General features: G+C 44.1%; 1 protein-coding gene and 1 long non-coding RNA gene across 2 annotated transcripts in view; both read right to left on the bottom strand.

Annotated features, from left to right (window-relative positions):
• Positions 1-4882: 4882 nt before the first annotated feature.
• On the bottom strand, positions 4883-46491 carry CCDC3 (coiled-coil domain containing 3). Its single transcript, XM_042872578.1, has 3 exons — positions 46079-46491; positions 45015-45189; positions 4883-7355 (listed from the first exon to the last, which is right to left on the bottom strand). Exons 1-3 carry the CDS (start codon positions 46489-46491, stop codon positions 7080-7082), a joined length of 864 nt encoding a protein of 287 aa, XP_042728512.1. The 3' UTR covers positions 4883-7079.
• Positions 46492-64932: 18441 nt separating this feature from the next.
• Positions 64933-72089, bottom strand: part of LOC122180663 — an 8952-nt gene continuing 1795 nt past the window's right edge. Inside the window, exons 2-4 of the long non-coding RNA XR_006179198.1 lie at positions 70648-70768; positions 69704-69820; positions 64933-68124 (exon numbers count right to left, since the gene is read on the bottom strand). This is a non-coding gene — a long non-coding RNA (uncharacterized LOC122180663). The remainder of the gene's footprint in view (positions 68125-69703; positions 69821-70647; positions 70769-72089) is intronic.

Here is a 72089-nt window from a genome sequence, read left to right on the forward strand (position 1 = left end):
TGGATTGACTTTGAGTGGAAGATGATCATGCAAAGGTCTCTGAGAATTTTAAGGACACAGTGGAAGGCTGCAGTTCTTCCCAGACTGTGATATATGGACTGCACTTTGGCAGCTGGTGGCCCTCCAAAATTTTGCGGGTTGATGGTTTCTTTCACTGCTTCCCTTGCAGAAAAGATCCCAGGAGTCTGTAAGATCAATTAGAAACACAGAAAAGAAACCAGTCCTCTTCATGTGCTGCAGATGCTGGCAGCGTTGAGTTTAGCTCACCTGTGCTTTTCACCTTGTGCTGGACTCTCTCTAGGAGTTCCCTGTCTTTCTTGAGCTGAGGAGCCCAGAAATTAACACAGTATTCCAGATGTGGCCTCACCAGGTCAGAGTAGAGGGAGAGGATCACCTTCTACCTGCTGGCCAAGTTCTTTTTTAATGCACCCCAGGTACCATAGCTCACAAGGGCACACTGCTAGCTCATGGCCAACCTGTTGTCCACCAACCAGAACCTCTGCAGGTCCTTCTCTGCAGAGCCAAAACCTTTGATGTGCCAAAATTTTGGGAAAACCGGTTTGTCAGTAGTATCACCAATTATGTGAATATCATCACTGTTCCTGCTATCTGAAATGTGAACTGAGTCCAGTTGCCAGAGATGGCAGGATTCTGGTCAACTTGCTGTAATGGATTAGGAGGGCATGTTGTTGATAAATCTGGTTTTCAGAAGTTGTTGTCAGCAAATATCAGTATAACATTTTGAAAGATTCATATTTGTAGGAAACTTTCTACTCAGCTGCCATTAGTTTCAGATCTTGGTACTGCATGCAGAACTGGAGCTCTTCTGCACTCTGTTTCCCAGCAGGACATCACGAAACAAAGCCCATCAAGGAGTATAGGGGGATTCAAGGTGCCTGCCAACATGGTTGGCCACAGATCAGCCTGATGGATCTGACTTCTTTCCTTGCCAGCCGGATGAGTCAAGAGGGTTGGAAGCTGCACGCTTTCTTGCCTGAACTAATATGTGGATTTCTGGTAGTGTTTGTGGACTGATTCATGGGCATAGCACCAGTCAAATCCCAAAGCTTTGCTCTGCTCTTGGTTAGAAGATTTTCCTTGAGCTACAGTAGTTTTGTGCTGTTATCACAACATCTTGGTTCCGTTCTTACTGAAGCTACTGATTTTTCCATGTCATTCCAAGTTAAGCTTTGAAATTGCACTGTAGCTACACCTGATGTTTGGACGTACTTCCAAAGAAGCATGAGGTTTTTGTGAGCTAGGTCAAGTGCTCAGCCGTGCCTGGAGACAGCAAGTTAAACACTCTGGCTTTTGCTCAGTCTCTCTACTGCAGTATTCATAGCATTTCATACCTCCCACTATACCATACCAAATAGTGAGTTTCGTTTGTAAACAAGCCAGTTTCTTCTCTCATCACTCTAAAATGTCCTTGACACACAACTGAGGCTTTCAGCAGTTGCAGGAACTTTGTATTCCCTTGCACAGACCACCAATGAATAGTGCTACCAATGAATAGTGCATGGCAAATGACTTTCCTTTTTTTCCAGGAGTCCCATTAAGGTCCTGGTGGCCACCTCTGTCAGACCATTCTGGCTCTATTGGCAGTCCAGCTCCAGTGTCCCTCCTGTAGGAGACAGAGGGTTTGATTTTTGAGTGGTGCTGTGTGGAGCCAAGAATTGGGTTTGATGGTCCTTGTGGGTCCCTTACAAGTTGGGACAGTTTATGATTCTGTCTGTGTTGCCTTCTTTGGCACTTCAATTGTCCCATTGGGATGAAGACCCAGGAGAGGCTCAAGAAGGCTCAGTAAGGGCATTCATTTCAGTTTTAGCCATGAAGCACTGTGAAGGCTTTACTGAGAATGCACTGCATTGCAGAAGTGAAATATTTCAAAGACTTCCTGCTGATTTTTTGGGGGAGGGGTCATTAGGATGTGAAGGGACTTCTGCCAAATTTTGTTTTGACTCCAAATCATGGGAGTTTGCCAAAGAAAATGTCACTTCACTGGTTATATTTTACAATTGCAAAACAATTACTCCCCACAGCAACCTTGTTGTGATAAACAGTTGTTTGTTTGTGGAAAATCTCAGTGAAAAAATTATTCCTGAGACACAAAACCAGAGAGAAATGTTGCTGTACACAATTAATGTTAACTACAGCAGAAAGCAGGCGCTAAGACTCTGCCATAAGGAGAAATCCCCAACAGTGCTGTGATGCCACCAAGCCCGTCTAACTGAAAACAGATCAAGTCACCAAACCTTAGCCCAGCAAGAGGTGCTTCCTTGGTAAGGATCCATCACTCCCCATTACACCATCGTTTGCCTGCCTCACTGAGTGTGAGATCTGGTGCCATCTGGGAAATCCCCACTGGTGTGACTTGGCCATATTCCCTAAGGCAACCAAAGCCAAGGATTCCTCTCAGCACAGAGCCACGTACACTGGAACACACTGTCCCACTCACTGTGTTTGTTTTACGGGATTAGGAACATGCCTAAACCCAAGTGCATGTTGGAAGCGGCGTTTCACACGCAATGCAGTCTGGTTTGGAGGGAACTAGCAATGTTTCTATGATTAAATGAAAATAATTGGGGTTAAATGGGGAGGAAAATGAAATTTCCTTGCAATTACTTAGATTTATTGTAAGAATGAGTGACATATCTTGTCAGTTTTATCTACTCTCCAGAGTTTTCCTTGTATGTTTTTTTTCTCCCCTTTTAGAAATTAGTTTGGGCTTCTTTGCCTCATTAATGAGAGATTACCTAGCTTGGCAAGAAGACTTGTGTGTAGGAAAAGGGCCTTACTGATGTGGCTCTGAACCACCAATGTGCTCTTCTCCAAAAACTTCTTCTGCTAAAAGCCAAACAGAATAACATATGGAATTAATTCTCTTCTCAGTGGTTTTGGTGTTGAGAATCAGAGAAAGCTGCTAATGTTGCCTGCTGTCCGTAAAGCCTTTACTGTATGATTTTCCCATCTATGGTAGCTTGTGATTTATGAGAAAATAACTCAGCTTTTTTAATGCGCTTTGTTCTATAAATATCTGCTTTAAAAAAAAAAAAAAAATTAAAGAAGCAAACAGACAAACAAAAAAGCAAAAACACAGATGAGTTCTTCCTGTTGTGGTATATAAGAGCATAAGGCACTTTTTGGATGCAAAGCAGTACAAAATTTTAATCAGTGACTGAAAAAGTGCAACACGGTGGTGCTGATGATGCCAAGGAGAAAATCCCAAGATTTCTTCTGCCTGTTATCTTCTGTCATTCTTCTCTCTCAGTTCATCTCTTCTGTTTCTTGCAGTCCTGGCAAGTTGAGTTGCTCATCATAGAATAATAAAGGCTGCAAAAGACCACTGAGATCACCTAGTCCAACCATCAACCCACCACCACCATGCCCACTAGCCCATGTACCTCAGTGTGCCACATCGACCTGTTACTGGAACATCTCCAGGGATGGTGAATCCATCACTCCCTTTATTCTCCTCCTAAGGATTTTCACCCCTTCAACTACTTTTCTGATTGCAACTGAGTGTTCAGACAATGTTTTCATAGAATGATGCAGTGTGAATTCTCTATCTTCATTTAAGGGTGATCCAACAGATGGATTGTATCTAATGATACTGGATGGCTGAACCTGGTATCACTAAATACTCTTTAATATGGACTCTTTAATATGGACATAGTGCATCTCATTTCATGTGAAAAGACTCAAAATTTTTTCTTGTCCTTTTAAATCACCTGCATTGTGTTTCATTTATTTCTGTTGTCAGTCATGCAGTACCACCCAGGTAATTCTGTATTTCATTACTGTTGCTACTCATTTGCTCTGTGGACCCTTGAAAACCTCAGCACCAACTCTGCTGAGAATCTGGAACCTTTCAAGCCATTGATGTATTTGCAAAAGCAAATGTTACTCATTTGTAGAGCATCTCTGAACTTCTGAGGAGTGTGTGCCTCATGTGGTGTTGTTTCTAACCAATTGTTTTCCTCACCTGAGCACAGCTGGAACAGGTGGAGGCACTGTCCCTGGAGATGTTCAAGAACCATGTGGATGTTGCACTGAGGGACATGGTCAGTGGGCACGGTGGGGATGGGTTGATGGCTGGACTGGGTGATCTTAGAGGTCCATTTTTATTCCCCAAGATGTTTTATTGGGTTTCCATACCATCCTTTTGCACCTTGTTTAAGCTCGCCAACCAGCTCTGCATTTCTGCCCCCTCACCAGCATCACCTGGGTAGCTGTTTAACATGGACATACTCAACTATGCCCTTTGCAGTAATTTGGAAAATGGTATGAATTTGTGCCTCTTTTGTAGGTTTCGAGCTACAAAACAGCTTAAAACTGGTTCTAAAAATTAGTGTCTCTGTCAAGCTATATGTGATGTACCAAACTAGGTGGAAATAACATGAATTCTCCTTCATACTTATGTTTCCTGCCTGTACAGCCTTCTTGGTTACTCTGCATACTGTCACCATCAGGGGCAGGTAATCAAAGCAACACTTGAAGGTATTTTTATTCAGGCTTGGCATCTCCTACTACTTGTTGAGAGGGTTATCTTCTGGTCTGATCTGATCGCCAGTTCTTATCTCTGGAAATGATCCAAATCCCACAGGGCACACCATTCTTTGGTTTGCTGTTTGAAGGAGACATTTTGATTTATGTTTGGATTTTGCATTTAGGGATTTTCTTTTTGCTTTCTTTACAAAGCAACAAAATTCTCACAAAACTGATAAGGAAAACAAAATGGTTTACTTCTTTTTTTTTTTCCAGCTAGAGTGAAATAGGATGGAAATGTCAGTCTTTTCATCAGTTAAAAAAAGTAATCAGCCAAATGAGAATGTTTCCAACACTATGTTTGGGAAAACTGTAAAAATAGTGAAGACATAAGTATATTAACTATGCTTTCTCAGCTTTATAAAACCATTTATAAAACATGAATGAATAACGGGGAATACTTTTATTAACAAACAACAGAACCCACAAGCTTTGAATACCTATTCCAGGAAAAAAACAGTTAACTTATTCAAACAGCAGTGTAGAAACCAGAAACAAACAAACAAAATTAGATACTTTCCTATGAATTTACATTTTAGAGTTAAAACCTCTTGATGGCTTCTAGGGAAGCCTTATGTCCATTGTAGTTCTCAGGAAACAGCATTGCTGACTACAGCATAAAGCAGCTGGAATTGTGCTGATTTGGTAGGCAAAGCCTTTGAAGCTTATGGAGGAGTCAGAATCTTAAGAAATGCCAATATTATTTCAAGAGGGGAGTGAGGAAGGGAAAACTCTATTTCCAAAAGGAGCAAGTTTGGAAGGTAATTAAACTCAGCGGCATCTTAAAAGCCAAAGCAAGTCTTAACTTCTGAGCTTAGCTTGGACTGAAGCTCATGGCTGAAAGCTGATATGGGCTTTTCCTAAATGTGGGAATAGTTAAAGCACAGTCCAACAGGGCTGCAGCCTGGATATACTCTATTTTTAATCTCTGAGAAACAGCATGGAGACCATGCAGTGATCTGGCAAAGCCTGGAGAGTTAGGAGCAGCATAGTGGTTTCCACACTGTTATTTCTGAGGACCTTTCCTCTATGTTAAAGTTCATCTGGATTGGTCTATCATGTATAAATCAGGTTTAGCCCTGGTAAATTGTCAGTATTGCCTGATGCTAAGCAAGGACTCTCTGCTCTGTTGAAAAGCATGAGACATATCTACTCCTGAGGCTCATGCTTGGGGAAAGAAAAACTATTTTGAGAAGGGAAAGAAGACACAAAAACTCTTCTTTCATTTTCTATTCCTTATGCCCTGTTATGAAGGAAGGTTGTTTAACTATCATGACCAAAGACATCCTCTGGTACATTAACATAGCTGAAAAATATATTAGTCGTGGTTGCTGAGCCTTAACCTATGATGCTTCAACAGAATTCAGTTTTGTAGATGTCTAATAAAGAGCAAGATGGACTTTTCTAATGAGATAACCAAGAAATGGAATTTGCTTCATATTTTAAGAAATTAGACTATATCAAATGTGTAATAAAAAATATTTTCTATAGGATTTTAGAATATATACATATATAAACTACCTTAATTTTTAATGCCCTGTTGATATTGATGTGATCTCTACAGTATCTAAACATAACTAAATGAGGCTGCCCAGCAACCTCCCTTATACCTCAAACAGTGATTACAAAACTTGAAGCCTTGTCCACGCTGTAAGTTAAACCTGCTTGAAAACAGGATCTGAAATCGTCCATCAGACCTGATCCAGCACCCACTAAATCTAGGCTTAAATCCGTTCCTGATGGTAGGAGCTGGATTAGGTCCTAGACACAGACTCAGATTGATAGCTCTCCAGCTCCATTGGCTGAGCAACACTAAAGGCACCTGAAGGAGTTACTACGACTCTTAAGGCATGTCCTGGTAAAATGAAAAGTATTCGATTTTTCTTTTCTTTTTTTTTTTTTTTTCTTCAGAATATTAAGAAATACTTAATATTCACACAATCTTAAGACAGTTTGGGCACGTTTGCATTTCATTTTGAATAAGGGCCCAAACTGACTATGCGTCCTGGACATAGCCTGTGCTCATATACAGAATATAGTCTTCAATCAAGCATAAGGCACAATGAAGGGGATCATGATGGAGCAAGGAGCATTTATGCCTGCATCCTTCCTGCAGCATTCATCTCTGTACATCCACTTGCTTGCCCAGTCCATGTAGAAAAGGTAAGCTAGCATCAGATCCCTAGAGCTGCTCCCATGTCACGTGCCTGCCAGAACTTCCATCACACCCACCCCACCACAGGGCTTTTGACAGAGGCAGGGGGAAGAGGACCAAGAAGCACAATGTGCTTTATATTATAACCTGGCCCTATGTCTACCCAGAACACCATGGACTTGGTTTTGGGCCGTTCCTCCAATACCCAGACAAATCCAGTTTGCATTCCTGTTTAATCTAGCACTGTGTCTAGAGCAAGTTCAGATTCACTTTCCATGCAAGGTTTGAAGCAGTGTAGACAAGGTGTAAGGGCCAGATCCTGATCTAACACAGACAAAATTTGCCATTGTCATTGGCCTGAGCTCTTACCCTTGCATTATACTTTAAGGTAGGTGGCATGTGAGTTCTCCTGCTTTAAAGAGTTAATGTAGGGGATCTGACCACCAGCAGAGGCAAGTTTCTCACTGAGCTTTCGGTTCATCAGCTCCATGTGCCTGGTATTTTTCCTAGCTTGCCGGAGAGACCTCTTGACTTTCTTCACCCGATCTCGCAGCTGTTTGTTGCGTTTCTCCAACGCTGCCACCTTCTGCTGCAGCTTCTTCACTCTGTCCTCCTCCTCAAACAGGGCTTTCTGGACTGAGGAGCACATGAGCTGAGGGGACAGAAGAAATGAAATAGGAACAGATGAGCTTTACACAAAAGCTTATTCAAGTAAGGGTTTACTCAGGTGTTCCCCAAAGGACTTCACAACTCTTCAAAAGTACAACAGCTTTTTTGAAATTCTACTGACTTTTTTTATACTTCTTTTACTAAAAGCTTTGCTTTCACTTCTGTGTTCAGCTAAGATGCAAAACTGTAGATTTTAATGATACTAACTGTTCACAGTGTCTTTTTGGAGCTGCTTTGAAAGACCTGTTGAGCCCATTGAATTTAAGTTGAATTTATGGAGGAAGGTTGACCTATTCATGATCTAAAAATGGAATTCAAAAGCCTAGATAGGCTTTCTCTGGCAGAACATTTGGAACTGACAGAGAACCTAAGCAAACAAGTATATCCTCTGTGTGGTGATGAAGAACTGCATGTTTCTTTCTACCTTTCTTTGTAGTAGTTTCACCTGAAAGAGAGGGAGGGAGTCCACTTTGATGACTAAAAGTTCATTTGCTTTGGAAACCCCCAACAGCAAAAACCATGGTTGGTAAACAGAGCAACTGCTTCCAGTAGCCATAAGCTCGTGTTTCCTGTACAAAAGAACCATGGGGCTTTGCTGAAAGGGCTGTGCTTACCCTGACTACCCTCTCACCAGGAATCTTTTATAAATGCACACTAGGAAGACTGTAAGTTCACAGATGAAGACCAGAAATTGCACTGAACGGGGGAGAGTTTGATTTTGATCACAGCTCATTCCAAGAGCTGTTTGAAAACAGCAGGTACCTCTTGGCTGTCGTGTTTGCCAAACCCTTGCAAAGCTTCAAGTAGAATTTATCTTGAATTTAAATTCCTACACAGGAGACCATTGGGTGGACAAGATGTTTGCAGGAGGGAATTTCACTTCCTAAGGGACTTGCTGCATTTCTCATTGTGTACTGGGGGACAGGCATGTAGTGATAGCTGTATCACAGAGTCCAGTAAATTCATGCACTTGAAGTGTGCCGTTGTTTGAACCCAATCACATCTACCTGGGTTGGTTGCTGAGGAAATGGCAACGTGTGGTAGCTGACATCAAGGATGGCATTAGCCTCACTCTAGAGGCACTCCCAAACCATTGAGGTTTGTCCCCTGTCAGCAGAGGCTGGGCAGTTGTGCAGAGATACTAGAAACTCCTCACAAACTATTAGAAAGCCAGACAGCTTATTTGCTTACACCATTCCTTTTCCGGATCTTCACTCTCCAGCCTGAAGACAGTGTTTTAATGTTTAAATTACCTGGAGATGTCCAAAGAGAACACTGGAGCAACACAAGTATAAAAATTAAGTCCCACACAACTTTGCCTACCAACAGGGCAAGCAAAAGGTAGGGCCTCACTAATAATAATAGGATGCCTACCTGAAATTACAGGACAACTAGCTGAAAAATGAGCTCCTTTGGTCCTTCTATGTGTGGAAAAACAAGGAGAGGTCCATACATTCTCACCAGCTGGTTGCAAAAGTGTTTTTCACAGGCTCTGCAGTAAGGATCGTGTATAGATGTGAGTGCTGTCCTACCTCTGCTGCTGCTGCCAGAGCTGCGGTTCACATGGGTGCACTCAAGTTATTTTTAAACTGTTAGATCTGATGCTGAGAACTGTGTAAATCTGACAGACTGGAGCTCAGTCCAGCCAGTGTAATTAACCAGGAATAAATAGGTAAGGAGTAAGCCAGCCCTTGGTTCATGTTGCTACTCGAAACTTTTTGTTGATTGCCAGCTGAGATATCCCCACTTTGGGCAGTCCTTCCTATCGAGCATATCTATAAAGAGGAATTTCACACCCCATTTTGTCCAGTCTCGCGAGTCCGTATGTGCAAATGTGTAGAGTTTGCACTGATGAACATCAAGATCAAGCTTTAATCCAAAAGCATTGCTAAAACTACTAGGAACTGACTTTCTTTTTCTAGGAACGATTCATGCTCCCATTCCCCACGGCAGCTTGTCATGCCAAGTACACTAGAGAGTTTTTTTCCTCTTTTTTTTTTTTTTTTTTTTTTGACATCACATTTAAAAGATACTGCAAGATACTGCTGGATACATCCAGCAAGCTAAGTCACTTGAGAATCAGCAGCAGAGAGTTAAGCAATAAGTCTGAACTGCTGTACTTAACAAGGTATATATGCCCATAGACCTGGGAAGTGAAGACAGTTCTTTAGACAAATCTGTGAATTATTTTTCAAGATTTCCTTCAGAAGTTACATTATGAGAGGACCTACAGAAGATTTGTTTGTTCTGGACATCTCTATTTGTATATTCCACAGTTGGGTCAGCAAGCACATCCTCAGTGGTATTTAAACAAATCCAGAGCAGAACAAGAAGATGTAGCAAAAAAGGTAGCACAAAAAGATCCACACACATCCTTAGGATTTAGCCCAGACAGCATACAGCTGTGGAACCACAAATTACATATATTCAAGCATTTGTCTGAAACATCCTGTCACAAATACACCCGGTCATAAGTTTCACCACATCTAGATGATTTACACAGTCAGTCTATCTGCCAAACAAATCATCACTGCATTACATCAAACTGATCTTTGGAGTGTCACATTACAGGCATGTGAGCCCTTTACTAGATAGTCTGAATCGACACATGTAAGAATTTCTGTCTGATTGACAGACACACACATCTGCCTTCTGTAAGCGTCATTAGAATGAGACAGTGGATGGGAAAACTTCCACGGACAAAGGCATGATGGTAGTGTTCATCCAACACAATTTGTCCATACATGGCTGGAATCAGTGTTGCTGAGCTCAAGTCACTCAAACAGCAGTTGTACCCAAGTTTTGACCATCATCTACTGAAGGAAGAGGAGTTGAGATCTAGCTGGCTCCCAATACTCCCAATGGGTTGCACTGCTAAAGAGCACTGGAGAGCCATTTAGGACAAGAGACAAAAGACTTTAAGTTGCACAGAGAGAGATTCATATTGAATATGAGGAAAAACTTATTCTCAGAAGGAGTGGTGAGACATTGGAACAGGCTGCCTAGGGAAGTGGTGGAGTCACCATCCCTCAAAGTGTTCAGGAAAAGTGTAAATGTGTCACTGAAGTACATGAGTTAGTGGGCATGGTGAGTTGGGTTGACATTTGGACTAGATAATCGTAGTGGTGTTCTTCAACATTAATGACTCCATGATTATGGAGAAATCTTTCATTTGAGATCTTCTAAAAATATCTTTCACATCAAACAGAGTTTTTGGACATGGATATCTGTTGTGTTTCATCAGCCAAGATGACCGTGGGAACATCTTTAAATGCATGTCTGTAAGACCTGATCTCCCCTGCATGAGCAGGACATTTCTTTAAAAGACCCAGGGATAAGTCACTTTGGTTTCTTGTCCCCATAATTTTTTCAGGACCCATACTGCTGACTGTGCTTGCACTAGCATGGGATGCTCCCTCAGCACCCCAGATCGATCATCACCCTAACACAACCTGTTGGGAGCATCCATTGGAGACACAGCCCAAAGGCTGAGATTGGGAAGCAGTCTTTCTGCTCTGTTGCCAAGCCTCCTGCACACTGCACCCCAGCAGTTCATCACAACCCCACCCTGCTCTCCTTTCTCTCTCCCCTTCTGCAAATCTGTCCTGCAGCAAAGGTAAAGGTCTGAATTTGCTGCACATTGCCTCACTGCTCTGTGCTTTACCACTGTTAATGTTATATAAAACATCTTAAACTGAAACCTTATGCAACATGAAGCATGTTGCTCCAGCTCTATTAATCTCAGCAGAGCCATAATTCATGCATTCTCTCAAGAGGGGCTTTGAAGCCAAACATAGCTCTTTATTTTTTTTTAACTCCACCAGGATTTATTTCCCCAAGCCCTTCTGTGTGCTCAGCAAGACAAGCTCTTGGTGAAACTAGCAGGGACATGACACAGCTCAAGCAGGCAAACCTTGTCTCTCCTGGCAGCAGCAGTTCCCTTTGAACCATACCTTGCCATTGCCAAATTTCAGACTGTGAGCATCACTTTCTCCTTTTGTTTGGCCTCTTTGGACAGGTTCAGTGGGAGCAAGCAAGCTGGATGGACAGAGAGTTGATGTGGTGAGGGGTAGGAGGAGGGATCTGGCAACCCTCTGCCAGATGGGGTTTGGGATGGAGTCACTTAACCTCCAGTTACTGGGGCTTTTCAGCCAAGAATAATGCTCCTGCTGAAGTGTGGAAAAGCCCTTGTCAGCACTGTTAAACTATCGTGTTGGGGAAGCTTGGTTAAACTACTAGTGCTTGCTGCAAGGCTGCACCTTTCAGAGGTTCTGAAACAGGGTCTGAAGGCAAATCCAGCAGCACTGTCATTAATGGGAATAAACTGCTATTTCCTTCCTTTGCTTTGTACAGAACACCAGGGTAAGTACGACCTGGGTAGAAAAAGAAATGGTGGTGCCTATTCTAAGGATAACTGGATCAGCATTTCTGCACAATGGACATGATTTAGTGGGCATGGTAGTAATGAGTTGATGGTTGGACTAGATTATATTAGTGGTCTTTTCCAACCTTAATGATGCTATGATTCTATTTACTGTGGGAAGTATAAGGCCTGTGGCATAAGCTATCAGTTAATTCAAACTATCAGAAGCAGAGATTCAGTGGGATAAGAGGCACTGTCTGCAGAGCTTCTGCCATCCTACAGCCACCACGACATGTTTTGGCACTGCAAACAATGTCTTTCCTTCTTTCTTTCTTTCCCATTCCACTGCTCGCTAAAGGCAGATTTTCATTTTAAACCTCTAATAGGCAGCCAGTCAGGACATGTAATCTCAACATTCCCAATCATCAATGGAGACAAATGGCCATGTCAAAAGGGAAACTTCTAGCCTGACTTATACACTTACCTTGAGAGGCCCCCTTTCTGGGACCCTTTCTATTGCCTAGGTAACTTGCATAGACTGAAATGGATTGCATCCAGAAAGCCACGAAATGGTAGCTGGCATCACCAGCTACCCAGGGGAAGCTGCAATGGCAGCATAAGGATATTTGGAGATTGGAGGAACAGAAGTAAACCCATATTCTCTAATCAGAGCACTGTTAAAGCAGCCTTCTTGGTTCTGGTCTGCGTCAAGCTGCTGCTTGGTGGAAAACCACCTGAAGAATCACTCAAGGGCCTGCTGGGGCAGCTCTTGGCCTATGTTTTGGCAGGTCTCTTGGCTGATGCTGTGCCTTGACATTCCCCTGAGCAGATGACCGTGGACCATCTCCCTGGAAAAAGTTATGGTATTTACAAGCTGTGACGTAAAACTTGAGTGCCAGCAGCTCCACCAAGTACCAACTCAGCACACAGGATGGTTAATTTACTGGGAAGATTATTTTTCAGAAGGAAAAACACCTGCAATCTATTCTTTTCCTTCAGAGCTTTTTTTTAAGCAATGACCTTAAGCTGAACAACAGATTTTTCAAAGAAGATCCTTCCCCACAATGAAGAAAAACCAGACCTTCCTCTCTGGCAAGGTGTCTGAATATCTGATGGCTCTCATCATCAGTGGGTATGGCAAGCATCCATTTTAAAACCCTGCCCTTCAAACTTGCAGCCCTTGACTCTCTGCAGCCAGACTAGGATGATTTTGGAGGACAAAAGGGGGATTGGAGGTGCTTTAGGGATAATAAAAATACTTTCAGCACTGAAGATACCTAGATAGAGGTCTCTAGCTCCAAAACTACACACAGAGCATCACCTGGGCTCTGCCTCCCCTGGATAAAGTGAGTCCTGAAGCCTGGGATTCTGCTAAGGGGGAGGATGTGAAGATACCAGGTGACAGCCTGACCCAGTCCCTTCTGATGGGATGGGGGATGATGGTGGTAATGTGACTCCATGATACTTGCCTTGATCACTGTCAGCACCCAGGAAAGAACCAACTGAATTATTCCTTGTATTTGCAAAGGAAATAGGAGATGCTTTAAAGAGGAAAGAAACCATACAAACCAAGAAGATAGGAAAGGAAAAAAAAAGATGCAGAGTATGAGCCAGGCTGCCTACCACAGGCATCTCACTGGTGCCAAGTGAGCAGATAAGTCAGTCCTGACAGCAAATCCTTAAATTCCCTGCACAGCCAGTGGGAGACAGGGTCTCTAGGAAGAGAAAAAGATGTCATGAGGGCAAGACCTCACTTTGGGACACCTCCAAGCCCCTTCCCTCTCCTTGCTGAACACAGGCAGCTGTGTGGGTGAGAGATGCGCACCAGGAGCCAGCCGGCTGCTTTTTCCAGTTGCTTGGAGATGGAAGGGCTGCACACTTGTCTTATTTCCTTTGAAAGCATTCCTCTCAGCAATTTGCCCTAGATGCCACAGGAATGCGGTGGTGGATCTGGGAGGGGAGCGGCCAAGTCCCACATCTAAGTAGTTTAGCAGGAGCAGCCATCCTCCTCCTTGCTTCTCTGGAGATGCAGAAGTAAGGGCTGAGTGTTGGGCTCAGTGCTTGGTGCTCAGTCCCATCATACCTTGCGCTTCCTGCATTGCCAGCACCCTCCCAGCTCAAGGCTGGGCTGCACATGGGTGTCCAAGGTGGAGCAGGGCATGGGGAGGGGAGGGTCCCATGGCCACTCCAGGGGTCCATCTCTTTGGCCAGAGAGTTGTGGGGTTTTTTTGCCCAGAGAGGTTGTGGATGCCCCATCCCTGGAGGCATTCAAGGCCAGGCTGGATGTGGCTCTGGGCAGCCTAGTCTAGTGATTGGCAACCCTGCACATAGCAGGGAGGTTGAAACTAGATGATCATTGTGGTCCTTTTCAACCAAGGCCATTCTATGATTCTATGATTTCCACAGTGGTTGATTCTATGATTTCCACCTCAACAGCATTTTTGCTGAGACCTGTGTCCCTTCTTCATTAAAAGTACCCTGAGTGGGCAGTGAAATAACTAACCATGGGGACAAGTGCATGGAAAGGCACAGAGCAGCCACGCCACTGCTCCTGGCTCTCCCCATTCCATCACAGGGGTTACACACACAGAGGACAAACCAGCTCTAAAGCTTGGCAGCACAGCTATAATCCAGTCCTCTGGTTCCTTCTGAGCACTGGCACAACTAGGAGATATTCCTGATATTTCCTGTTCCTGGGGAATGCCTTGCATTGGTTCTTAATTGACTAGTTATAAGCAAATGACAGTGAAGTTAAAAGTGCAGTACCCAGCTCAACCTTGCTGAGCTTAAGAGGGTGACGGAGCACTGGAACAGGCTGCCCAGGGAGGTGGTGGAGTCTCCTTCTCTGGAGATGTTCAAGACCTGCCTGGACGCCTACCTGTGCGACCTGCTGTAGGGAACCTGCTTTGGCAGGGGGGTTGGACTCGATGATCTCTGGAGGTCCCTTCCAACCCCTACAATTCTGTGATTCTGTGATTCTGTGAAACACATCTTTGCTGCTGGAAGCAATTTAGATGCGGAGAATGAATGAGTTTGTAGGTCTGCCTCACAAGCTGTGCTGCTTCATGGGTTTCTGCATTTTGCTCAGCTTGAATTTTGATAACAACTGAATTGTTGCTTTTTTTTTTCCCAGTCATTTTTGTCTCAGAGTTAGCATAGAAGTTTCAGTTGGGCTTCAAAATTCTCAAATAGGCTATTTTTCTGTAGCTTGTACAAAAACATTCCAATTCCACAGATATCAAAGTTTCCAAAACTCGCAATCCACTTTAATTTCTAACTCAGCTTTTCCCCACAAGGTATTAGTACTGTCACAATGAAGCTAATTAGCCCTGATATGCCTATAACTACTTTGCCAACATACCTTACCTCAAGCGTATTGTTCCCTAATTGAAAGTTGCTGTGCGACCATGTCTATACCTAACCTTGTTTTGCTTGGCATGTATTTCAGTAGGATTAGGTCACCATTCCCCCTACATATATACACAGTGAGTTAATTAAATATCAAGGAAAGGATACAACTGGCAAGACCAGAAACAAAATTGATTGTGTCTTTCCCTCTGACTGATGAGAACACAGGGAAACAGGACACGGCTGATCAGAGTGCATGGCAGTTTATGCACTGCTTATTGCTATTGAAATGTCTGTGTTGGTTTTTGAATGAGCTCACCTCTTCCCCATGCTACAATAGCTCCTGGGAAGTTAATTTAATGGTCCTGTTAAATGTGCACCCTTATTTAACAGGAAAACACTGAGGGAAGTATGATATTTTCAAATATATCATCCCTTGAAGCATCACAGAATCATTGAAGGTGGAAAAGACCACTAAGGTCCTCTACTCCAACTTACAACTCAATCCCACTCAACCCGAACCTCCCCTGGTGCAACTTAGGGCCTCTCATTCTATCACAAGTTACCTGCAACTCTAGATGCGGCTTAAGCTAAGAACCAGCATCAACTGGTGCGGAAACCAAGTTATCCTCATCAATATTCATTTGGATGAGCACTGTATTTGTTTAGACCAACTTTACACCGGATTCAGAATCACAGAATCACAGAATCACAGAATTGTAGGGGTTGGAAGGGACCTCCAGAGATCATCGAGTCCAACCCCCCTGCCAAAGCAGGTTCCCTACAGCAGGTCGCACAGGTAGGCGTCCAGGCAGGTCTTGAACATCTCCAAAGAAGGAGACTCCACAACCTCCCTGGGCAGCCTGGTTTCCAGTGAATGTTTGCTTTAAGCGTGACTTACTTCAGAGCAACGTATTACAGCCTGTAGGAGTTCTCTGGAGGCCCCAGCAGAGGTGTTCAATGATTTGGAGTGGTAGGTGCTGCCTGGATGTCTGTTGGCTCACGTTTAGATTAACCATTGCTGTCCGCAGTACGAAAGAGTGGGAGATATAGGTGGTGGCAGGATTGGGGTGGCTGAACCAAGAGCCTGTGTGTCTGCAGATCAGCTGTGCCTGCAGTCCCACAAAAGCTCAAGAGCCATGCGATTGCAGAATCACGGAATCATAGAACTGAATTTGAAGGGATTCTTAAAGGGCATCTGTCACAGCTCCCCTGCAGTGAACAAGGACACCTACAGTTAGATCAGTTTGCTTGGAGCCCCATCCAGATTGATCTTGAATGTCTCCAGAGATGGGGCACTCACATACTTCTCTGGATAGCACAATTCAGTGCCTCACTACCCTTATTTTAAAAAACCTTTTCCTTATATCCAGTCTAAATCTCTCCTCTTTTAGTCTAAAACTATTTCCATTTGTGAGCAATGAGGTGAGAGAAGACAGGGGCTGAGCAATGTGGAAACAAGGTTGACTGAGGTGACAAAGACTTCAAAACCCCCTGTGAGTAAGGCAATGCCAGCAATCTGTTATACAACCAACAGGTTCAGAGCGTGGATGTTGAGTGCCTATATCCTCTATGCTGAGAAGTCAGAGAGCAGGCGTCTTCCAGCCCCTCTACTTCCCCATCTCTGGGCTTATTATTCCCAGCCAGCACATCCATAAACTTTTGCTCCTATGTCACTTCTGAGGCCAAATGGAGAGAGAGAAGCAGAGCAAATCCCAGCAGGGGCATATGCAAATGCTTAAAGTGTGAGTATAATGCATTCAGGGACATCTCTTGTGCAGTCACAGAAGCAGGGACATTTGCTTTAAGTGGTGTCCACATCTCCTCCTATCACATATATCATACTTTGGGCAAGTTTTATGCACAGGGGGAAAACCCATGCTGAGAAAGGCAAATGTTTAAAGTAACACAACATCTATAAAAGTCATGTTCCCCTATAAATCCCTCCACTCTGGATGTTTTGGCTTCACACTTCACATAAGCTGCTGCAGCTGAGTTGCCTCTACAAACAGATAGGATTTTCTTGGCCACAGGTTCAGATGGAAACTCTGCATGCACTGCTGCTGCAGAAAAGCTTCTGGATTTTGAAGAGCAAAAGTAGGTGTTCTGAGGCAACCTGCCATCCTCTAATGTTTCTGGGAAGCCAGGGCTTCCTTATCACTCCTAAACAGATAGGGGAAAGGCCATAGAAATCTTACTTAATTTGTCACATCCACTTGGGTGTAGGGAAGCAGGGGGGGTTAAAAGGACGCACTCCAACCTGCATTTGGCTGGATTTGGTGCATCTCTTTAGAGAGTCTTTGCATCACCCTACTTAATGCATCTAACCTAGATCCTGAGTAGGAAACATTGGGTTTATGGGTTGTTTTGACAGTCTGGAGAAAAAGAAATTCCTCTGGAGGATGAGTCAGAACAACTCATTCAGAGAAGGAAAGTGAGCACTAGAAATAGTGTGGATACAGCTCAGTGTGGTGCTTATGCAAACAGCTGGAGATGCCCCTGCCATGGCAGGAGCAGCACAGGGACTCTACCAAAGCCTTTCCCAGTAAGCATGGAGATATGTGAAACCTTAACAGGATCAAGAGCAATGGCACTGAAATCAGCCTGGATGAAGGATAGGGGCTTGATGAGGGACATCTGCATCTGCAGGGAGCCAAGCTCCTGAGTTACACCACGAGCCCAACCCAATCCAGAGACCTCAGCAAGGAGTTGGTCGCTGTGCTCCTTCCAAACAGAAGAGAATAATAGAATTATAAAGGCTGAGAAAGCCCACTAAGATCGTGTAGTCCAACCATCAACCCACCACCCATGCCTACTAAAGATAGGCATGCTCACCAGAGGTGACAGAGCAAGAGGTGATGACATGTATAGGCAAAGCAGAGAACAGGGCTTGTTATTAACTCAGGGCACAGGCTCCCACAGAGGTGAAGTGGAAAAGCTTCAGTGAGGGTGGGAAAGGCAATGGCAAAACAAACATGTACAATCTGCAGGTGCTCTCTGGCTAGCATCAGCATGCTGAGAGAGAAGCTGAGGAGGCAAAATGCTGGGGAGACTAATCAGCAGCTTCAAATAACAAACTGAGGGCACTAAAATCTGATTGATGAGTTTGCTGCTCTCTGATAGTCCCGTCCTGCTGTCCTCAGCTCCGAGTGCTGCATGGGCTGTAAATCCTGAGTGGCTCCAGACAACCTGAATACAATACATGGGCAGCAGACTGCTCTGATCACGGCAGATTTCGATAGAAAGGTTCTGGGGTGCCATATTTCAGGGATTCTGCCTGCCTGAGTTTAAATGGCCTCAAGCATTCAGGGAATTAATTTCTACTTTCCATAGAAGTCAAAGGCTGCTGCTTCACTCCAGTATAACCCTCCAATAGGGTCCTGCTCCTGAACCAGCATTTGAATTCTCCCTAGAAACGCTGGGTCATGGCAACAAACAGTCATATTTAATGACTCAAGTCTCTCTCTTTAGCTTTGCTATGCTTTATATACACACAGAAATATATGCTGGGCAACTTAATGCCTTCTACAGGGAAAAGCTTTTCAGACAGGATGGCTTACAATGTCCATAGAAAATAAGGTCTCCAAATAAGGGTGAGTCTCCCCAGTGCACATAAGCCTGCAGCTCTCATCCCAGCCTGATTTTGAGAGGTGATGAAGGAGGCAGAGCTGCTCAAGTGACAGCCATAGCAGCTCTGGACACTTTGTCCCCAGGCTGATGAGTGCCATGTGGTAAACTCCAAGAAGAACCAAAATTGGAAGGCATGCACTCAGCTGCTGATTCGTGTAACAACGGTGGCTCTCAGCTGTTTAATCCTAAATTAATAAGTGTGTTGGAGAGGGATAATTACATAGCACTGCACAGTGAGCGCACAGTGACACCTCTGAGCTTAGAAAGAGAAATATGTTCAGTCACAACCCTGTTTTCTTCTTGGCTTTTTTGTGAATAATTGCCTCGTGATCTGCAAATTCTGGTAAGATCCTGCTGTCACGTGCTCTTTCCTGTAAAGTCTGCTTTATTATTGACTAAATATTTATGGGTAGGTATCAAGTGTGTCTCTGTAAGTCTGTACTACCATTTGCGTATGTGCTTTTCTAACAGTTTGAAGATCCTGTAGATACTTATTTTGTTTTTATTACAGTTCTCTGACACTCAAGATAAATATACTTCACCAGTTTTGTATTGCACCCCATTAGCAATAACAAGAGCCAGGACCTGGACAGTCCCAAATAGTAGATGAGATTGTTGAGGCACTGGCACAGTCTTCCCAGGAGGTGTTCAAGGTCCATCCCTGGAGGTGTTCAAGATCAGGTGGGATGGAACATCATCATGGGGCCCTGGGCAACCTGATCTAGTGCCTAAGTTGGCAACCCTGCCTGTGGCATGGGGTTGGATAGATGATATCTAAAGTCCATTCCAACTCAACCCATTCTATGATGCTATGATGCTATGATGCTATGATTCTATGACTCTATGAACTGAATTGCTTCCCACCCCTCCGCCAGTAGCAGTTTATAACATCTGCACCAGAAACCATCCATACAAAACCATACACATCTGACATCACAGTAATAATAGAGAACAATAACAACAAATGCACTGTGAAGAAATCCAGACCTGGGCTCCAGTTTACTGTCTTAACTAGCACACTTCTGTTGTCTTTTGGCAATGGTAATTTTGGAACAGCAAAACAGCAGTTATTTTGAGCTGTGTTATCTGAACAGCTTGTTCTCATTAAGCAACACACACACTTCACACCTAATCAAAGCAGGCAGATAAAATGAGTGTCCTAATCGGCAGAAAGGAACTGGATGCCTCCTTTACAGAAAGGGCAATATTCAGTTAGTGGAAAAGCAAGAACTAGTTTCCCCGTGCTTCATTTCCTCTCTCTAAATGGCATAACAGGAAATATGTCGTTTTGAGAGTTCTCTGAGCTGATATATTCAAAAATTAGGAAAGTCTATATTCAGAGTTTTGGATGGTGCAAGAATGGAAGAAATAGGGGAGCCAAGACCTGTGGTCAGATTCTTCAGTTTCATGGAGAGTGATCTCAGTGCTTCCCTGTGCAAATTCAGAGGTTGAGACTAGAACACACAGTTTTCCATTAATGGTAATGCTGTACATTGTCTGCCATGGTATCCCTGCCTCTAGCAATCTGGAAACTCATTTTCCAGGAAGGATCCTGCAGAAATTGCCCAGCGTTGGAGTGTATGACAGGTTGAGCTTTCAATAATTAGAAGTTTAGTCAATAAAAGTTTGTAATACAAAATCTGCCTCTCAGTCATGTCACAGATTAAGGCATTTAAAGTCACATTATCCAAGAAGAGGAAAGGAGAGGGTGTGAATGCTTGGGTCAGACAGGTTAGTGGCATCCAGGGGTTTTGGGTGTGTTCTGTGTCACTTTTGAGATAGACAGGAGGAATTTTCAGAGATGGAAAGATCACGATCCTACTCAAAATGGGGACACTTTTGGAAATCTGCCTACATGTCTCATTTGCCAAGAGTTTGCACTAAGTCTTCTTTAAAGACAAAGGTAATCTTGTTAAACATGCTGAAACTTTATTCTCTGTTGAAGAGAGGAGAATGGGATGTAGATGATCACACATAGGGCTGCGCTCTCAGAGGTTTATAACACTGGATAGAGGAATCTATGTGGCATTAAATAATGATTATTCTGTTTCTGTCTGTCTTGCAGGGCAAGCATGCACCTGGTCAAGTGAATGAAAGTGGAGTGCTGTTCTACACATGCCTGGTCACACAGAATCACACAGAATCACAAGGTTGGAAACGACCTGCAAGATCATCTAGTCCAACCACCCTCCCATTCCTATCAGTACCACAAGCTACTAAACCATCTCTCGTAGCTCCTCATCCAGGCGCCTCTTGAACACTGCCAGGGACGGCGACTCCACCACCTTCCTGGGCAGCCATTCCAGTGCCTGACCACCCTGTGAGAGAAAAAGTTTCTCCTAATGTCCAACCTAAACCTCCTCTGGTATAACTTCTGGCTGTTTCCTCGGGTCCTACTATTTGCCTGGGAGAAGAGGCCAGACCCTTTTGCACCACAACCTCCCTTCAGGAAGTTGTACAGTGCAATGAGGTCTCCCCTGAGCCTCCTCTTCTCCAGACTGAACAATCTCAGCTCCCTCAGCAGCTCCTCATAAGACTTGTGCTCCAGACCCCTCATGAGTTTTGTTGTCCTTCTCTGGACACGTTCCAGGGCCTCAATGTCTTTCTTGTAGTGAGGGGCCCAAAACTGAACACAGTACTCGAGGTGCGGCCTCGCCAGAGCTGAGTAGAGGGGGATGATCACCTCTCTGCTCCTGCTGGCCACACTATTTCAATTACAAAGGACAAAAAACATTTAATTCCTTGTAAAAACACCTTCTTGGAGCCATGTATTTGTTGGCTAAGCACTGTCAGATAATTATCTGTCATCTGGATGGGACAACTGTGTCCTCTGTTAGGTGTGTGGTCATTGACACATTGGCACTGGAAGGGCATAGGCATGTTCATGCTTCTTCTTGGCTCCAGAGATACCTGGTAGAGGATGCATGTAGATGGTTGGGTGTTATAGCCCCAAGACCAAAATTTTCAAGCATGATCAAAGGAATAACTCCCAGCAATAGCTCTCATTAGGATATGGATGAATAAACTAACTGTCCTTTAGTCCATGTTGATCAACAGGTGCAAGCACTTGGGCACTAACATGCTGATGGTCCCACCTCTTCTGTACTTACACACCAACAAAACATCAGAAAAGCAAGCTGACAAATACAGAAGGGATTTTTATAGAAAGGACAGGAAATATTTATTCTCATTCATTGGCTGCAACAGAAATTAATGGGAATTTGAGCTGGTGTGGGAGAGTATAACAAAATTGAGCACTGTAGGGATTGTTCGAGACCCTTTCCTGCATGTATTTGAGGCCTCTTTCCATCAATTAGATGTGATTTAGGCATAGTACATGCAAACTGCAGCACAAACTCAGCTGGAAATGCTGTATGACAAATTTGTTTAATCTGATTCCAACACATACAGATCTCCCAGTTCTGCCTTGGTCTGTTTAATGTTGCTAATAAACACATTACTGTGCTGATATTCAGCACCTACAGGTCTAAAGGCAGCTGATGTTATTGAAAGAAAACACAAATGTGATCTACTCTGCTCACTCAATATATCTGTAAGCCATTTCAAGTGAAGAAGCACCATAATAACGTATTTTTTAAAATTGCATAATTTTGAGTCTTTTTCCTTCCATCTACTCCCCACCCCAGAGATTCTGCTACTTACCAACATTTCTTTATTTAGTCCTTTCCTAAAATAACCTTCCTCAACTGAGAAATTTGTAAGTGTTTGGGAAGGGGAGGAGTTGTTTGCTGTTGTATTGGAGGGAGAGAAGGGAAATTATTTCCTGGCTGAGATTTATGTGTCAAGTTTTAGCTTGCAGCCAGACTTTTTATCCAAGTTATAAAATCTGAAGATAATTCCAACTCTCCTCCTCACTGGCTTTTATGAAGTAATTCCTGATATGTGTCAAAATAAAAGAAGGCTTTGCACTGTAGAGACTTTGAATGGAAATGAGACCTTTGCATAGAAGCAAAAGGCAGGAAAAGAAGTCACTCTAGAAAGAGCTGGTCATTAGAAGGAAGGAGCTCAACTGCAGGTTACTAAAAACTGGTCAGTACATTGTCAAATCCATGAGCAAGAGAGAGGAAGCACACAACTCTTGCACTTGACAGTGGATAAAATGAAGATGAGCTTGGTTGAGGCATCAGAATCGTTGGAAACTTCCATAAATACCACAAAGAGGCTCTTGATCTGCTGAGACTATACTGCTCATCTCCGGAAGGTGTTTTGATCCTTCAAGCGAAAGGATACTGAACCATGGGCACTGCTGTGCTCCTCCTTCCTTTCTGTCACATTTGCTCCACCAGACCAGGCCAGATCATGCTGGGCCAGTGAGGTGACCAGAGCAGTCATCAATGGTCTGGTTCAGAAGGAAGAGCACAGAGGTTGCAGAGATGATTAACTACATCTACTTGAGTTGAACTCACTGAGAAGTGGTTAGGACTGTTGGCTGTATCCATACTAGTAAGCTGGAGAAAAGTTTCATTAAGCTGGGAAAGCTTCATTAAAGAGTAGCCCTCAGAATCAATGCAGCGCAATGCAGCAGCTGCTTGCTTGCCTCCTGTCCTTCTTGATGGGCCTGATCCAACCTCTCAAGGTCTCAGGGCTGAGCTCAGATGCAGATGGGAGGTGGTGATGAATGTGCAACCACTCCAACCCACACAGCTCTGGGGTTGTGTAATCCAATTGTAACACAGAAATAGAAGCTGGCATCTTCCCAAAGAGCCAACTACTACAGGAGCTTGCTGAGTTTCTCTTACTTTCACTGAAAAGCTCAAGCAAAGAAGACGCCTGGCTGGGCTTTAAAATAACCCACCATAATTTCCCTCTATTCCCCACCCTGCAAATTCTTATGGTGCTGACATATACGCTCTCCTAAACTCCACATTTTTTAAGAACAGTTGAACCAAGTGCTGGGAGAAAGCAAATCCCGTGAAGCCACCTTGGCTGTATTTAAATGCCTTCTGGAAAGATCTTAATGCAAGACAGACGTTGACGATATGTTTGCACTTGTAACTAAGCCCTGGCTACACTTGAGCTTGGCTTTAACAAGCTTTCCCCAAAATACCACACATGAAATACAGGCAAAGAGACAAGGATGTTGGTTTCGGAGTTATGTGTGACAGAAGGCAGATTTCTAGAAGCTAGGAGTAGATATGAGGATTTCCATACTCGCTCCCATCTCTGCTATCTACTGTCTACACCTAAAAGGCTGTTCAGAGTTGTTTTGATACTCCAGTTGTGAAGTGGGTCTCTTAGAAACAGTGAGCACACAATCTGTAGGACTGCGAGGTGTACAGCATTCAATAAAAGCCACAGATGCTCAGATCTGCTCAGAAATACCAAGAAATGTAGTTTGCCCCCACCTTCTGTTTTGTGTGAGGGTCTGGTAAATGGCAGATCAGAATTGATGCTCTGCTATAGACTCAAGGCAATGAGTCCAAGGATTGCCAACATGACCAGGTAACAATTTGGACAAGGTGACAGAAAGGAGATGAAAGCAGTGTGATAGTGGACAAATAAACTGCCATTAGTCCAACAGCCACATGACAACTTACACCTACCTTTTGAAGTCAGTTGTATTATTGTTGGATAGGTGAAAGCTCATGCCTTAGGTCGTTTATTTGAATACTCAAATTGAGTAAAGACTATTGAAAATGTAGGCCACAACCCTGTACAAGCTTTTGGTTGCTGCAGGAAAGTTTCCCAGACATTTCAAAGCTTCAGTATTCAAAGGCCTTTTCAAACTTTTAAAATAAAACTGATGTATTTGTAACGAAAATCAAGAAACAAGAAAATTATAGGGATAATCCAATGTGAACACCACTTCATTCAATTGCTGAGCTGAAAGCAGAAGTGCAGTCTCATTCTTGGGTTTGCAGCCAGCCTTGTGCCCTTTTGACTGGACAAATCCAAACCTACATCTACTCTAGACGGTGATGAAAGAAAAGCTCATACAGCAGTGTTTCTCCTTTATTGCTTTATCTAACCAAAGTATATCAATATCCTAAGCTAACAAAGCCAGTTTTATCCAAAAATTTGGAAAAAGGCTTTAGGTTTCCAAATCTTTTTTTTTTTTTTTTTTTTTTGCTTTATTTTGATATTGTGAGCCTCATGAAGTCTACACAGAATCACACATAGGAGAGGAAAACTGAGAGATCCCTCAAATAAAAAGATGGGCAAATTTCTTCCCATATCAGCTCACCTCGATGTTAAATAGCAACAGTAATGATAAATCAGCAGTTCTGAGATGAGTTTTGAATCATGGTCTGTGGATGGTGCACAAGGAATGCAAATGCAGCTTGCTTGGACTTCAGAATTAAGAAACAATGAAGTTACAGTAAGGGCCACAACAAAGCGTGTCTGTAGGAACTGCAGCTGGGCACTCAGTCTTCAGTGTGTGTATGTTACACATTAAACCCCTCTAGGCACAAATAATTCACACACAGCATCTGCAAGGCCTGCAAAAGTTCAGGGGGAAAGGAACACAGATGGAAGAAAGCCATTGCTCGGCTCTGAAAAATTACAATCAATTCCCTGTTACAGATTTTCCATGTCACTGAGGACAGTGTGGTGTTATGTGGCACTTTCACTCCTCATCATCAGCAGAAAAACCTTCCTGAAGGCTACCTCAAAAATTCCTCCCTGGATTTCCATAAGAAGCCTAAAAATTCCCCACAGCAGCTGTGAGCAGATGTTCCTCCAACATCCCTTCTGACAGCTGCTGGACACCACTGAGAATGGGGCCAGGCCGGCAGGACCCACGTGATGCATGGCTGCATCCCTGGCTGGTGGCAGGTCAGCAACGTGCAGCAGACCTCTGGCTCCTTTCTGCTCCTTGTTTAAACTTCACAGTGCTAGTTGAGTGGAAGCAGTTTTCTGGATGCTTTCCCATTTCCTTAATAGTTCAACAAACAGTACTAAGATCATGGAAGGGCTCAGTGTGCATGTTTTAGGGAACCCAGGCTTCACAAGTATTACTTGGCCATCACTGCTGTGATGGAGATGCCGTGGCCTTTGCTTTTCCCCTGTTTTTAAAACTGCTCTACAGGGTGTTTTATTGCATTTAATGGGGAGCTTTAAAAGGCTCCTGTTCTAAAGTGCTTTCAGAAGACAACCTCCATAAAGCAATGCTTTTCCTCACTCTGATTCTTCAGCTATTGTTGACCTTGGTGAAACTATGCAAAGGGCAACTTCCAATCTTGCTTTCAAGGCTGCTTGTTCATTCCTGCAGGAGGTGAATGAGGTTTCCCATGGTTGAAATGGACAAAAATAATTAAGGATGGGCTTTGCAGCAAGAATATTGAATGCTCCATCACATCATGCATGGTCCCCAAAAACACACTTTATATTAACTAGTCTAGAAAATATTAGAGAAATAATATATTGAAAGTTCAGGTCCAGTATGGCCCAATAAGAGATTTAGCCTGGATATAAGGAAAAAGTTTTTTACTGCTAAGAGCAGTGAAGCACTGGAACAGGTTGTCTAGAGGTGGTAGATGCCCCATCCCTGAAGAAACTCAAGGTCAGGCTGGAGCTCTGAGCTACCTGATCTAGCTGTAGCTGTCCCTGTTCATTGCAGGAGAGTTGGACCAGGTGACCTTTAAGGGTCCCTTCCAACTCTAACGATTCTAAGATTCTATGATTCTAAGAGCAACAAAAATCAATCTTGATTAGAACAGATTAACTTATGCAATTGAGCCTTTGATCTGATTTCCTGTACAAAATTGTCCAAAGACATCACTTATGCTCACTGAGTGACCTCAGAAAGTACATATCTTTCCTATAAAAAAAAAAAACCAACCCCTTTTCACTGGTGGGGAATCCATCATGACCCCTGGCAAAGTAAAGGAAAGCCCTACAATTCTGTGATTCTGTGATTCTGTGATTAATTATTTACTTGGGTTTTAAAAATGCTTTCAAGTTGGGTTACATATACATATATTGCTACCAATTTCCAGTTGCAGATTAAAAAAAAGCCAAACCAAAAAAAAGGAGATCTAAAACAGAACACTTCTGGTTTGATTTCCAAGTCAGGAAATCCTCTCTGTAACTGCAGTCTCCCAGGTAAGTCCTACACTCCCACCCACACTACATCCAGGTATTTGAGGAGGTGCTGCTTTCCTTTCCCGAGAAATGTGGTGGCCTCCAGCAATCCCTAATTAGCACCTTGCTGATCCACGAAGCGCTGAATACCACTTGCTTCCCTATCGCTCGACTCTGTAACCAATAATTACATTTTTGTCAGGCTGCCAAGATGCTCACACACACCTGCATGCTGCCCACACGGTCCTTACAAAGAGATTTATAATAATTAATTGTAACATTCCTATCACAAATCTCTTATCCCACTTCCAGCAGTGGCATGCAAGTCTGACGACAGGCATGTCTGACTTCTCCCACTTGTTTACCAAGTTCAAGTCACTTAAGAGTGTCTTCTCTCTGTATCCTTTGATGCTTTGATTCATTTTTTCCCCTGACATCTTAATTTACATCTAGGTGAGGAATGGTGCTTTTTTTCTTCTTGTTCTGTTTTTTCCTAGCTATTTGTTCATATCTTCCTGACTAGTCTAGACAGCCCTACCACTTGCAATTTTCCCAAGATGGATGCTTGCCAAATTGCACGTCTCTCCTCCCACAGAAAGTGGGCCAAGTTTCACCAAACCTCGTCCCATAGCTCACCATTTCCCCACCTAGTAGTTGTCTTCCAGAGCTGAAGAGGTGAGAAATGAAGGCTTTGTAAGGTATTCATCACCTCCAGGACCTCCTCCCACTTCCCAAAGGTATCTAATGTCCATGCAGCATCCCACATAGCTGCATCCCTTATGCTTGCATTCCTGCTCCCTCTCTACTTTATGCTCACCACAGAACATCTCAAGCTGCTAATGCAGATGAGCACTGCTTTAGCGCTCTTCTTGCTGGCCATGATGCTGCCCTTCTTTGCTAACGCAAAAGGCTTTGTTCAAATTTGCCTTCTCCCTGATTTGTTTCTAATCTGTTTTGCATTTGATTCTTTTTTTTTTTTTTTCCATATTCTGTTTTTACATTCTTCTCAGTTTTCACTTTCTCTTGCAGGTTGCTGGCACTGTTGACATCCATCTGCACTTAATCTTTTTGGGGTTAAGTCTTACACACAAATATTTGCTTTCCCTGTTGGCACTTTCAGCAGTCTAAGCAAAACTTCGAAATTTCCCTGTGGCAATGGCTGTGGGAGGTCCCAGACAGTGAGAGAAGGGGCTTCATTTCCTCATTCCTCATATACTTGCATCTCAGAGCATTTGTGGTAGTTGATTCCCATCCAGGATAGGGCAGAAACCACCTCCTTTGAGGCTCAGCCATCAATACAGTCTTCAACCTTGAATCCTGTGCTACAGGAGGATTACAGGATAGAGACCTACACACTCATAAGCTCCATGGAGAGAGTAAGTGGACTGAAAGTATCTTCCATAAGAAGATCTGGAGGTAGAAGATGAAATAGTTGGGTGAATGTTCAAAGCAAACAGAAAGTGATGATTCTCAGCGACACTGGACAACTTAAGGAAAGGTAATGCCACTAAAAGCAAGTAATTACATACACACAAAAACAACAGCAACAACAAAATATACATATATATATATATATATATATAAACTAATTCACTACAGAGCTCTTGAATGAGTCCTGAACATTGGAGGTCAGGAGATCGTCAGGAGGAGCCACCATATCTCATTGCTTCCTTTGTATAGTCTTCCCTGGATACTTCTTTTAGATGTTTGTTGGGTTTCCTTGTGGAAGCAAACAGGTGTGGACCATCTTCCATTACATATGAAAAGAACAAATGGTCACAATTGCCTCACTTCAGCTCTTTCCCAGCCAAGCAGCTGCCAAAGAAAGTTTCAGCACTGAAGCTCAGCTTTGCCTGATAGCAAGACATTAGCCATAGATGCCTTTACCCTCTGGGTCCCTGGTGAGGTAGACAACATGATTTTCACATTGTGCTTCTTTTTGATCCTCAAAATTTGTGTGCTTCCTCTTTTCTCCCTTATTCTTTGCCATCAATAGGAAATGGTTCATTGCCAGTTTTAGAAGGCAGGTCCAGGAACAGAACTATGAGTACTGATGCTATGGTTATGCTGGAAACAGGCAGCTGGCACAGAGACCTTTATTCTGATCCAGTACAACCATTCCCATGTTATTAATAATAAGATGGGATAGCTGAAACAAGTAGAATCATAGAATCAGGGAATCATAGAATCAGAGAATCACAGAATACTTTGGGTTGGAGGGACATTAAACACCACCCAGTCCCAACCCCCTGCCTTGGGCAGGGCTGCCACCCACCAGATCAAGCTGTCAAGGGCTCCATCCAACCTGGCCTTGAACATCTCCAGGGATGGAGCTTCTCTGGGCAACTTGTGTCATTGCACAAGTACCAGCCTCTGTGCAAACAATTTCTTCCTAATATCTAACCTAGATCTCCCCTCTTTTAGTTGAAAGCCATTCCCTTTTGTCCAATCCCTATCAGACCGTGTAAAAAGTTGGTTCCCTCTCCTGCTTGTAAGCTCCCTTCAAGTATTGGAAAGCTGCAATGAGGTCTCCCTGGGGCCTTCTTTTCTCCAAAATAAACACCAACTCCCTCAACCTTTCTTCATAGGAGAGGTGCTCTAGTCCTCTGATCATCTCTGTGGCATCCTCTGGACCTTCTCCAACAGCACTGTCTTTGTTGTGCTGGGGGCCCCAGACCTGGACACAGTACTCCACATGGGGCCACATGTAGACTCTGGAATCATGCAATGGAACAAGATTTTGCCAGTGCAAATTATATTAAAAGGTGGGAAATGAGACTTGCTGACACCCCCAGAGAGGACTGAATGCTAACTGTTGGCTGTTAATGTTTAACTTCTTCCTTTTGATGGAAACATTTGAGGAAAGTTTAAAAAAATGTTATTCACTATTTAAAAAAATAATAATAATCAGTAAATTTCACCTCAGGCATGATGAGAACTGCTGTCAGCTGTTGGAAAAGAGGAATGACACCTTTCTTCTTATGGCTGGGGAGAAGCTGCCCTGCAGCAGGTGCCAGAATGGCACTCCTGCCCCCTCAGAGATGCAGTGAGTTGAGCACTTGAATGACCCAGTAGAGCTTGTGAAAGCCCTCACAGCTCACTAAAGTCATCGCTTGCTAACACTGGAGCAAAACCGTCTTGTTTTCTGCTGCAGTTCCATCTGTAAACATTTGTGTGTCTGAAGCCACAAAACATGAGTCATTTTGATTTCTTAATGGCACAGCACCTTGCTGGTTGCTACTGTGTCAGACTGTGTTATGCCATCAAGTCAAAAGAATGATAAACAATGTCCCAAACACAGCCTTTCATCTCCAGAAAGTCCCATCCAAGTTTCCTTGGAAATGAATTATATGAAGGAGAACTGAACATGAAGATATGTTTACCAAAAAGCCTATCAGTTCACTTGCAGTTCCAACTGACTATTCTCATGTCAGATGAGAGCACGGTCTCACAAGCAGATGGTTTAATTTGCATAAAATCATAGAATTGTAGAATCATTAAGGTTGGAAAAGACTTCTAAGATCATCTAGGCCAGCTGTCCGCTTCCAACCAATATTGCCCACTAAGCCATGCCCCTAAGCACCACATCTACACGTTTCTTGAACACCTTCAGGGGCAGTGACTCCACCACCTCCCTGGGCAGCCTGTCCCAGTGCCCAACCATTCTTCTGGAGAAGTTTTTCCTAAGCAATTTTTCAGCACAAGAGAGGAGAAAACTTCAGTACCAGAGGTGGGATGAAAATTTTTCAGTTGATGAATTTCTCCATTCACTGAGCACTGAATCTCTCAGCCCTTTAATCGTTCATCAAGTTTTCATGGCAGCCCTTGGGGGAAGACACTCTTCCTGCCCATGTCAATCTGTCCATGTTAACATCAATTAAATATTTACCTCAGGTCCCGGGAATCTGAGGACTGTTAGTGTGCTAAGGAGTCACACTGATCCAAACTGACCTTGCCAATGTTCACTTCCTACCCTGCCAACAAGTAGCCAGGCTCACAGGTCTCCTGCAAGACCCCCCAAAGAAGTCAGCTTTCCTTCACAACCCTCGGCAGAGGAAAACTGATGCTCAAGCATCCCATCAATTTATACTACCATGTTAGTAGCTACTTAGAAACTTCTCCTACATGATGCCTCCCACTCACTTTGGATTTTATTTGATGAAGTTTCTGAAGGTTGGGGTTATTTAACAAGTATGATGACAATCCTGGTAAAAATGTGCCACTTCATTGGCTCACCAGGTACAAATTCTTCTTGACTAGAACATCACTTACACTCCTATAAAGCTAAAACTAAGGCTTTCTGCAGAGACATTTTTCATTCACATATTTATCTACTCGCTGAGATGTTTTTTGCATGGTTACTTTGACCCTCAAGCCAATTTTTTTCAAAACCATTTTGAAATAAGAAGAGGAAAAAAAAATTATAGACTTTTACCCCACTTCACAACCTCCAGAGTTGGATTCAGCTCCAGGTTAGACAACTGATTCTATGGAGATGACCCAGTAGCCCAAAAAGAGGTGCCTGCTCCCCTTTCAGTCACTGTGCTGTACCCTTCCTGGCCATCATCTGCTGCTTCACTTTCAGTGGAAATAGGACAGGGCCTCAAACTACCTCTGCTAAGTAGAAGGTACAAAATACAGCATATTTGGCTATTCAGTGGATTGCTTCATTTGCATGCAATTTAATTGTTATGTCAACTTTTGAAATCAAAACGGTGCAAAACTCACACTTCTCTTGTAGTCTAAACTTGCATTCTCTACTTTTTCCTCATAAGACAACTATTTTGCACTAATTCAGGGCTTCCAGTATTGGAAATTTGTCAAAAGAATTTCTGTACTCTACTCTGATGGCTGCAGAACTTCAGAGAACAGCATGGAGTGAAATTCAGTCTTTCTTCCCATCTTGCAAGCAATACTGAAGAGGACAAGCGCCTTTCGAACACTACTCAATATATATAAATATATATATGTCAACCAAGAAGCCAATCCCAAACCAAAATATTTATGCATAAAATATGTGGAAAAATATGTTCAAAATCCCATCAAGAATATGTGCTTGAAGATCAAATAGAAAAAGCCCTAAAACCAATGCTGAATTAATTTAAAAGATGAGAAGGTTGTCTTACATGATGGTTCCAACAATGCTACCTGGATTAGAAAGCTTATTGTGGTTGTTACTGCAGACTTTGGAGTCTAAGGCATTCTATGGTTAGAGATACTGTTTCGTTTTGATAAAATACTGTTAACATATGTTTTCATTTCTTTTTTCATCTCCTCACACCATCTTGAAAAAATCTTTTTTTTTTTCTTTGTAAATAAAACTATTTACACATTTTGCACCATTTCCTAAATCAGTCTGTAAGTGACAGCAAGCTTATGAAAAAGGAGACTAGGGGCTTTGGAATTTCAAAACACATGGAATTGCTTTAAACAATTTAGAAAATTGGATTTAAATCCACAAACTAAAACTCAGTGTCTTACAAGCATTCAAGAATTCTTATCCAAAGGCTTCTTGAGTTAGAAGATAAAGATTCCAATAGGCATCATAATCTCTGAGCAAATTCAAGCCACCTGCTCCACACAGCATTGCACAAAGAAAGAAGACACTGGGCAGGCTGCAGTGCTTGCTTCAAGCTGTGGTCTTTTCTTGAATCCACTGAATCTAAGCCCAGAATATGTGCATGAGGGAAAAGCACATGGTGAGACAGACCCACAGTCGTGATTAGGGTATTGTAGAATAAATCCTCCAGGACCTCACCAGTCCCTTTTAGATCGCATTAAGATCATACAGGGCCAAGACCAAACCACAGTGTGAGCTTAGATGAGCTCTGTTTTTCAACATCAATGTTTCACCTTCACCCAAAAGGCAAGAAGAGAATGCATTTGAGGTTATCCTCACCACTGGATGCAGCATAGGAGCTCTTTCAACTCACATGTTTTGCTGGGCACGGATTTCCCAGTCCCTGCACTGCTCTAGACAAGAAATTAGAAATGCCAAATGCAGCTGACAATGAAAGTACAACCTACATCAGAGGAAGAAGTGGTGCAGTGATTCCCTTAGCCCTGCAGAAATTATTTGATACTGACATATACTCAGACCTTGGTTTTGGAGCACTCAAACCACAAACCTGAGACTACTTCCCTAACTACACAGGAAGATCCAGTGGCTCTGGCTCTGAAGATCTGGAGGTCAGTCTCAGAAACAGCCTTTGCTTCCAGGAGAGAGACATTAGCTGCTAACTACAAGGGAAGTGAAAGCCTTTTTACTTAGGATTCATTTGAGACCATACCACATTTTTTGTGCCATAAGATGCACATTCATTAACTCGTCAATTCAGTATCAGTTTTTGTACAGAGGAAGCAACAGTGCTGCAAAGGAGAGGACACAACGTTTGTGTCACTAAGCTTTGTTGCCTCAAGCATGAGTAGCAGTTCTGTTAGGAATTCTCCTAATTAAAAGGATAAATGAAATGGGGGACAGATTTCAGCTCAGACACTAACACACTTCAGTTTAGATGACTACAGGTAGGTGTCAGTGGAGAAGACCGTTGTCTTGAGTAGAGTCCTAGATGCCAAACAAAGTGTCCATCTCTTTCTCGGACAACTTCAAGTGTCTAAGACATCTGCAGAGGACCACGGATGACTTCTCTTCCTATCCTAAAATGAACACCTTTCTTTGGTTAGCTGAAATGCATTCTGACCTCTTTTATTTGGGATTCCTGGGAGTGTTATTCATCTGCACACACTGTGACACATGCTGCCACATGAACTGCCCATGTGGTCCCCGAGCTGACACAGCAGAAGGTGATGTTCAAGTGAACACTGAGCTTCCTGCTGTTGCTGGTCTTCTGTTTTCTCTCAGATATCCTAGGCATCTCAAATGATAAAAGGCACTTCAGGTGATCAAATTGTTCCCATGAAGGTCTCAGCCTGGCCACTGATTCCTACTCAGGGTTGGAAATGCCAATTATGCCCTACTGGCCTCATCTCAACTTTTTGGGCATGAGTGTGGAAAAAGAAAGAATAATGAGTTTTTGTTCTTCCAGTGGCTTCCCTTATTTAAGAGAAAGGTGTGTTACACTAACTGGAACCACATTTCTAAAACGATAAATAGGAGAATACCACATTTGAACTTCTGCTGTGTGCTGATGACCTCCTAGGCCAGACAGAGCTGAAAGCACAGGGCAAGCCTGATATGATCTCTGTTCTTCTTTTGGAGTCCCAAATGGCTCTGAATCCTCTTCTAGCTAGACAGAGAGCCTGTCTCCTCTCCTTTCCTACTTTGGCTGCCACAGCTGCTGCCTACAAAGACTGCCTGCCTCTTTCCAAGATAAAAAAAAAAGATAAATCCCCAGGATTTGTAGATGAAGGAAAAAGATACTGCCCCTGACAGGCACTGAGGGCAAAGATCAGGGTTGCAATATCCACATTCCCTGCATGGGGTACAGACCAACCCTGGACACTGCCAGTGGTATGTTAACGTTTAAAGCTACGTGGGGATTAGGAGCAGGTTAGAGTACAGGATTTGCCCTCGGCAAGCCTGAGATCACTCCATTTCAAAACAGAGGAAGTGCTGTAAATACCACAGCAAATGTAATTACCAGAACCTGATAAACACCACTTTGTTAGCAGCAACCAGGGGAGGCTTCTCCTGTTTCAGATGTTTCTGACAATGAGCAGAAAGCAAACTTGAGGTCAATCCTGATGTCTGGATACAGAACAAGTAGAGATGGCTCTGGTTTGGGCTTTTTTTTTTTTTTTTAAATTAGCTCCAATATGTGTTTAGTCCCAGGTGCTGATGTTGTGATGGAAGGATCCCACTCCTTAACATTGGTAAAGTGATTTGGGATCAGCATCTGTCCATAAGCAGCAGCTCCTTAGTGCCATTAATTTGGAAGCACTGGGATATTTCACATCAGTGTCTCAATTGCCCATATAGACATGGGCTAAATATTTGGATTTTGTCACTGTATGAGCTTTTGAGCCATTTCTATTGCAGCAGGAATGATTTGAGCATAAAATACTGTTTCCTGGATACGTTTAATCAAAATTCTGCACATTTGGGAAAAGAACCAAGAATCACATTTGCTCCCTGTCCTTTGAAACAGACTTCAGAAAACATGGGCTCAATTAAGATTTTAATGGGCAGATCATGAAGGGGCAAATCTCTGAACTCAAACATAACGTGCTGCTGGCCTGAAACATGTAAAAGGCAGAAGAACAACCACTGATGGCAGCAACTCTTCCGTGGGGTATTCTTAAAACTGTTTCCAATCCACACCACCACAGTTGTCTTCAAGGCTTCAGGAATTTTACAACTGTCAGAAAATTTGTGTCTGGGTTGTCTTTACAAATCCAGCAGATGGAGGTGGGCTGTGGATCCCATGTGCCACCTCCCAGGGTTGCTCAGCTCCAGCATGGGGCATCAAGGGCATGAGACATGGCTGTCATCACAGCCATACTGTTCGAGGAATGAACCAGGGCAGAGCACAGTGAAATATTATACCTTATCCCAAAGCTCTGTCATGCCCCATGCAATGGATATTCCTCCAGAGACAGGAAGCCTATGGAGAGTCTCTTCTGGCTAACAGACTCACTGCAACTTCCCAGCTTGAATGAAAGCATGTAAATACTGGAAACTTCACTGCATTGGTTGGCTACACATTTCAATATATTATATCCTCATTTTCTATTTCCATGTTCGGGGTTTTTTTTCTCTTATTTATACCCATTATTTTTTCTTTGTCTATACTCACAGCTACTCTCCAATAGAGATAAATGCAGACCAAGAACAATCTGCCTGCATCCTTCCTACTGATAAGCTGTGTTCGTGGAGATTCTCACTTTAGGGCACTGTTCGTAGGCCAAGAATAAACTCTTAGCATTTCTTATCCACCCAATAGTATAGGCTGGTGTCCAACAGAGCTCTCCTGTGGTGCTCATCATCCCTCCACTTAGAATCATAGAATCATAGGCTCATTAAGGTTAGAAAAGACCAATAAGATCATCTAGTCCAATCATCAACCCACTACCATCATGCCCACTAAACCATGCCCATCAATGCCAAATCCATACTTTGTTTGAGCACCTCCAGATATGGTGACTCCACCACCTCCCTAGGCAGCCTGTGCCAATGCCTCACCACTCTTCCAGGGAAGAAATTTTCTTAATATCCAACTTGAACTTCCTCTGGCACAACTTAAGGTCATTATTTCTTGTCCTATCACTGTTACCCAGGGGAAGAGGCCCACCTTGCCACAACCTCCTTTCAGGCAGTCATAGAGAGCGTAAGATCCCTCTGGAGCCTCCTTTTCTTCAGACCAAACAATCCCAGCTCCCTCAGCCGCTGCCCCATAAGATTTGTGCTCCAGACCCTTCACAGCTTCATTGCCCTTCTCTGGACATGCTCCAGGACCTCAGTGTCACTTCCACAACCCTACACAATGCTCTTATGTGGAAAAAGCTTTCCTGTTCCACAACAAAGCAGAAGATATTGAGTAGATGTGGCTGTTATGTTCATACTTCAGAGACTCCGAAACAGAACTTTTTCCCCATGCAATGGAAATGGGGACTTACATCATCTGAATTTCTATTTGTGTCCTCAGCCAGCATCAGCACAAGCTGTTCCTCTCCTCTGACTTTCCTTTCTTTCTCTCCCCAGCTACCATCCAGTTATGCAACTGAGGTTTTTTTCCACAATAAAAAAAAAATATAATCAAGAACATCCAGGAGAACATAATTGTGCTGTGTAAAGGCTCTGGAAAGACCAAAAGCAAGCCAAACAAGTGAACGTGCTCTGAAACAGGTTTGCAGTGAAGATGAATGGAAGTGACAAACTCATTGCATTTTGAGGCAATAAGGAGGATATGTGCCACCACCATCCAACAATATACTTCGGTTTGAATAAGAAGCCAAACCCCAGGTGTCCACATGTCCTTGGAAGACATGGATAGGCAAGGGGAAGGGCACAGGAGTTAGAAAAATTAATTAAGAGATTATAGAAAAAACATTCAGACAATTGCTTCTAATCTCACTGGGAATAAATTCCAGTTTGAAGAAAATTGTCTCCACTGAACTAGGGCACACAGCCTCACTTTTACCGTCCACAGAATGAGATAGCTCTGCCTCTACTCCTGCCTGGTGATGAAGATAAGTTTGACAACGAAATTAGGCACATCCTGGCTTGTGTTTTTGTTCCACATCTTGTCTTGATATGAAACTCTGCGGTGACATTTCCTCTTGCAGTCGCTAGAACTTCTGCCGGTTCCCTACTAATCCAGAAAATGCAGAACAAATCAGTTCTTTCAGATCTCAGGAAATATGTATTTTTTATTTCTTGCTTCTGATTTTCAGGGGACATATTCAGACCTGGTTTTCTATCTGTATTATTTCCCTTTCACATTACACAGTGTCATGGAAAATTATTTCTCACTCAGTAAGTTTTTTTCCTATTGGACTTCATTTTACAGATAACTGGACAGCAGTTGTAGCAGTATTGTTCCAAAAAAAACCTCTAATTGGGGCAGTGAAAGGAGGTAGCCACTGTGTCAGCTGCCAGAAGCACCTGCAACAATTTTGGCAGTAACCAGCCACGATTGGCCATGCAAAACTTCATACTCCCAGTCTCCTGAAAATGGTTTGCATTGGCTCTGTGTTCCAGGCTGGCAGCAAAGCTAAACCTGCAACCACGTGGCTGCCCCTGCCCAAGTTCCACAGGGCAAGGATGCTTCTTCAGGAAAATGTGGAAAGTCACTTGGCTGGTGGAGGCAGGATGGACTTTAGAAGGCTGTGTCTGCAGCTTCCATTAGGGACTTGAACTACTGCTGTCTCAGAGCCAACTTGGCTTCCCCTTTGTGAAAATAAACATCAAAATACATGGGCTGGGAGAAAATATGTCCCTGATTGAAAGACCTCATCTCCCTTCAATGCAGAATGGCTGATCTGGTTACAGGCAACATTATAGGTGTCCCATCTGCCAGCTGGATTTCCACAGTTGTTGGTTTTAATAAACATTTTCTCCTTTTTCCTTTTTTTCTTTCCTTTTTTTTTTTTTTTTTTGTTGTTGTTGTTTTTTAACCTCACAGATGCATGAGGAAATGCAGAAGGGGAAATAAAGGACTTTTCATTGCATCCAGAGTTGATTGTGGCCAATAACTAAACCAAAGTCTGGCTCTGCTTACAGCCACACAAGTTTTTGCACCAAGGACAAAACTTATCCCAGGACTGCTGGTCCTGGACCCCATGAATTATCTTTATCATCTACTGAACAAGATAAAGCATGAATTTTCACATGCAAGAACACTCAACACATCTACAGCATTACAGAGAGTCCTGGTGGCTCCCATACTTGTGTTGAACAACACTTTGGGAATATCCATCATTCATTGTGCCTGCTCCTGTCCTAGAAAACCTTCCAGATAATCACTCTGAATACAGTCCCCAGAACAGCCAGCCCAGCCTGTGGCCTAAGAGAATCCAGGCAGGAAAAATCCAGGTATACCTGTCTTAATATTTGCTTCTCCCTCCTGTTCCAAACCCAACGAAAAGCACTGAAATATTCCTGGTGAATTGCTCCAAGTGAGGTACCAGGAGGCATTCCTGACCATATTCCAGCAGTAGCTAACTCAATACATCCACTCTCCATGATTGAAAAATCATGGGACAAATATGATTAGTAAGTATGAATGACTGAAAACCAACCAAACAAACAAACAACACCACCAGCACCATTCCTGCCTCTTTTGTATTTTCTCTTGGGTTCATAAGATAATGCATTCACTCTACAGGAACATGGGCCTTGACTTTCCTCCTTTGAGGCCTGGGAGCACTTTGCCTATAGGATCCTGTGTTGAGGAAGGTGATCTGGGTGTGAACACAAACGTTTTCAAGGATGTGTTGCCCCAAACCTTTTCAGGTCCCAGCTCCAGTAATTGCTCATGTCCCCACCAGCAATGCTGGGCCTTCTTGCCCACCTTTCAGCCTTCACAGTCTACATGCAGTGGGTGTCCTCCATCTTCTTCTAATGCTGGAGAGGCCATGAACATGAGGACAGAAAAGCAGAGGAATCACTGATTTGCTCACACATGGGGAAGCAAAGTCAGTCTTGGTATTTTCATATCTTCTTGTTGCTGTTTGTGTCATGACACTGCCATCTCCAGCAGGCTTGGAGGAAGAGGTCTGTGTATCTTCAAACTTTCCACTGCCTTTCCCAGGAGGTATCTGTCATCCCTGCCTCTACCAGACTTTGTGTTAACACAGAGGGAACATGACCAGATTGGCAAACGTCCCACATCACTAACCTGCCCTGAGACCATACTGTTGACATCTCACTTGTGCCACACTCTGTGGATTTGGTCCCATCCAGTTTACTGCATCTTTCTTATCCAACTGGGAAACACATTGCTTCTGCTTTTGGCTATGAGTAAGAGCCTGGGTGCTTGCAAAAAAATCTTTATACAGCTGAGCAAACACTGAAGGAGAAGCCAGACCAAGAGATGAAATGATCTGCTGTGGATGGGGTCAGATGCCTGCTCGTGTACAGAAGCAGGTAGCTTCATGCCATGAAATCCAGAATAAGTGCATTTGGCAGAACTTATTGAAAATGTGGCTCTGGATAATTAAAAGCAGCCTGAATCCATGTGGGTCTCCGCTCATTGCTAGTTCCTGGAAGGATTGCCTTCAAAGGCAGCAGCCATGCATACACACTCATGGCTGCCCAGGCATTTCCTTGCCTGGCAGGCTGGAAGCAGGATAATTTTGAGGATATCATGTACCTCAATGTGCATAGTCAGAGCAGGCTGTGCTCTGAAGCAATCTGCATCCACTAATGGTAAGCAAAATGATCCAGATTTCACTGATGTATTCTCACCTCTTCTTGCCTTGTCCTGCACCAAGTTTCAAGAGTTCAGAGGGTGGGGAAAAGCTCCCTTTTTGACCCCAAATTGCGACTAATCACAATTTGTATCAAACTTCATACATTGCTTCAGGTAAACCCTGCTAAATGACACTATGACAACAAACGGTCAAGCTGCCTCATAATAAAGAAAAAGGGTGCCTCTATAAGGTACTCTAGGAATAGAGACATTTCCCCATTTCCTTCCTTGGAAAAACTCTGAACACCTTCTGATAGGGAGGTGCTTACCACATCCCTAAGAGTCCCCCATCACAGGCTGAGTGGGAAGATTTGGAAACGAGTCCATGCCATTTCCACACCAAAAGACTCCCAGGGATATTACCCAAATATATCAGCTATCTTGTGGTTTTCCTTCATCCCAGACACTTTTCAGCAGTTGTCCTTCTCATTTAATGCAGCTCACAACTATGCAAATCAAACACAGATTGTAGGGCAGGGATATGCTCCTTGGGTGGGTTACTGGAAGGAAAACAAAAGCACAGTAGAACATCATTAAAATGAGACAGAAGCAATGGGCATTTTCTGTAATGGCATTTTGCTGCTTCAACAAGCTGCAGGGAAAGAAACCTAATGTAAAAAAAAGAATATCAAACCTTTATTGTACCCAGTTTTTGTCTACTTTGAGGTCATTTTGCCTTGCCCTTGCCACGCTGGAGTTTTAAACAGAGTATTTTCTATTTCCCTAGGATCAGGGAAGGGAGGATCCTTCATGTGGTTCATGCTGCAAGAAAACACAGATGGCCAGTACATGGGAATTAAAGAAAACTGTCTTAACCCAGCCAGACTGCAGTGGGCTCCACAGTATGCACCAGAGCGCAAGGATGGGTTGCCCATGACCAGCACTTTCCAGCCCTCCAGCTCCTCTCCTAGAACCCAGAGCAGAGAGGAAACTGCCAGAACAAACATTATGCAAGTCCTTCTCTGGTAGCCCAAGGAGCTTTTGTGGAAGATGCTGTTTCTCCATGATTTAAGCCTTCATGGTCTTATGAAGTGTCCCTGAATCTGAGCCATGACCATCCGCCCAGCTGAGGTCACCAGGACAAGGAAGAGGCTACAAACATTGCTGCCCATAGATGGGTTCAGGGAGTGACCCAACCCACTGGCTCCCAGTGTATTCACGTGCCCTTTGTTGAAATACAAATAGCTCTGAAACTATTTCCTCCATTTCCGCAGAGGAAGAATGCCATTTAATTCAATTTTTGCTTTGTATAATAATGGGAAAGCCAATTATGCAATTACAATTGCTTTTCTTATCTGGTTCCTTTTTTAGCTGCTTCAAAGCCTTGCAGGTGTTATAATCAGGTCATGAGGTGGTTGTTACAGCAGTCAAAGTGCCAATGGAGAGGAAGATGCTAAACAGACATTTGTAGATTGCCTGCTAACTTGTTAGTTACCTTGCTTTTTATTAGGAAAGCTGACAACTTTCAGGAAAGCTTCATTATTACCCATAGAAATCTCTGAGGGTCTCTCAGAAATTGAGAAGGAGATTATCCACCTAAATCAGCTGAAGTAGCAGCCGGGCTGCAGATGTGATGCTTGTGAGGGGAAGAAGCAATGCATGGAGAGAGGCTCAATGAAAGGTATAATCTCCTCCTGCAAACTGAATAAGCTCAAATGGAGGCCAATAAAAATGAGCCCCCCCTTCAACTTGTTAACAAAACCAGGAGCTAAAACTCCTCTGAGTAATAACTAACTGCAAGCACGCTCAGCACTTCCATAGACTTTCCCTCATACTTCCATAGACTCTCCATAAAACAGACCTCGAGTTACCATGCTGTAATCCTTCCTATGCAGACAAGGCAGCAAGGTCTTAATTAAGAGACCATGCAGCCTTACAGAAAGCCATTCAGGGGGAGAAATGTGAGCTATCAGCTTTGCACTGATATCTGAAAACCTGCATGGGGCACTGCAAGAGGGGAAACCACAGAAATCAGCTCCCTGCATGCAGAAAAATACCACTTAGCATGTAGCAAAATCTATTACGGAAAGAGGCATTGGCACATTTGAATGCTCTCCAGACCTAGCGAGGAGTGTGATGATGCAATGCCAAATGCTTATATCTATCTCCCAAAGAAAACTCTAAGGAATTGGACTTGATGATCCATATGGGTCCCTTCCAACTTAGGATCATAGAATCATAGAATGGCTTGCATTGGAAGGGACCTCGAAGATCATCCAGTTCCAATACTCCTGCCACTGGCATGGTTGCCAGTGAGGAGTCTTTAGATGAGACGTTAAACCAGGATGGCCAGCACCTTGTTCAACCTGGCCTTGAACACTTGGGATATTCTATGATTCTATGATCCCTAGGACTGCTTTAAGGATGAAAAAAATAGGAAGAAAAAAAAAAAAAAAAGAGTCCCAAGGATGCTCCCTAAAAGCATCAGGAGCTTTCAGCAATGCAACTCCAGTGGCAGTGGCTGCACCAACCTGCGGACAACAACTGGGCATAACACAAGGTTTAGTGAGCAATGTCAGAGCCACAGGGGGAAGAAGTGGATAGAGGCCAAGAGGCCCCTGGGGTGCTTCCCAGAGCCAGAAGGGAGCTGAAAGTTGTGCTTCAGCCAGCACAGCACAACACAAAAAGTGCAAATTCTTTGATGCATCTGCAGGCCTTCCCTCAGGGCATCAACTTGAGGCTTGGTACAAACACAGAGCTTTTAAGAATTTTAATCAGGTTTTTATTACTCCTTAATTGGTCCTTTCTTTAATAAAAACACCTTATTAAAGGAAACTGCTGCGACTGCAAGATTTGCTTTATAGGCAACTACTGCATTTCTTCAATGGCTGGGAGAGAGGGAAGAACAACCTAAAACCATAACTCCAAAGTGCAAAAGTAGAGTTCCTGTGTCATTATCTCCACCAAAATCAGCTCTTAAGCTTTAAACAGAAGGGAGAGGAGTTGCAGCAATTCGTTACACTCCCATTCCATGGCTGTAGTGCGGTAGGAGCTCAGGGCTTTAGCACCAATCTTGTGGCAAACCAAAGCAAAGCAGGAGGTGTGTGAGCACCTCTGAGGGGCTAAGAAAGGTCAGGATAGAGCCCAACTGATTACAGGCATGGAGGCCAAAATGGAACTGCCTGAAGAAAGGACAGCTGAGCTACTGTTGCTTTCCAGAGTGGCCAGAAAAGGGACCTGAGTGAATTTATCAGGCTGTGGGGTTGTTGGAAAACCATGGATAGCAGTGCAGTGCCTGGCCCTCAGCCCAGACTGAAGGGGCTTAAAGACACAGCTGGAATCAGCTTCCAGCAGCAGTAGCAGCCAGGATGAGGAATGTGTTATCCCCAGCAAATTGTCTGGGGTCTGGCCTCCTTTTACCATGTGCCCAGGGGCTTTCCAACAACTGAAAGGTTTTCCTGTGCTCTGTATCCCTTTACTTTGTCAGTGTGTTGAGGATTTCCCACGCGTCTATTCGCTCCCCATGAGCTGGGCAGGGCAGGAGAGAGGAGGAGAAGGAGCCAGCAGCTTTTTATCCCATGGTACAGCCCTGATGGGATGTGAGGAGCAGAGGGAAAAAGTCTTTTGGAGCACAGGATGCAACCTTAAGCCAATTTCATCACACCTTTGTTCCTAACCTGCTAACAACAGGCTGCTTGTTTTTGACTGAGCCACATGTGAAGATATCCCAAGACTCAAATGTGGGACCTCAGTTCCCAAACTAGACCTTCACCTTTTGATTTGAGGACATCAGCACTTGATCCCATCACCACTGGATCTGAGGTGAAGCAAGGAGCAAAATGCCAACCATGGTTGTTGGGAAAAGATGACAAGAGTAATGAAGAGAAGGAAGAGAAGGGGAGTGCTAAGAAAGGGAAACAAATTCCCAATGCAGTGGTGGCCAAGAAGCCTATCTCCAACACAAGAGCGCAGATGCATGGGCTGAATGGGAGCACAATCCAAACTATTTTTAACTGATGCAGAGGAAGCTTTTACTTTTCACTGCAAAAGGAAGCAGACAATGTGGCCATCAGTTGAGCTCGGTTTATTCCCTCACAGGGTGTGTGCAGAAGTATTTAAAGCCCCCAGCTCTGGCTGTAATTCCCTTTAATCTGCTCGCAGCTGTGTGGGGTCAAGGAGTGCAGCAGCTGAGATGCACTTTTGATCCATGTGCTCTAGGTTCTGCCCTGTGGTTTCCATTCCAGCTAACAGGTGAGATGTACCATTGCCATCAATAAGCACCAATCCACCAGGGTTCACTACATTTGGCTCCAAATGTATATTTGAATGTCAACATTCCCCCCTCTCTCCCCAAAATGGGACAGTGGCACTCTCAGGGCATCCTGAGGACTGGGGTCATGCCCATGGTGCCACTGGCCAGGTGGGCAACACAGCAGTTCAAACTTAGCCCATGGGAAAAGTCTTGGTTAGCTGCTGTCAGAGCTTCTGCCATCACAAATATTGTGCATTGTACACATCCACAGGACACAAGAGATGACACGTGCCCCCCTCCATCCTGACCTGAAGAGGTGCTTCAAATGTCCTCAGCTCCCCATGGAAAACACCAGACTCATAAAACAAAATTTGGCACTAAAAGAAAGAGGTTTCCAAGTTCCACAAGTGTATATACCCAGAACATAACTGCAGGTTGCTCCTCTCCGCCAAAGAAGTGTTTATGAAAAGCTTGCATTTATTACAAACACTACAGCCCCATAAAGCTCAGAAGCCACTGGCAACAGACATCAGCGGACTTTCCATGCTAAAAATATACTTTCTTCAGGGAGAATTGCCTAGAGGGTGAATTATTTCTCATGCTCTCCCTTGGGAGGAGAAAGGCACCTTATTCAGTTTGCTCCAAAGCAGGTGCTGGCATTACTCAGACAAATGTGCCCTCAGAAGTCTTTATTCCCCCAGCAGCTACAAAGGCAGCTTAGCACAATTACCTCCAAAATCAATGTTTATGCTGCTGTGTGAATTAGGCAAGAATAATCCCTCACAGTCTGCAGTGGTCCAGACAACAGCCAAACCAGGAGCCAAAAAGCTCTACTCACATTTCCACTGAAATCAAAGTGTGGGTTCTGCAGATAGCAAAACCTGTAACGACGACAGGATCCTACTTGATTCTGGTTTCTCATCTATTGCTCATGACCAGATTAATGTCAGGTTTTGCTCAGCCACACAGGAAGTTTAAAGAGTCAGCACAGAGGTGAGCACTAAATGCAGAACTTAACATCTTCCCACCAGGAAGGGTGGGGTGTTATCTGCCAGTGATGGTGCCAATGGACCAGGAAAATCAGGAACCAGCCAATCTGCATACATATACACGTATAGATATATAAACACAAATGACACTTGAATGTCTGTGCCTAGAAAACAAGCACCAAAGAGCAAATAAATCCCTTACTCGATTGTCTTCTTGGATCTCCCAGTCACTGGAGAAGCTCAGGGCATGCTGTGCCTGTGAGCAGTTGGAAAACTGGAAAAGGCTGGCGAACATCCTCCTGTTCTCCTGGGTGTCCGGGAAAATTGCCTCCTGGAAGTTCACCCCATGTGGCAGGAGGATGTAATTCTCATCCATGCTGAAACACAAACCATGGCGCAGCTGCTTTAAGGCTCCATTGCAGAAGTTACCATTGTCCCCCAGCCCAGCCAAGTGCCACCAAAGTTGCATGGACAGACTCTGAGCCAACGCGTGGCTCTCAGCACTTTGCTGCCTATATTCTCCGTGAGTTTGACCTGGTAGCTGCAGGGAGGACCTGGCAGGCTCCCACTGCCCTGCAGATATAAATGAGTTCCCAAATACATCAAATCTCTCTTTCGGCCTTTGGTTTCTACAGAATTTGTATTGCTTTGCTCTTGACCCCTGAGTCTAAGTGCTCCATCAGAATCAATAAATAACTTTTGGAAGGCATGTCCTTAAAGATATTGTCCCAGACTGAGCACTGGACAGCATCAGAACTTGTTTTGCTATGCACCCAGTGTAAAGATATAGTGAGCATTTTGAAACAAGCCACAAAGCAACATTTTGCAAATGCTTCTGGATCGAAAGGTCAGGGCGATGGCTTTGTTCCCACATTGTGGTTTATTTTCTTATTCTTTCAATGAGCCCAAAGTCACGATTTGGCTGGGGCCAAGAAAATGCTGTCGGGTGTGCATTTGGGATTGCTCCTATACTCTCATGCCAAACTTTGGAGAACAGGCACTGGCCCATCTCCAGCACTGGAGAGGAGCTCTGGCCATGAAGAAACAAAAGCAGCAGCATCCAGGGGCTGCTCAACAGCAGCTCAGCACTAAAGCAACACTGGGATATCCCAGCTCGGGATGTTTCTTTGGGGTGGACGTGCAGAATATGCAATACCGCAGGGAGAGCAGCGGGACGGGGCCAACCCTCCCAGCCCTGGAGGATGCCCGGAGCTGTGCCACAGCACCCAGACCCACTCCCCCCGGACTCCCAAGGCCGGGACTCACCGGAGGAAGAAGAAGTAAGCGTAGCCCTGCATGACGGTGTGCGAGTGACAGGAGAAGTAGCCGAGCCCGGTGAGGTTGAGTCGTGAGCCGGCGGGCACTTCCAGCATGCTGCCCCACGCTTGGTCGCACAGCAGCTCGATCTCGGCCGAATAAAAGAGTCCTCCCGGGTTGTGCTGCGAGCTGGCACCGGAGGGGGGGTCCCGTTGCCAGGGCAGATAATTGTAAGCCCCGTAGGGATCGGGGTGAAGAGCCAACACCCGCGCGTAAACGATGATGGAAGCCAGCTCAGCTCGGCAGCCCTCGCTCAGCGGTCGCCACTCGGCCGGCAGCTGGCAGCCCCCCCCGGCGCCCGCCCCGGCCCCCAGCCCCAGCGCCAGCCCCAACAGCAGCAGCGGCCCCGCGGGCGGCGGCATCGCGGGAGGCTCCGAGCCGGGGGGGGGGGGGCGAGCCCGGCTCCGCTCCGGGACCGGCACCGGGACTGGGGAGTGGGGATGGGAATGGGGGAGAAGAAGGGTGAGGGACAGCCCGGAGATGTTATAGGTGAGGGAGTTGTAGAGGGAGAAGGGATGGGGTCGAAGCAAAAGGTGGGAAAGTCAAAGGTGCCCCAGTAAATTAGTATAATAATAGTGAGACTTAGAGGGTTTGGGGAGTGAAGGAGTGAAGGCGCAAAGGGATGAGGGTGCGAAGGGGTTGAGATGCGAGCAGCTGAGATGCAAAGGGGAGGGCTGGGAAAAGGGAGAGACATGAGAAGGGGCAGAGATGCGAAGGGGAGGGAGGGAAATGGGAGAGGTGCAAAGGGGGAGGTGAAAAGGGAGGGATGCAAAGGGGAGGGTTGAGAAGAGGAGGGATGCGGAGGGAAGAGGTGGACGGGACGGACGTGCAAAGGAGAGAGATGTAGAAGGGCGGAGATGCAAAGGGCAAAGCACAGCCCCGGGGGGGTAAAGCTGCCGCTGGGCATCCCCTGACCCCGCTGGCGGTACCCGGGGCTCGGGGAGGTGGAGAGAGGTCCAGTAGGGAAGGCAGGGACTGAGAGGGAGGTGCCAGCTCCCACTTGCGATTTCCTTTCTTAGAAGCCTGCAACTCTTTTTCAAGATGCAGCTGGTGAGAAAGGTAAAAATCAAAACCTGGGTCTCTGAGTGGTCACTTTCCACCTCTTCTCCACAGAACTGCGGCACCCTGGGGCTTCTCCAGCTTTGGGGCAGATGGCTCCGAGCCCGACCCTTCTCCTGGCACACGCATTGCTGCGGAGCCCCCGACCATCCCCAGGGTCCCTGCACCATCTGCAGCCCGAAATAACTCCTTCTAGTTCGGTTTTGTCCTTTTCCCACATTAGATCTCACTGGTAATAACGTGGCCAAGAAAGAGCTTGAGATGCTGAAAAAACTTTCTGTTTGAATATGAATGTCATGCAGATGTGGTCCTGGTTAAATCTCTCCCTAACGCTGATGACTACTGAAAGTTTGACTGTAAGTCCTGGTTGATTCCTTTAATCCTCTCCTCTGTCTGTCTGTCTCCATCTGCTTCTGCTCTGCAGAAGGATTGGAAGCCTTTAGGAGCACAAGATGCCTTTTTGTTCCTCGGTGTTGTGCCCAGTGTGGGGGTCCCCATGCACGGACAGCATTGAAAGCAATGTGTGAAATAATGAATCACGAGTTAAACAACACTAAGCCAAGTTCATGACAGTCAGACATTTTCAGTGACAAGTGTCTCCCTTGGGAACAACCTCATCAGGTTCAGCTGTTTGCAGAAAATAGCCAGGGGAGTTTAATAAAGGTGATATTCCTATTTCACGATGGCATGGTCCCATGATGAATTTAAAACAGAGTTTTATGCAAGAGCAGCAAAGCTGCTAAAACAGAAGCAGATTTTTTTTTTTTTTTTAAACAAATCCTCCCGAATGATAGATGTAGCTTTTATAGCATTTTTCACAATCTGTTTCTTGGAAATCAACAAATCGTTTCATAACATTCGGAAAAATCTGAACAGGCAATCTGAAAAGACTTCTTTGAAGAAAACATCCTCAGGAAATCCCAAATAGATCAACAAGTTTAACTTTTCTTTTTTTTTTTTTTTTAGTGTTAACCAACAGGAAAAACTTTCTGCTTTGGAAACTGAAAGGAATAAATTGTGGGAGAGGAGATTTCATGGCTTCATTCAGTACATTTTAGATATGGAAATGAAAACAAAGGAGGAAAATAAAGAATTGAGGCTGTTGCTGACTTGGAATCATGGAATCATTAAGGTTGGAAAGGGCCAGTAGGATCATGGGGTCCAATCATCAACCCATCCCCGCCACCATGCCCACTAACCACATCCCCCAGTGCCACATCCCCCTTTTCTTGAACACCTCCAGGCACAGTCACTCCACCACCTCCCTGGGCAGCCTGTGCCAATGCCTCACCACTCTTCTGAGAATAATTTTTTCCTAATATTCAACCTGAACCTCCCCTGATGCAACTTAAGGCTGTTACCTCTTGTCCTATTTCTGCTACCTGGGAGAAGAGGCCAACCCCACCTCACTTCTTTCAGATAGTCACAAGTCTGGGGCAGTTCTCAAGGCAATTTGTGCAGCACAGTGCACACAGAGGCCTTGGCACTGACCTCATAGCTGGGCTTCTTTTGAGAAAGGATGCTTTGAGACATGGGTGAAGACATGGAGATCACAGAAGGAGGGAAGTGCTGCAAGTGATGGCAGAGATGTTCAGTCTCTCCATGTAACACATTTGGCATTGGAGCTTGATGGCTTCATTGGCTCGAATCCCATGTTTGGTGCAGGCAGCAACACACAGGTGTGTCATCACTCCCAGCTTCTGCAGAACCCCAAGAAGCTGATGCAATATTTGTAGCCATAGGTTATTTTGTCCCTGAGACCAAATTCTTACGGACACATGAGACACAAGCGCTATTTTTTCTGTGTATACATAAGAGATTGATATCTTCTGGGAAGAAGAGAGTCAGATTTAAGCTCCATCTCTGTTTACTGTGTGTTGCAAGTGAGTAATGGCCAACTGTCCCCAAAGCACTTGGAAATATTCAATCTCAGCTGAGCACATTCAGCCATCGCTCACGTTTTTGTTAGCCACCATGTAACAGCTGGGAAGAGGACAGGGAGAAAGAGAAAGGAATGCATGCAGCTCAGAGCCAGAATGTGGAAGTATCTTTAATTAATGCCACTGTTAATTGTCTGAATTAAACTGCTCACATGTGACCAGAGTCCTGGAATCAGTGAGCCGTCTCAGAACACACAATAGCAATTGCCAGCACACACTGGCTCTGTTTGATGCTCTCCAGTTCTCCTTTTGGCGGTGATTACCAGAGTGTGGAAGCAAGTAATTAGTGTTCTTTGGAATTTCTCTGTGATCCTGCAGAGGTGGTAGTGTCAGCACTGTGAGGACACAGAAGGAGTCCATAGGGCTGATTCAGAGCTGAATGAGCTGAAATGAACTTGGCCCCAGTTCTTGAACAGATACAGTACACATAGAATTAAAATACCTCTGACCTTAAAGTGCCTGGTTTCCTTGCTGCCTTCCATTTATGCTTGCTGTATCTGGTACAGTTGTAAAGGTTTGGGAAGGCTCCTCTCATGCCCCCTGTGAGATGTCCCCTGCTGGGACCTCTTCCTGTCAGAAGCTCATCAGTGTGTAACTCTGCCTTCCATCCAAACAAGTTGCTCCCTTGGGCTGTTTTCCTTGAGTTCATAAACCACGTTCAGACCAGTATTTTAGTAAATAATTACAGCCATCTGCACTTGGATCACAATGATTAATGACATTTTGCTCTCAAGTTTTTCTCTACCAAAGTCAATTTTCTCTACACCGTCAATTGTTTTCCTCTCCTTTCATTTCTGAGGTAGTAAAAAGAGGCACGAGCACCTGAATCCTTTCCAACAGCCCTCTCTCTTCCAGCTCTTGATAACATGGAATCAGTGACACAAAGTAAGGATTTAGGAGCCCTCCCTGGAGGCCACATCCTTCAGATCTGTGTTTGCTTTCTCTGCAGGGATCCACCGTCTGATCTGAGACCGACTTCAGTACAGCATGAATATTTCTTTGCTGTGAACTCAGCATGGGTCTGACAAGTGCTGTAGCCAAAAGGAGCTAATCAGAGGAGCGTCAGTAGAGCCAATTAGCTCTCAGGCCATTCATGCATGTGCCACAGTTATTCACTCACTTCCTCCACTGAGACAGGCTTGTAGGCTTTGAGACAGGCTTGTGCTTTCCAGGCAGGAGCTCTTCCTTCTCTTTCTCACATCTTTACAGATATTTTGACTAAAGATTTCTCCCTCCAAACTCTGCCATCTTCTTTGCTGTTTCTATGGTGATACAGGTGATTTAAGCCTTTTAATAAAATACAGCTTGTTTCTGTCTCTTTTAGCCATTAAAGTATTGACAGTGTTAGTCCATGTATCAAACAAGAGCACAGTACTTGGAGTCTGGTTGCCTTTCTGATGGGTGCAGGTGATCTGAAACCTCAGCTCAGCTATCTTTTATTAATATATTTACAATAATTCCTTTGTAGCCCAGGGTACAAAATATCAAAACCAGATTTCTTCCCCCATGTCTACTTCTCTTTAAACTGGGAAATGCACGGAGAGGACTATTCAGGTACATTAGTGTCCCGACAGGAAGAGATGCTTTCATTACTTTCTTCTGTCTGGGCTTTTCTAAGTTGAGTCGTTCTTCTTATACATTTTGAAGTTTGTTCCTTTATATTTAATTCTTTTTATGCAACTCTCTGAGCTGGGTGATTCCTATTAAAAAAAAAAAAGTCATATTCCCTGTGGTTCTTCTGGTCACTTTCTTTCTTTCAAACGGTAATTGTGACTATAAAGATATAGGCTTTGTCTTTGGGGATCAGCTAGGAATACACTGTATAGGAGTCACATTGTATAGGAGTGAAGACTGAGGCAAAAAGTTGTTGAATACCTCACCCTTCTCCATTGTTGCCAACATGCCTGTGTTTCTCACAAGGGAGTTTCACCCTCCTGGACTTTCCTTTTCTGGTTGATATATAGCCTCTGGTTGATATATAAGCCTTTCTTATTCTTCTTTGCATCACTTGCCCAGTCCAGTTCCAGTTGGGCCATGGCCTTCCTGACCGCATCCCTACACAGCCTAGCAGCGTCCCTATACTCCTTGTAGGTTGCCTGGCCCTGCTTCCAGTGCCTGAGTATTTTCTTCTTGTTTATTTCCTTGTTGTGTTTTCTTCCAGTTTGACCAGCAGGTCCCAGTTCAGACATGTTGATCTCTTGCCTTCCTTTCCTGGCTTCCTACACCAGGGGATGGATAGCTCTTGTGTCCTAAGCAAAGCTTCTTCAAAGAGCTTCCAGCTTTGCTCTGCTCCCTTGTCCTTGAAGACAGATTCCTAGAGGGATATGCTGACGAACTCCCTGAAGAGATGGGAGCTCCTCTCCCAGGCACTGGCACTCTCACTTCATCCTACCACCACTTCAACTGACAGCCTGGATGTCATCCTCAGCTTAGACCTCTCTCTCCATTCTCAGGGTCACGTAGACCAGATGTGACCACTCAAACAATGAAACTGCTGTTCAGGCTCTTTCCTCTGATGTCTTTAGTCCTGCAGCATCTTTTCCTGTGCTGACCCAGTCTTGGCCCACCAGTGTCCACCCAGCTTGTAGCTATACCTTCTGATTTCTCATTCACAGCCCACCTCCATCATCCACCCACATCCAACCCTTGCTTTATGCCAGCTCCTATGGACGACTCTGAGGCAAGGACCTCCTCAGTTCTGTATTTCTCCAGCATCTGGAACACAAGTGGTGAGACATGTCCAAGAATAAGAATAACAGCAATGTGCAGGCTGATTCCAGCCCAAGACAGCAGAGGCCAGCAGTGCTGCACTCAGAATGTTGTTCATAAATCAACATGAAATGCACTGTCTGAGCGTTGCTCCCAGTAGACACACATCTGCATAACACATACCGCTGACATAACTGGTGATGGGAAAAATATCTTAACATATCATTCCCACAGCCATGGAGGAATGAGTAAAGATGTCTAATTCTCCTGTCCCTGGGTTGAACTCTGGTCCAGGTAAATTCAGTTCTTAGGAATTAGAGATTTTAAAGGCATAAGAAAGGGACCATTAGAAAAGCCTGATCTGGCCACACTGGTCAGAAAATGTCCCTTAGGGATTCTTGTATCTCGACCACAACTGAATTTAGAAGAAGAAAGCTGGAAAAAAAAAAAAAAAAAAAAAAAAGACATCCAACTCTTGTCTTAAAAGTTCAGAAGGTGAAGAAGCAAGTTCACCACTGGGTGAGTTCTTCCAGTGCTAAAACTTATGTTTTCTCCTATTCTGGATTTGTCTAGCTTCAGTTTCCAGCCATGGCATCACATTGTGCTGTTAGCTTCTACATCAAAAAAGAAAAACAACAAAAAACAATGAGAAGAAACCACAACCACTTACAGGCTGCCCAGGGAAGCGGTGCAGTCCATGAAGGTATTTAAGAAATGTGTAGATGTGGCACTGAGGGACATGTTTTGGTGGGCATGGTGGTGATGGGTTGATGGTTGGGCAAGATTATCTTGATTATCTTAGTGCTTTTTTCCAACTGTAATGACTCCGTGATTATAAATTCTCATCCAGTCTCAGCATGTATAATCCAACCACAAAGTATTCTCTTGAATAAATTGAATATAACCAGCTTCTGTCACTTGGTGACAGAATAACCAAATTACCAGTAGAATGCTTGCCCCAGATTTTCAATGTTCTTTTTTCCTGCATAGACCAGAGATGAATACTGCACTGTAGAGACTGATCTCCAAAGAGCCAGTGAGGGAGTAGCACATCCACTCCTTCTCCCAAGAACTGTGTTTATTCTGCTGGTAAGCGCTGCATAACGATGGGGCAATTTGCATTGGTCACTCTACAGAAAAACTGTACTGGCAAAGTAAAGTTTGCATTTCAGTCATATCTCGGTCAAGTGGAGGTAACTCTGACAAAATTTTGGCCAGAGCCATTGTCCCTTTCACACCCTGTCATTCACACTGGGTCTCTTTGGCTGTAGAATCACATGAAGAAAGCAATGTTGGTCAAGTCTGAATCCTAACGCAGGACAGAGACAAAAGGAGAGAGGCATCTATAGTGAGCAATCTTGGCACAATGTACAGTTAATGCAATTGAGCTCACACTGTGCTCAGTTTTCGCAACTTGGTTCTTACCCTGATGAGTTAATTCCCTTTGATGTCTCTCATGTTCCTCCCCTGTTTTCTCTGAGTCTAAAATAACCTAACTGTCCATCTTGCTTATGGAATTACTGAACTTTTAAGAGAGTACAAAGTGCACTCACATGGATTTGGAATTAAACCTCTCTTGTTTATGTTAAACATAACATCTTAATTCTTCCACTGCTGGAGGGCAAATGAATCTCTGCAGCCCCAAAGAAACCTGCTTTCAAGCCCTAGAGCAAAGGTCAGTGTGATTTATTTCTCATTAGAGATTATCTTTCTGGTAAAGTTGTCTCATGGTATACGACAGTCCTCTCACAAAACACCTTTATGCAATTTGTTGCATTTTTACTTAAATATAGTCCATTGTAAGGCAACATATGCTTAATATTCACCACATTTCTCCTCGTCAACTGCAGAAATCAGTGGACTATCTGAATTTTTTTCCACAAGGAACACAAATGCCTGCTATCTATATCTCACCAGCACCCAAGGATCTCTGGATTTGGGGAGCGAATCCCATTGAATCCAGCTGTTCTTCCAGAATTTGGCTGGGCTCTCACCTCACAGCTCTGGGGATAGTGGGAAAAAGGCTGAGGGGAGGTGGGTGAAAAGGCAGAAAAAGACGGGGTGAGAGAAAAGGGTAGTGAAGGAAGTAACTTGTCAAGGAAAATTTAAGGCAATGTTGGATTGAGCAGATCTTGCTCTTCTCTGGTATGATAGGGCTTTCTGGATCTTTGACACAGACCCTTGTGTTTGCTAAGCAGTTGACATAAAAGCACATCACCCCTGCCATTGTGCAGGAAGTTTATTTGGATTTTAGGTCTTGTTCTTAGCAAAGGATAGAATCTATGCTTAACCTTGTGAGTTGACCCAAGTATGGTAGTGAAACATGTTCTGATCCAGTTCTCCTGATGGAGATTGCTCCCTCCTCTCACGCATCAGATGGCTCTTTGCTCATCAAACTCCCTGGTTTAGGAGTTGATGACACACATACAAGACAGGTAATGCTGGAGCTACAAAATCCATCAGCGACGAGATAAGCAAATTATTTGCTGCATTGTATTGCCTGTTAGCAAGGCTGCCTGGCTCCTCCTTGGGTTACATTAACTATTTGAGCTAAAACATCATGTTTTGCATGTTTACCTTGGGTAGACTTGTGAGAAAAACATTTTGATGGTCTCTTCACCAAGGAAGGCTAAAGAGTGATGTCTTATTTTACCTGTGTTGAAGACTGAGCTTCTATGAGTAGAGGCAAGACCTATATATCTGGCTGAAAGATTAGGATGGAAAAGGATATTGACTGGAAAGATAAAATTTAGGAACAAAAAAGTCAAGCCTGGCAGATGACTGATGACTGATGAGTTGACTGGTGAGGTCCCAGAAGACTGGAGGCTTGCCAACGTGACTCCCATTTTCAAGAAAGGTCGTAAGGAGGATCCGGGGAACTACAGGCCTGTCAGCCTGACCTCGGTGCCAGGGAAGGTGATGGAGCAGATCGTCTTGAGGGAGATCATGTGGCATGTGCAGGGTGACCGGGGGATCAGGCCTAGCCAGCATGGGTTCATGAAGGGCAGGTCCTGCTTGACCAACCTGATCCTTCTATGATCTAGTGACCCATCTGGTGGATGAAGGAAAGGCTGTTGATGTGGTCTACCTAGACTTCAGCAAAGCCTTTGACACTGTCTCCCACAGCATTCTCCTGCAGAAGCTGGCAGCCAGAGGCTTGGATGGGTACACTCTTGGCTGGGTGAGGAGCTGGCTGGAGGGCCGGGCACAGAGAGTGGTGGTGAATGGAGTCAAATCCAGCTGGCGACCAGTTGTGAGTGGTGTTTCCCAGGGGTCGGTGCTGGGGCCTGTCCTCTTCAATATCTTTATTGATGACCTGGATGAGGGCATCGAGTGCACCCTCAGTAAATTCGCAGGTGACACCAAACTGGCTGGAAGTGTGGATCTGCCTGGGGGTAGCGAGGTCCTACAGAGGGATCTGGACAGGCTGGAGAGCTGGGCTGGAGCCAATGGGATGAGTTTCAACAAGGCCAAATGCCGGGTCCTGCACTTTGGCTACAACAACCCCAGGCGACGCTACAGGCTTGGGGCGGTGTGGCTGGAGGACTGCGTAGAGGAAATGGACCTGGGGGTATTGATTGATGCTCGGCTGAACATGAGCCGACAGTGTGCCCAGGTGGCCAAGAAGGCCAATGGCATCCTGGCTTGCATCAGAAACAGTGTTGCAAGCAGGAGCAGAGAGGTGATTGTTCCCCTATATTCAGCACTCGTGAGGCCGCACCTCGAGTGCTGTGTCCAGTTTTGGGCCCCTCACTGCAAGAAAGATATTGAGGCCCTGGAATGTGTTCAAAGGAGGGCAACAAAGCTGGTGAGGGGTCTGGAACACAGGCCATATGAGGAGAGGCTGAAGGAGCTGGGAATGTTCAGCCTGGAGAAGAGGAGGCTCAGGGGAGACCTCATTGCTCTCTATAACTTCCTGAAGGGAGGTTGTAGTGAGCTGGGGGTCGGCCTCTTCTCTCGTGTCATTAGTGATAGGACCAGGGGGAATGGCTTCAAGCTACGGCAGGGGAGATTCAGGCTGGACATGAGGAAGTATTACTTTTCAGAAAGGGTGGTCAGGCACTGGAATGGACTGCCCAGGGAGGTGGTGGAGTCACTGAGCCTGGGGGTGTTCAAGGAAAGACTGGATGTTGTGTTGAGGGACATGGTTTAGTGGGAGCTATTGGGAATAGGTGAACGGTTGGACTGGATGATCTTGAAGGTCTTTTCCAACCTTGGTGATTCTATGATTCTATGATTCTATGATTCTATGACATAGCTACTAGCTTATTACTGCATAAACCAATTGTGAAGATGCATTTCTAACATATTAGTGTACTCAGATAACATGGAGACAAGCATCACAGGAAAGTCCATCAAAGTGTTAATGTTTGCATCTAAAGTTCTGCCTTAACACCATTAATGATTCTGGGACAGAAGGTTTCAGGACATTTGCACACTAAGCAGTGGAGATTAAACCTTCGCTTTCTATTAGGGGAGATTCAGATTGGATATAAGGAAGAAATTTTTTATAAGGGTGATGAGGTACTGGAACAGGTTGCCCACAGTAGTGGTAGATGCTCCATCCCTGGAGATATCCAACATCAGGCTAGTTGGGGCCCTGAGCAACTCGGTCTAGCTGTAGGTGTCCCTGTTCACTGCAGGGGAATTGCACCAGATGGCCTTAAAGTGTCCCTACCAACTCAAACAATCCTATGACTCTATGAACCTAGCTGTTCTTTAGGAGAACACAGTCCAAACAGCTACTGAGGGCTCACCACCTTGAACTAGGGCAGGATTGTTAGGAGACATCAGAAGTTCTTCTGCTTCTGAAGATTTAGCACTACCTACAGCTATAAGTAGGAGCCAGTTTGGGTCCATGTTTGTGTAGAACTTGTTGAGACACCAGAAAGTACCTTCTTTGTGGTTCCTATTTAAAAGCAGAAGTGTAAAACAAGCCAAGAGCTCTAAAAACCCTTTCGTCCAGGATGGTAGCCCAGTGCAGTGTTCAGAGAAGGGCTGCCTTCTGCAGGCACTACTAAAAACCCAGTTATAGTGAGACTGCAGCTGAGCACTGCATAGCCTGAGTGAGGTCTTGAAACATTTAGAAGGGGCTTTTGCAAGGTGGACAGCCTGGAGAAAACATTTCCATTACTTGGAAGACCACCTGTTTGCAGGAGTTACTGGGAATCTGAGTACAGAGTCACCCACAGCCCATTTGTTCTCTCAACATTAGTTTGGTGCTGAGGTTCAGCTCTGAGCCACATAGGTGATAACACAACCAAAGGAGAAAGGAAAAATCTCTTTTTCACAGAGATGTATGTTAGTTCCCAGCTCTGATTAAATATATCCCAGATGCTAGGAGCAGCTGTGAAAGATTTTTCTCCTTTGCTTTTTTTTAAATGTGATATATTCCTCCTCTTCACCATCTCCTCGTGAAGGAGGGGAAGAAGAGCCTCAGATAAAAGCCTTGCCCCAGGGCAAGCAAAGATCCCAACTGCAGTTTTGCATAAATCTGTCACTTGGATTCTCTGGAGAGTAACTGCAAACTTGAAAAATAGCACAGTACATCAGGCACAGGTGTGAACTCCTCTCTCTCTCTCTCTTTCTCGCTATTTTTTTTTTAATAAAAGTTGCTGTGAAGCTCCCAGAACATGATTTGTTTTCACCCAGCTTTCAGCTTTGTTAGTTCTTCTAAAACTATCCCTGTGTCGGTAAACACGTTATTAGTAAACCAGAAATGAAACGATAATGAGAAAATTGTCCTGTAAAAGAAAATTGTCCACAACGACCATCCTACAGTGCTACTGCTGCTTTCTACTCCCCCCAAGACAATTTGTGAGGGAGCTTTTGCTCTCTCTTACTTTTAAATGCAAATACATCCAAAATTTGCTGGGTTTGGCTTGGGGCTGGGAGGGCGGCTTGTGAGGAAGCTCAGTTATGTCTTTCACCCCGGGGTCAGTTTTGCATCCCACAGTAAATTTGTCTTCTTCACTTGAAACAAAGACACAGTGTTGTTTCATAGACTTTTCTCCTCCATCCATGCACTTTCATCCCCAAGTGCCTTGGCTCCAAGTGGCTGGAGCACAGGGGCCAGCAGAGGTGCCTGCGTGGGCTGAGCTCATCCCAGGCTCCCAACTGGCTCCTCTGGTTCCCCACACTCTACCTTTGTCCCTAAATCTTTCATGTTCTCATCATGCAGGAGGGTGTTTGCTATTTGGTGTTCGGTTACTGTCTCCATTGTAAAGGAGGAAATTGCTTTTGCAACTGCAGTCCCAGAGGCTGTACTTTTCTTCTGCAATTAAACCTTTATCAGACCTCACGCTGCGGTGATAATGTTGACTGAATAGGTGTTTGCTGACAGACATTGACCTACAGCCTAAATAATATAAGGAAAATACTTTTAAGTTTTTTGGCTTTTTTAAAATCCTTGCCTAGTTCGTGGTTGAAGCCGTACTTGCAGTAAATAAAGTGAAATTATTTAGGACTGTATTGGGTACTACTAGAATCTGTGTCTAAGCCACTCTCTGGGCATGATGGGATGACCACTTCTTTGACTGCTGTGGGAGCATGAGCTGACAGGGCTGATCACCATATTTTTTTCACCCCAGCATTTGTGGTGAAGAGCCAGAGCACCCTGCTGGTTCTGGCAGCAGGAAAGCTACAATCCTACTCAGCTACAGCCTGAGAAAATGGTCTATCCACCTAAAGGACAGTTTTGCATTTCAGTGCTGTTGTGTTGAAAGCCAAATCAATAACAAGATTTGGCCAAGCTCTGCAAAAGTTGGAACCTGACTTCTTGCTCAGTTTCTGTGTAACAAAGAGCAAGATTTTGATGTTCCTTTCAGCAGCATTGCTTCCCATTGCAGCATGCAAGCTGTGGGTGGCTTCTCTTCATATTGAGAATACTGGTGGGTGTCGTGAGTCATGGTGGGAGGGTGACATGGAGTTGGATTTTAAAAGGTGAAGAGTCAACATTTGTGAAGTTTCTGCAGCCTATTCAATTAATTTGTAACAACAGAGCTAGCATAAATCCTACCACTGCTGCACATGGCAGTGCCTGGTGATGTGGCTGTGTGGCTGGGAGAAATGCCAGAAAAATAGAGGAAAGCAAATGTCATTCCCATCTTCATGAAAGGCAAGAAGGCGTACCTAGGGAACTGCAGGCCTGTCAGCCTCATTATGATCCCTGGGAAGGTGATGGATGGCCTAATTATGGAAAACATTTTTAGGCACGTGAAGGAGAAAATCACCCGGAGTAGTCAGCATGGATTTACAAAAGGCTAGTTGCACCTGACCAAACAGATAAGCTTCTACAAGGTATTCACCAGCCTGATGGATGAAAGACGAGCAGAGGATATTGTCTTCCTAGTCTTCCTTAAGGCCTTTGACACTGATCCCCATAATGTCCTAGGGCTCAGGTGTCATGGTGGACATCAAGGTGCACTTGAGGCAGCAATGTGCCCTTGCTACAAAGAAGGCTGATGGTATTCTTAGCTGAATTAAGAAATGTATCACCAGCAGGTCAAGAGAGGAGAACCTTCTGATCTACTCAGCATTGATGAGGCCATGCCTACAGTGCTGGTTCCAGTTCTGGGCCACCAGTATAATACAGACATGGGTATGCTGGAGGGAGTCCAACAAAGGGCCATCAAAATGACAAAGGGACTGGAGCACCTCTCCTGTGAGCAGAGGCTGAGAGCTGGGGCTGTTCAGCCTTGGAAAGAGGAGGCTCAGGCGATACCATCAATGTTTATAAATACCTGAAGGGAGGGCACGAAAAGGACAGAGCCAGGCTCTTTCCAGTGGTGCTCAGTGCCAGGAAAGAGACAACAGGCACAAGCTGGAACATGGGAGATCACCTCTGAGCACTAAAAAGCACTTTTCTGCTGTGTAGGTGAAGGAGAAGTGGCATAGGTTGCCCAGAGAAGTTGTACAGTCTTCTCCTTGGAGGAGTTTAGAAGCTGCCTGGTCCTGAGCTAGGTGTCCCTACTTGAGCAGGGGTTGGACGCAGTGGACCCATAGGTCCCTTCCAACCTCAATCTTTCTGTGATTTTGTGATATGCAGAAGCTCAAGCTATTGCCCACTTTATTATGCAAAAGATCTTTTTCTACCCAATATTCAGAAGTGCTCAAAGAGGATTCCCTGTGAGTAGTCCTTGGTTCTTAAAACTGTTTCCCTCTTGGTTCATCTTTCCTTACAGGCATTTGGCAAAGTGATGAGTCCTACATGGGCTGGAAAATGCAGAGCATTTTACGAAGGATGAAAAAAATGCAAAGAAGGACAGTAAAATAAAGCTGACCCAGCAGGTTGGGAGTTGGGTTTGTGACACTGGGGTGCAATGCCTTTCTCTGCCACTGTCTTCCTGTGGCACTCTGGACAGGATACCAAAGAATAAATAAGTAAACATATGACTTTGTCTCATTATATCCCAGGTTCCCGTTTATAATATAGAGATAACATCATTTTCTTTGATCACAGATAAAGCAGAGATCCTGGGATTTCACAACAGTCATAGAGACTACATGAAAAAAGCTCATCTGGTTTTCTATAGGAAAGAGTACTAACAAAGAATTTATAACTATCAAATAATTATAGGAAAAGAAATACAGCAGTGAAAGGTTCAGAACTGCTAACTGTGTGTCGAAAGGTTCAGGAAAATGCCTGGAGTTGTGAGTAGGTGCCAGAGAATTTAATTATGATAATAAAACTTCTGGGAAGACGTGAAAATGCTGGAATGATCAAATCATGTTTAATTATGAGGAACATTTTTTGTCTTGGTAACACAGCACTGTAAGGAATACGTGTGTTGCCTCCAGAAAGGTTAGGGGCCAGGATGTCATTCTTTCAGAAACAAAACAGACAAGAACTTTAAAAAAAAAAAATAAAGTCAAAGAAAAGCCAAACCAAAGAAATGCCTCACAGATCATGGTAGAGCACTCAGAGCTTTGTAAAGAAGGCCAGGGGAACTCCCTGAGACGACACACTCTGCTCAGGTAGGAATTCCTCTTTGCAACCTTTGTAGGAACAGACAAGCCTCTTCCCTTCTTTCTTCCTGTCCTCCTGGCTCTCATCGATAGCTCTGTAGAAAATGGACTTCATAGTTGGAGTTTCTTTTCCTCAGGTAGAGCATTTAAAGGTATGTTCAATAAACTCTTGCTCACTGCAAAAAAATCATTCATAAAAAGTCAGCCCTGATGGCATGTTGGCAGCACAACGACCCAAGCTCTGTGTAGGAAGTCCAGGTCACCAGTGACAGTTTAGGACTGTGCAGTTTCAAGATGGATTAATTGCCTCTTGGGTTTCCCTTGGCTCTGCAAGGCTTTTCCTGGATTTGCACACACTGCCAGCTGCTGCACAGAAAACCAGCAAGGAAAATGAGAGGAGATATGGATGGGCCCTGCCTAATCAGCTCTGGATTTGTTTGCTTCTGGAAATCACGATCCCTTTGTGCTGCAGTTTCTGTTGTGCTGTAGGCCATTGAAAAGAAATAATAACATGAAGACATGGCAAGCAATGCAATGAAAGGCTTTGGTCTTTGCTGTTTGAGAGAAGGGCTGCAAACTCCACCCTGCCAAAAGGCTGCACTGTCTGGGCTTCTCAGAAACCATTATGGCTTCAGCCAGTCCACAAACTGGGCCCACAACTGCAGCCTCTGTTGTCCCCTTAAAAAGGAAGATTTGATACACAGCAGTGGGATTCCTACACACATCAGCATGGAAAGTGTTCTTGATTCTTATACCTCATGGCAAATATTTCTTGTAGAAATTATATATAATTCTCCATGGGACAACTGCTTCATTGCAGCACATGGCTTGCCCTCAACATGGTACACAAAAGCCCGGACATGATGAGGGTTCAGCTTCTTCCCAGGATGCTGTCCTGATGGATGTCCACATCGCTCAGCAATATTTGAACACCCTTATTCAAGCTGTCTGCCTTATTGCTCTGCTTAGGATTCAGAACACTTTTCCTGGATGCTCTGCAAGAGGATCCCTGGAGATCCCATGAAAGATACAAAATATTTACTTTTTGTTCTCTGTCTCTTGGCTCTACAGTGATGCTGTTGTGTGTCTCATACATCCTGGCATTAATTCTCAGTGGCTTTCTTTACCTGCTGTATCCTAATGTCTCAGATATGACTTACACCTTTACAAGTTCATAGGTAGTCCACTCCATTAGAACAACACAAACCTCAGAGAAGCTGCCTGTTCTCAGTATTTGTAAGTGTGCTTCATCTGTATTCCCAAAGCAATTGCTTTCAAAGAGGACACCATGAAGGCAATTTCTGTTTGTAAACTGCAAAATAGGGACATCTAGCTGCAGATGTCCCTCTTCATTGCAAGGGAGCTGGATTAAACGACCTCTGAGGGTCCCCTCCAACTCAGATGATTCAGTGAGAACCCACTAGGCTGGTATGGCAATCTGACATGCCCTCCTACCGCACCCCTACCGATGGTTTACTGTGATGCCTGAGAGACCCTCTCCCTTTAGCACTGTGCAATTTTACCATGGTTGTTAGAAGCTTATTGTGATCTCCTCCAGGGATGTTAGCATTCAGCAAGGCAGTGCTGTGAAGCCCTGCATCTTGGTTGTGTTCTCACCCTGCACTGCACGAAAATGCCTTTCAGAAATGCCTCCTGCAGTGCATTTGTCATTTGCCAGAGGTGTTTATTGCCTTTTTTTTTTTTCACTCCCCAAGTTAAAAACTATTATTTGTTAGGATCTTTTCTTCCTCGTGTACTTTACGTTATCAGCTCTCAATGAACGCATCATTTAAGCTTTAGGATGAAACATGAAAATAACCTTTAAGCCCCTGGGGAGATCATTCCTACAGACTACAGGTGTTTTCAGACCATTCTGCCTGATTGCATCCTGATACCTGATCCTGATATGATTCAAGCGAGCAATCTTTGCTCATTTCTGCCACTCTTCCACTGAGAACGATGATAATACAGCACAGGAATTAGCAGGCTGATTGGCTTTATAGATGTTAGTGTTTTTATTCCATTTACCACCTCTGTCTGTACCCAATTCTCAGATAAGTTAGCTCAAGCAAGGAAGTAACTGCTCTGATTTCAATGAGACCGAGTTTAGTCATCTGGCTGCCTGCTTTGCTCAATTATTAATGTTAGATCACTATTGATTTTGCCTCTCTGAGCTTAGTGGCAAACAGCTGCTGAAAAATGAAAGTGAAAAGCAAAAGAACAAGGAGAAAAAAGCTTCCAGAGAAGTTAGGTCATGTGTAAACCAAGGGGCCTAAGAATTACATTCATCGGTGGAAAGGGGAAGTTGTTTTCTTCTTCTTGGATTCGTTTAGTTACTTTCACTCAGTATATTCTTCTCCATGTCCTGGATTCAAGGATGAGGTGTTTTGGGGTAACAGCTCCAGGAAAATGATACATTTATGAGAGCTGGCTGTAACCTAGGAAGTCCTGCAGGTTTGGTATATAGATATCACACTGAAGTGCTTGCAGAAAAAAATTAGTTACAAAATTAAAGTGATACATCAGCCCAGCTCTCACTCTCAAAAGCAATCTTCCTCATTCAGTCCCAGAGCGTATTTTACTGGCTGCAGTTTCAGGCTGCCCAGAACCTTAGCTGACCCCTTGCTTTCAAAGAATAAAGCAGAGAAAATGTCTCTTAAGTTTACTCTCATGAGCTTCCCATGCCTCAGCCCTAAGCTATACACATCCTATACAAAATTCCTCCAGGACTACACAGCAGCCTTCAGAAGGGGATCTGTGCTCTGCGATGCATTTCTGCTGCCAAAAACCGTGGTGTCCAGATGGGACTCCAGCACCCAGCTTCAGCCAGGAGGAGGAACTACTGGGGCTTTTAAAGAGGTTTGTTCTAAATCATTACACTTCCTTCAGAATCTCTTGCATAAATAACCCTCCTCTAACAGATGTAAGACACGATGTAATACAGAGACAAGTCTGACCTCTCTCTTTGCAGCACACAGACTGAGGCCAGGTGCCCCTTCTCCCGCTTGAGAAAGGAGCCAGCAGAAGAATCAGGACAAAGGAAAGAGATTAAGAGATGGCTGCAAGTGATACAGGGAGTACCATAGAGACAACTGCAAAGAAGCTGCTTGGGGTCTTGTTCAACTCTCCATCAAAAACTGTGCAACTGTCCACCTGGGGGGAGTTTAGCAAATGGAAATGACCACATGTGTTTAACCCCTGTACTTCCTATTCACCAATAATCTACACAAATAAAACAATTATTCTTATTCTTATTACAAAAAGGAAAACAAGCAAGGGAAGAAGGGGGAAAAATAAAATGTATAAAGTGAGCTTCCACTTGGAGGTTACAATCTATGGCTTAAAGAATCTGTAATGGGTTGTTTCTTTGTCTTCATAGAACTCAGCATGTCTAGAAACACATTTTTTGCAGCAGGCTTTCTACAACATCAGCTTGTTCTCATGTCTGTGGCTAGTTTATTGCAGCAATTATAATAATTGATCAACTTGTAAACCATTATAAAGACTGCTCCCTCATCTGTTTTGTTCCTTGACTGGCTCCTGCTTTGAAGGCAGCATGGATTTATAGTGGGGGCTGTCTGCAGCACCCATCCCCTCCCTGGCTTTCCATTAATGTTGCCTGATTCAGGAAGAACAGTCTAGCTCCCAAGGAGCAGCTGAGGACGTCTGATTACAGAGCTTCCAGCCATTAACCCCACTTTGATCTGGTCCAAGTTGAAAAGTGAATATCAAAGTTGCAGAGGGAGTCAGAAAGGCAGGAAGAAGAGAAGAAATGTCTCTGTCTTTTACTCAAACATCTCCCAGTCATCATGGGTCACACTGGTGAGATACTGAAGTATACCCCCACGTAGTACTGTCCTCCCCCCATGCCAGGTGAAGCCTGGCTGCCTGGTAGGATCCATCTCACCAGCCAAAGAGATGAAGATATTTGTTTTCCATGACACAGCAACATAGGGCCACAGATGCTGGAACAGAATGAAGCAGATGAGCTTCAGTAGTGCTGCCCATGAGGCTTTCACAGCTCAAGTTAGGAAGCACTGTTACAGCCACCTTCTCATACGCAAACTCTCAATTAAGCAATTTATTTCTGCATGAGGGAACTTGCTGTGCACACATATATGTAAGAGAGAAGAGCTAGATGCCCAGTGTCAACAAGAACTGCAGTCAATAGTTGTTCTATTTAATTGCCAGTATCTGAAAAGCAGAGTCTCTGTGGATCTCTGTGGATGGGAGACATGGCAATAGATAGACATAATAATTGTTAATTCCCCAAGACAAGGTGGACCTTTAGAGATAAAACAAATATAGAAATCATTGCCATGATAACTAGATTAATATTTCATCTTGAGGACATGAGATATCCAACTGGCAAGATTTTCATACCGGTAATGACTTAAATTGACCCCAGAAGCTGGAACACAAGAAGTTCCATACTACGCAAGGAAGAACTCATTCACTGTCAGATTAATGGAGCACTGGAACAGGCTGCCCAGAGAGGTTGTGGAGTCTCCCTCTCTGGAGATATTCAAGACCTGCCTGGGCGAGCTGCTGTAAGGGACCTGCTTTAGTAAATGGGGGTTGACTTGATGATCTCTAGAGATCCCTTCCAACCCCTACAATTCCATGATTTGGTAAATAAAATAAGTGTATGTAATAAGTGTACTTCAGCAGAATACATTCATTAGGTTGGATATCAGGAAACCCTTCTTTACAGAAAGGATTGTTAAGCATTGGAATAGGGTCCCCAGGGAGGCGGTTGAGTCACCACCCCTGGATGTGTTTAAAAACCATTTGGATGTGGTGCTCAGGGACATGATTTAGTGGCGGGTTGTTAGGGTAATACGGTTAGGTTGTGGTTGAACTCGATGATCTTTAAGGTATTTTCCAACCTGAGTGAGTCTATGATTCTATTTTTATTTATGCCACTACTGGTAATAATGGTTAACAACTCAGAAGCACTGCTTCATGTCCTAAGGAGCTTTACAAGAACTGAAGTCTAAGCATTTGCTAATGAAGAATGGTGAATAAACAAAAATCACAGGGGGGTTTTAGGGTGAGCTACAGCAACCAATTGAAGATAAATGTGAAGCCAGAGAAAACAGGGTAATATAAACCAGATTTAAATTACCTAAAAACAATACAGTAATATGATCTGGGTGTGTTTGTTTCCAGAAGTGGATAGATGTCCCCCACCACACAGAGCCCAGTGCAACAGAGGTCCTTTTGCTGGGAAATTTGGAGCAGCTATAGAGGATGGCATTGGCTAAGGGGTCTCATGCCAAGAAGCAGATCACAAAGGCAAGGATGGAACCACTGTAAGAGGGAAGTGTGAGATGAAAGTCTCACACTGAATATAAATATCCAGGTATGTTAGCCTAACATCTTCCTCCGGGGTTACTTTTATGGAGATACTTGAAATTGTAATAAATAAATAAAACCGTGCTGCTCCATACGAGGAAATCTGTGATCAGTCTTCTTTCAAGTTACCATTAAAATTAAGGCATTTAATTCGTGCTTGTGCTGAAGCACATCAGCAGCTATTTAAGCAGCTCTGGGCCTTTTATTTTTCAGTTGTTAGCAGTGTTAGAGCCTAACCCCCTACTCAGTCTTTGTTCAGTAGCAGCACAGCGTTGGTCCAATCACAAGTGTATTTCAGCGCTGTCTCAAGACTCACACCAACTTCTTTTAAGAAGGGCTGAGCGCCCTCACCTGTCTGAAAAGCAGTTATCTGCCAACATTTGAAGTCTCTTCACAGCCTTGAATAGCCTCGGAATTCACCTTCTCTTCTTTTTCTTGCAAACCGAATTCTTCACAATATTCTTGTCACTTGGTCAAGGAAAAGTAAAAAAAAAAAAAGATGAATATGGCTGGAAACTCATCAGTCCATGCCTCCTTGCAGCAGGTGCATTCCCGGGTACGCTGTGGTGTTCCTTCAGCCATCGCAGAAATAATTCCAGACTACAACACAAGGTTCACACAATGATTAGTGAGATACCACAATTTGGGAGATGTGCTTGCAATCTTCATTTCCATTCAGCAGCAGCCACAAGACCAAGAGGAGGATATGGCCCTAGTCTGGTGCACAGCTCTCCGGAGTGCTATGAGGGGCCCACAACTCCCAGAACTCAAACATGCTCCAGAAAAACGAAAACCAAACACCTTAGGGAGAGCTGGCTCCTATCATGGGTGTCATCTGTCTTTGGGGCAAACTCTGTACTGTCACAACTTTCAAAACAGGACTATAATTGTTCTTTTAGTGGTTTGTAACACCTGATGTGGTCTTTGCCACATCCTGTCAAAAATGCCCATGCAGCACAATTCACTATGATAGCAATTCTTCCCTCCTCAGATTGTCTAGAAGGGGAAATAGTTGTGAATGCACAACGAAAGTGGCATTTCCAGACCTAGTAAGAGAGCAGCTTGCGGAGTCACACTGAGACCTTCAACCAAATGTCACAGCAAGCCATTTGAGGTGAAAACAAGCAATGTTTCCAACTAAAAATATCAGAAGTGGATTTTCAAAAGGATTTAGATGGTAAGATTGATGAAGAACTTGTTAAAACGTATATGCCACCAGGCTTTATTTGAGAGTTCTGCCTTTTAAATCATGCCGTGCTTCTGAACATTGCTGTTTTGACCATCTCTTTGCAACATGGTTCTGTATTCTAAAATGAATGATGGGAGCATGGGTCACCTCCTCCTGTGGCCTGTACAGTGGTATGGAGCTACAGACACTGTTCTCTTCTAGTGATGAGCAAGAAAGCATTTCAGGATAAAGACAGGGTTGTATTAGGGTTATTTGCAAGAGATTTTCTGCTATTTCACTTTGTCACGGTACTTTTAGAATGCAGTTTTCCTTGGCCTCATTCTGGCATGATTTCTTCTTAGAGTTCTCTCTCAGCAAGCTCAGTCATCCCTCTTTGCCTGTTCACGAAAGCTCCATTTAGCCTGGAACCCCCCTTTTCAGTTTCCTCTTACCACGATTCTCCAATTTCCACTCAGTAACTCCCTAAAATAGTCCCACTTTTACTTTTGACCATCCTTAGTCAAAAGCGAAGCTCTCTCCCTGCTTCTAGCACTTGGTCACGTTTGCTCTTGATCTGCCTGTGTTTTCCTGGCATGACTGTTCTTGGCAGTAGCAGCAGCACATTCCAAAGGGCTTCAGATATTTTCTCAGTCTGCTGCCTTCTTGGTCCAAATTTCACACTCAGATACAGCAAAAGAAAAGGGCAAAGATGCCCGTGTTTTTAAACACGTACGGTATTCCGGAGCTTCTGACCTATTCAGTTGATGATGATCTGGAAAGAGAATTGGTGCCACCTATTGGAAAGAGAAAGCAAGGACAGTTGGCAATTCGGTTGTTGTCCTTTCTGCGCGTTTATCCTTTTATTTTTCTACTTCCCACTCTATACTTAAGGGTATAAGGGCAAAAAGCAGGCACACTTGCTGGCATAGTAGATGGTGCCTGAAATTTACTGCTGCCTGAGTTAGTATCTGTTGCGTGGTCAAGAAAGGAGAAGATCCTTAGGTCAAGGATCCTGCAGTGCTGTCAGATATTCCAGGATGAGTCAGAACATTTCTGATTTAAACACATAAACTATATTATGCATTTTACAAGGGCTGCTGCGAAGGTGGTGCCTCCTGTTTTATTATGTTGGCTTACTATGTCAGAGCTGGGTGTTGGTGATAGGGCAGTAGAGGTAGAACCTCCCCACCAATATTCTGTTGTTTTGTTGCCGTGTGACAGATGGCAGCAGAGGGGCAGAGTGACAAAATGGAAGCGTGGATAGAGCAAAGGAGTGTCACTGAATTCCTCCACATGGAAAAAAATGACAGCCGTTGACGTTCATCAGTGCTTGCTGAACGTTTATGGAGACCAAACAGTGGATGTGAGCACAGTGAGGCAGTGGTTGGTGTGTTTCAGCAGTGGTGACAGCAACAGTGGGTTGCCTCCTCTGGTGCGGATGTTTAGGAGCACGGCATGCAGGCTCTTGTTCACCGCTGACAAAAATGTATAGCTAATGGTGCTGATGATATTTTTGAAAGTGTTTTGTAGCTGAGAATTTGTTCTATTAAATAGTGTTATGCTCTTCTCAGTGGTTGTAGTTTCCATGGAACAAATAGGAGGCATTACTTTCAGAGCAACCTACATATATGCAGCCCAACACTATTCCTTTTCACTCTGTGTGGCCCAAACAAGCCAAGAGGTTGGATACTCATGACATAGGACCACCTAGAATTCAAACCCCGTGTCTAAGAGCATTGCCAAACACTCCTTGAACCCTGGCAGCTCAGGGCTGTGCCCACTGTCCCTGGCTGCTCTCTAATAGTTTCATGTCTTTTTTACGCTGCAGTGTCTAAAACTGCACCCAGAGCTGGAGGGGAGGCCGCACAGCGCAGAGCAGAACAGTCCCTCCCCTTGATCAGTGGCAGTGCTGGGCCTGGTGCACCCCAGGGTACGGTTGGCCCTTTTGGTGGCCCACCACATCCTGGTTATCTTGTAGTTACCCCGTGGTTGTGATCTGTTGTAATCATTTTGCTATTCTTCTCAGCCAAAAAAAAAAGAAAAAAAGGATGGCTTCGGCATATAAGACATCCGATTGTCAGGCAGCAGAACCTTGTACTTGAAGGGCACTGTATGGGGTGTTGTTGATGCACTGAGAATAAATGGGGACTTTTGGGGCAGTTTTACTTCAATCACTACATTTATTAGAAAAAAAAATACTTTTTATCTTTTTTTTTTTTGAATGGTGACAGAATGAGTCGGAATGAACCTCCCATCATGGAAGAGCTGATGCTGAGGAATTCCAGCAACCTCGCATAATTAAATCCCAACTCCTTTCAGGGCAGGGGAGAAAGCTGAAAAGGAAAACTGTTACATTACAATTTTTATACGTACCAGCAAGCTCAGAATTAGATCATCTAAAAGCTGCACTAGAGGCACTGTTTTTTCTCTTCTGTGTCATTGCATGGAGGTGTTATATAATTGCAGTTGTAAAAGGAGTCATCCATTCAGCTGTATGTGGGAGGAAAAGAGGTACATAACACACTGTGAATTCGACTGTGCAGAATGAGCCAAAAGTGATCAATTAGACACATTCTTTGTCATTACCATTTGCTCCACATACCCTATAGGGATCCCTGCCCACGACAGGTTTGTCAGGCTAAAAACGTGACTTTTGGTCATTTTTTCCCACAGTTTTATTTCTGCCTTGGCTCCCTGTGCTCAGCATTTGATATTTCTCTCTTTCAAGGTAGTAATAGCATTAATAGGAATCAGTTCAATACTGGACTGGTAATCCATGAGATCTGGGACTGAATATACCGTGCCATCTGTTCATGGCAGATAAACATTCAGTTCATACGTTTGAATTTCATGTTCTTTGTAGCTGCTCTACTGTAGATCATCATGTGAGGTCTGATACCTGTTAATATAAATTTTACCAGTTGGGTGTGAGCCATCTCCAGGCCATGGTAGGCCTTAATTGTTGTAATAAAAGAAAGCACTTCATCATCCCACTTCTCCCTAGGTTATGGTGACATTCATCATGCAGTATTGCTGACTACAGAAGTTGGATGCACTTCACAACATCCCTTCTCCCCCCACATGCCTGTGAAGAACGTATCTTCATGGTGTTTTCAAATTACCTGCCAATTGGAAATTAACCTTAATCAGCAAATCTGACGGCACAGCAAACTCTCTAACGTTTACTTTGGTGAGAAGCCCAGATATTAATCAAAGGTAGTGGTCCTTCCACAGACCCTCTGTAGATAGAATAAAACAAAGCTCTTTAGAAGCCCGAGCTCTTCAGAGGAAGCCAGACCGACGTAGCACATACTCACGGTGTACTAAAAGAGTAGTAAGTCTTTGGGCTGTCTGTACAGTATCTATGGGATCCTGGCCAAAATCAGGAGTTTCCAGCAGCTACCACAGCACCAGTTAGAAGCAAGAAGGCAACACAGACTGGAAAAACAGGAAGAGCAGAGGCAACATAAGAGAGTCAGAGGCAGAATGAGTTCCACATAACATAAAGCAGACACAGACAGATAAGACTGCAGCACTCTGTGTATATACACAGAAGTGCACAAAGATGTTCTTCCTATCTGAGCTTTCTGGAGTTCAAGCCTTTGTCCCAGCTTTGTTAGATTCTCAGGGTTCAGCTCCTGGACGACTACAAAAACAGCATCCAAGCCTGGGGTAATGTGAAAATAATGCAGCACAATCCTCTGTCTTTTCAGACTAAGCTAGGCTGTGTTATCTCACATTTTCTAATACACAAAAGAGCATTTCCATGGCTCAGCTGCCACAAGGGAATTTCTTAAGTAACTTGGCTGAATATGAGCCTTCAGACCTGGAGCTGACCAGTGCCTGTTTTATCAAATTATCTGGGAAAAGACTGACAATTTTACACATCTGTAAGCACTGCCTGCTAATATTTACCCTCTAGCAGCACAGGCAGAAATAGATGAGCTATTTGTAACTCAGCCCAGCAGATCAGGACATCATGGGAAGACTCAGAGCAGGAGTTTCCTTCTTCACTGGGCAGACACAGCCCATGTTACTCATAACTGGCAGAATGCACAAAGCAAATGGTGATTAGACTGTAATGAAAAAAAGGTCTGCATAAACTAGGTTGGCCCAAACAATTGCTTTCTCAGTAGTATGTCCAGTGTGCTGATGTGTTGAAACAGAGTTTCAAGCAAACACTTTAACATTCCCTAGATATAAACACTTTTTTTTTTTATTTACACAAAAAGAAATCAAAGGTTTTGTGTTTGTTTGGTTTTTTATTATTATTTTACTTGTATTTTTACACTAGGCTTATTTGGCTATTTCCCTCCCTTATCTAAAAGAACATTCATTTTTCTTTCACTTTTAAAAACCAAAGTGTTTCATTCCAACTAAAATCAGATATAACACTTCTGATTCCCAAGATACCACCATTCATTTTACAAATGCAAATAGAAATGTTCTTGCATTTGGATCTCTTCAGAGAGCTGCAAGATATACAGATCTGGTTGGCGGTGAAGCACAAATCTAAATGACAAATTGTTCCCCAAAAACTTGGATATTTTGCTTTCTACATAAGATCTGTTCCCAAAACTGGACTGTTGGTACTAAAACCAAATCTGTGGGAACACATAACTGTCAGAAGCATAATCGAATAGTATTGCTTTGTCAAGTAAAACTCAGTGGATCTGTGTTGCTCTTCTTTTGCCTTTGCTTCACATAGAGTAAGGTCCTCCAATTCACAAGAATTTTACTCAGAGTACAATGAGCTGCT

Source organism: Lagopus leucura, unplaced genomic scaffold (assembly GCF_019238085.1).
Source record: "Lagopus leucura isolate 7727_CA_CO unplaced genomic scaffold, USGS_WTPT01 Super-Scaffold_100008, whole genome shotgun sequence".
Taxonomy (NCBI): domain Eukaryota; kingdom Metazoa; phylum Chordata; class Aves; order Galliformes; family Phasianidae; genus Lagopus; species Lagopus leucura.

Excerpts from the sequence above, each read along its gene's own strand:
- CCDC3 (XM_042872578.1), bottom strand. The coding sequence starts at position 46,491 with ATGCCGCCGCCCGCGGGGCCGCTGCTGCTGTTGGGGCTGGCGCTGGGG. Across the intron at positions 45,190-46,078 it reads GCTTACTTCTTCTTCCTCCG|CATGGATGAGAATTACATCC; the intron begins GTGAGTCCCGGC and ends TTTGTGTTTCAG. Across the intron at positions 7,356-45,014 it reads AGATCCAAGAAGACAATCGA|CTCATGTGCTCCTCAGTCCA; the intron begins GTAAGGGATTTA and ends CTGTCCCCTCAG.